General features: G+C 37.6%; 2 protein-coding genes and 1 long non-coding RNA gene across 5 annotated transcripts; 2 read left to right on the top strand and 1 right to left on the bottom strand.

Moving 5' to 3' along the window:
- Nucleotides 1-19,902: 19,902 nt before the first annotated feature.
- On the bottom strand, nucleotides 19,903-21,904 carry LOC133865769 (uncharacterized). The gene is made up of 3 exons (XR_009899806.1): nucleotides 21,790-21,904; nucleotides 20,670-20,887; nucleotides 19,903-20,055 (listed from the first exon to the last, which is right to left on the bottom strand). It is a non-coding gene; the product is annotated as an uncharacterized LOC133865769 (long non-coding RNA).
- Nucleotides 21,905-26,330: 4,426 nt separating this feature from the next.
- On the top strand, nucleotides 26,331-30,732 carry LOC133867116 (zinc finger BED domain-containing protein RICESLEEPER 1-like). Of its 3 annotated transcripts, none has more exons than XM_062303799.1 (4): nucleotides 26,331-26,710; nucleotides 26,835-26,892; nucleotides 27,577-29,649; nucleotides 30,409-30,732. In XM_062303799.1, the coding sequence occupies exons 3-4, from the start codon at nucleotides 28,948-28,950 to the stop codon at nucleotides 30,511-30,513; spliced, it is 807 nt and encodes a 268-aa protein (XP_062159783.1). In that variant the 5' UTR covers nucleotides 26,331-26,710; nucleotides 26,835-26,892; nucleotides 27,577-28,947; the 3' UTR covers nucleotides 30,514-30,732. The 3 variants fall into 3 exon arrangements, with proteins under 3 accessions (XP_062159783.1, XP_062159782.1, XP_062159781.1); XM_062303798.1 differs by having other exon boundaries at nucleotides 26,331-26,744; nucleotides 28,710-29,649; XM_062303797.1 differs by having other exon boundaries at nucleotides 26,331-26,744.
- Nucleotides 30,733-49,938: 19,206 nt separating this feature from the next.
- Nucleotides 49,939-56,250, top strand: LOC133865812 (zinc finger BED domain-containing protein DAYSLEEPER). The gene is made up of 6 exons (XM_062302296.1): nucleotides 49,939-50,231; nucleotides 50,301-50,375; nucleotides 51,423-51,495; nucleotides 52,789-53,010; nucleotides 53,236-54,107; nucleotides 55,046-56,250. The coding sequence occupies exons 2-6, from the start codon at nucleotides 50,364-50,366 to the stop codon at nucleotides 55,958-55,960; spliced, it is 2,094 nt and encodes a 697-aa protein (XP_062158280.1). The 5' UTR covers nucleotides 49,939-50,231; nucleotides 50,301-50,363; the 3' UTR covers nucleotides 55,961-56,250.
- The last annotated feature ends 15,839 nt before the right edge of the window (nucleotides 56,251-72,089 follow it).

The following is a 72,089-nucleotide window of genomic DNA, read 5'->3' as shown; positions in this document are numbered from 1 at the left end:
TCCCGTAGGTGGAAAGACCAATAACATGCGGTAAGGCTTCAACAGAAAGTGTGGAGATGATGGCACTGAAGATCATTTTGTCTTGATGGTACCATGATTGATATTCTGGATTAGAGAGGAGGAGACCGGAAGTGGAATCGGGAATAAGTTGGGGTGGTCGTGGATGAGTTCCATCAACATAGCTGAAGAGGTTTTGGCCCTCAAGAAAAGGGACCATAAGAAATCGCCATAAGATGTAGTTATCTTGGTTGAGCTTTTCAGAAATATGGTGATGCACATGTTGAAGTGCTGTTGGGTTTACAGAAGAATTGGTTTGATGTGGGTTTGAAACAGGAGGCGGTATTTGGGAGGAGGTAGTTTCGGAGGTGGGAGGAGAAGTAGCCATAGACGTTTGTCTTGATAGGCTCTGATACCATAAAGAGTTTGTAATTGTTTGGAGTTTTCTACCTACATAAACCGTAGGTCAGTGATGTTTATTTATAGTGAATAAGAGTTAGTTCTCTAACAGGACTTTACAAGATAGAAGCTTATCAAGGATAAGCTTAGTAAAACTAGAAGTAGAAACTTGAAAGTATACAACTACTATCAAGATAGTTTAGATAAACTAGAACTCATATTTAAATCTAGATAGATTAATCTTTATCAGATGATAAAGATTTATCTAGGCTAATATTGTTGTTATGGACTATGTGTCCAAATGGGTGGAGGCTGGTGCCTACAAGACCAATGACCACAGAGTTGTGGTTCAGTTTTTAAAAGACACTGTATTTGCTCATTTTGGTACTCCTCGAGCAATTATTAGTGATGATGGTAAGCATTTCTGCAACCGGATTTTTGAGCAGTTGATGATGAAGGATTTCATCACACACAAGGTTGCCACTCCATATCACCCTCAGACGAGTGGTCAAGTGGAGATTTTGAACCGAGAGATCAAGAGGAATTTGGAGAAGACGGTGAACCCATCAAGAAAAGATTGGTCTCTTCATTTGAATGAAGCATTGTGGGCTTACCGGACAGCATTCAAGACACCGATTGCCATGTCACCCTATCGTCTTGTGTACGGAAAATCATGTCATCTACCTGTGGAGTTGGAGCACAGAGCTTACTGGGCCATCAAGCAGCTGAACTTCGATCTCACGAAGGCTGGCTCCAAAGAATGGTACTACTTTCAAGGTAAATGGACAAAGACTGAAACCATCCTTGGAGTTACAGAGCTCGGATGTTGAGACGACCCTTTTGGAGGATCCGAGTTACTCGGAGTGATAGTCATCAGTTGTAAAAAGTCTGGCTGAAGACTGAAAAACTTAGTGCTTGGTGGGAGGCAACCCAGCCTTTTTCTTTCTCTTAGTTTTGTTTTTTTTTTAGGTCTGGAATTTTTGGGCTCGAGCACAGTCCCCCTTTGCTCGAGCACACTTAGCATCACACATGGGATCGACCTCACGCTCATTTGTGCTCGAGTTCAATGGGCTCAAGGACATTGCCTATGTGCTCGAGCGCACGCCGCATCAGACTTTCACGCGTTGGGCTCGAGCGCACGCGCGCAAAACAGGTCACATGATAGCTTTTTAAATCAGAACCGGGCCTCATTTTTTCATTCCTTCAAATAGCACTCGAGCTCCAATTTCTCTCCCCAGCAAGCGCAGCAACCCTTGTTCGCGGAAAACTTTAGATCCGTGCATCTTCCGCTTAGATCCGGCCGTGCTCCACCTTCATCTTGCCGTCCTCCTCCTTGGTAAGCCTTGGAACCCTTTTTTTTTTGTGCTTCTTGGTGTGTTCTCCTCTATAGCTAGTGTTTGGCTTACCTTGGAACCCAACGCCCAACAGGTGTTCGACAAATTGTTGCACCCAACTTCAACCATGAATACCAACTGGGCTTCCACCTCTCGCACCTCCAGCGCTCGTAGTGGCTTTATTAGTGAGGCATGGCGATGCCAGGAGTTGAATTTTGAGACTCACTTCTTGATTAAAGAAGAGTTCAAGAATAATGATGAGACGAAGGGGGCTGTCCGGGAATTCAAGCGGTGGGGCTTGACTTCTTTATTCCACCCAGTTACAGAAGTGGTGTGCCAACGCCTTGTGCGGTTATTCTACCAGAATCTGACCTTTGACTGTGAAATGCCTGGTGTGCTCTCAAGTCACCTTGACGGCTTCGCCATTGAGGTAACTTCTTTCTATATTGCTCATGCCTTTGGGTGCCACCTTAAGTGTCCACCTAAAGAGGTAGGTGGGATGGCACCCCCCGTTATGGTAGCCCCCCTCCCGGCCTCACAACTCAGTTAATGGTTGAGGAGATGTGTGATGGTATATTCACTAACGACTGCCAAAATAGCACGAGCAAATCTTTGTTGCCATCACGCCTATGGTTTGTGGATACAATCTTGCAGAAAAATGCGTCCTTTGGGGCACAAAACGCAGAGGCGTGGACCGTTCCTTGAAGCCTTGTATGCCTTTCACAACAGTCATTGGATCTCAGTCCCCGACCCTATGTGGGAACAACTGTACAAGTGTTGGGAAGGTTTAATTTCTCGAAGAACATGAGTTGCAACCACATGGGACCTACCATTCCCCACCCTTATCACTCAGATTCTGCTGGAAAAGGGAGTGGAGCCCCAAGAGGGAGAATACATGGTTAGGGCATTCCCTCAGATTGTTCTGCCGCAATGAAACTAGAGAACTTCTCACATGCATCAGCAAACCCCCGCCATAGCTCCTGATGCCATTGAAGAAGATCAAGGTGGGGACAACGCAGAGGAAGAAGCAGCATAACATAAGGATGCTGACGCTGCATATTGGCGTGAGCCCAATCCACAAGCTGAGTTTTGCCATCTTTGTGATGAGGTCGCTCGGCTACACTTTGAGATCACCGATCTTCACCACAACTATAGAGAGGATCAACTGCAGAACAAGCAAGCACAGCAGCAGACTCAGCAGCTGCTACAGTCTATTTTGGAGAGGCTCCCACCACCCCCGTGATCCCTTGCGTCATTTGCACACATTGAGGGCAATGTGTCATTCAAGTATGGGGGTGTGGATTAAGACCACATGTTGTTTTTCTTGTTTTGTATTTTGGCATATTTTCCTTTGTCTTTTTATTGTGTTTACTATTTTTTCTTGACAATATGTGTTTTTAATTCAGTATGATTTTTTTAATTCAGTTTTCCTTCATACCCTTGTGTTTTTCTTGACCAAAAAAAAAAAAAAAAAAAAACCTTGTGTTATGTTGATTGATTAAGCATGTTTACATCTGAAAATTAAATAGACTTTTAATTTTAACAAGTGTATGCAATAGTGTGCAACAAAATATCAAAATGTAGAACTAAAAGAGACAGATATTTTTTTGACGAAGTAGAAACTTAGTTAAGAGAAAAACCACTCCGAGACAGTCAAACCTAGGATATCCATTATTCAGAAGACAAGACTAGTTACAAAGCAATAGGACTCACATAACCTTATGAAGTGGTCGTACCTTGAACTCTGACGTGTAACCCAACATGAACGCCTCCCAACTAAGTCACCTACTTGAAGGGGTCTTCAATGAAATCCTTTACCTTAGGGCAAACCCTTAAGATAGACTTCAATTCAGCACAGCAACAGCACTTGGCAACGACTTGAGAGAGACTAACTCAGCACAATAACTCTAAAATATAACTCTCTAAGCACTACGGAATTCAATACCGAATTCTTACAATTCTCAAGCCTAGGGGCCTCTATTTATAGGATGCAGGTTCAAATGAGCGTCTGGCTTGAAATACATAGGTGCCATCTGGACGGTAGACATAAGGTGTCCGGACGGACAACTGTGCGATCGGCTTTCCAAATTTCGCTGAAATTCTTTCCTGAATTGAGCCACGTCCGGACGGTGTTGCCCGGTCGTCCGGATGGTCGCACTTTAGCTGCACACAATTTCCATATCAAGGCTTGGCGCGTCCGGACCATAGCATCTGTCGTCTAGATGATTGATTTGATGCACGCAATTTCCATCCATATATGAAGCTTGAGGGTCCGAACCATGAAGACTAACGTCCGGACGTCTTGATTTTGAATGCACGACTTGCCTTATGAATGAGTGCGTCTGGACAATTGCAGCTATCTTCCTATATCTGTGTTTTGGAAAGAAATCCCATAGCTGATCGAACACTGGACGGTGTCTGGATGTGCTACTGAGACATCCGGACAGATGCAAGCTGGAGCAGTTCAAAGCTTCTCGACACAGGAGAAGGTCCGAATGGAAAGTTCTCGTCGTCTGGACGGACGATGCTTGGACAATTGAGTGTCCGGACGGTATAACACATCGTTCGGACGGTTGCAAGGGAACTGAATTTAACTGTCTTGAAGTTCGCACAGAGTCTTCTTGAAGGACAAAACATAAGTGTAGACTCTGGAAAAAGCAGCTTCCCTGTATAAAAACATCATTACATAAAAGTGATTTTGTCCAACAGAATGTAACCAATTATACACCAACAAACTCCCCTTTTGGCCATTCTGAGACAAAATTCACTTGACCGGTTAAAAATACAGTCTATGTCCAAATCAAAAATTACTCCCCTTTTTTGTCACAAAAGGACAAAGGGTAAAATAGAGTAAAGAGAAAAACCACACATAAATTACTCCCCCTAAATGTCTCAGAAGGATAAAGGTAAACAAAGTAATAATATCCAAGAGTTATAATGTTTTAACAAATAATCCACAAGAACCAGGCACTAAAAAAAAATCAAGATGCATCAGCCATAGGCACATCATCCTCATCATTACTACTGGATGGATGATGATGCCTGAGACACTCCTGGATGTCCAACTGGCTCTACTCCACGCGGAGATTAATAGAGTGAACCTCCTGCTGCATAGAAGAAAAACCTTGCTGCAATGAAGAAATAGCCAGCTGCATGGAGTTCATAACCCCTTGTAGAGATGCCAAAGCCTCCAATAATTGAGCATAACCAACATCCTGCTATGGAGGTGGTGAAGCAGTCTGAGAAAAGGATGCCATATCACGTACTGCTACATGGATAGGAGGGGGCTGTGGATCATCATCCTGATCGTCTTGTCTCAGCTGGGCATTAGACTTCATTAGCGTCTGCTTACTGATGGGGTTTTGAATCTTCATCTTGGGCTCGCCAGTGACACCGATGCCTGATTGCCAAATGATCTGAGTGAGCAATCAGCCAAAGGAAAGACCGGTATTGCCCTCATCACGGGCCTCCAGGATAACTCCCAAAATATGCTTGCACAGGCGGAAGGGCAAGTGCAAGCAAATGGCATAGACAAATTGTGCCTTCTTCAGAATGAGGTCACTACGCTTAGTAACGGGCCATATATTGTGCAGGATGATCTTGGAAAGCATGCAATGCGGAGCAGATAGAGCACCGATCCTGATGGTAGTGGCACGCTCCTCACCCTAAGGGACAACCTGGAAAAATTCTCTAAGATCATCTAGAGAAAGAGGCAAGACTACCTCATTATATGGGCTGGCAAGAAGCTGGAGTACAGGCACCCCGATGACCTGACTGATGATCTAAGGATCAACAGTGATAATATACCCATCCACAGAGGACTGAAGAACCAACCCGAGGTCATCATCCTGAACAACCTCGAGATTAGCATAAAATAGCCTGACAAGCCTAGTGAGCACAACACAGGCGCAGTTGTCAAGATATCCCCTTTGGTAGGTCTGGATGATATCGTGGATCCTGTCTAGAGGAGCCACCATAATGTCTGTACGAACAACGTTTTGTTTGGCAATGACAGTTATGTCCATAATTTTGGCTCTTAGAGCTGCCAAATCTCCTTCTGTCCTCTGTTGGACTCTGCGTTGTGGACTGCCAACAGACATGATTCTGCAAAAATAACCAACAAGATTTGTCAAAAATAATCTCAAAAAGGTTAGGATCTTGTTAGTTCCATAAGAAAATCCGGCATTAAAACGGCAGTAAAATGGACTTTCCAAAAAAAATACAACCGGCCAATATCATAATACAATCCAAAATAATGCCAAAACATATGTTCCCAACACACCAGATATCACAAATATGCAATTCATATTCGCAAAAACATTACCCAAAATATTCAATATTCTAATAGTTAACAAAACACTAAATAAGAATATCAAATAAAAAAGAAAAAACCTAGAGAGAGAAGAAAAATGCACAAGAGGACAAGATAACCTGAGATTTTGCGAAAACCACGAGAAAAACGCACTAGAAGACAAATCGTATGAAAAAAAACGTGTGGGGACAAAAGTGAGATGCAACGACAGCTAGGGTAGAAACTCGACTTATAACTTGTGGAGTCCCCGTTCGGACGTGCATTGCCACATAAGCATGCGACAGGCCGCGCGTGTCTAGACATGTAACCTGACCGTCCGGCCATTTTAGCTGCACCAGTTCGGATGCAAGGAGAGACTGTCTGGCCGCTTCACACTGAAAAACAGAAACTAAACGAAAAATTTGTAGGAAAAAAAAAAATATATATATATATATATATATATATATATATATATATATATATATATATATATATATATATATATATATATATATTCCCTAATGTTAGCTTCAGAACACACATGTATAATCAACTGATAAAGCAGTCAGATAGCATCTCAAAAATATGCAGAAATATAAAAGAAAGTTTTAGAGTTCAATCAGCACAAACATTTCCTGTAGACAGAAATATCAAATAGATTACTCAACTCATGCAATGCGTGTGTGTGTGATGACTTTCCCAATAAGGTATGAAGTTTACTGATATGACGAAAAGCAACCAGATTTTCTAGACAAGAGAAAATCAATGAAAGATCAGTCAAAAGTCAAACCTTATTATTTACTAGGGCCTAGCAACCCTCATCTGATACACTCTCCCTAAGATGCAGCACCTAATTGTTTTACTTGTACCATGAAGGACAAGGTAAGGTTTTTCTTGCACCATGAAGGACAAGATATAATGCTAATTCAGCACAAAAGCAGTGAATATAAGCATATAACACAGAATTCAGAAGAATAATTGTTTGGTTCTTGTTGGTGCTGCAACCTAAAGAGAATGCTAGAATTTTTAGGCTCTAGGTTCAACTAGCATGTTGGTCAATTTGACCATTTTATCAAAAATATCTCTCTTATTTAGAATTTCCAGAAGCAAGAAGTTAGGGAGAAAAAATGTACCTTTAGGGAGTCTTGGATAGTGCACATTTTCATCGCATGAGAAAAGTAACTATCCAACTTTTACATACACAGGAAAAACTTGGCAGATATAAAGTCATAAACTCTCAATCATATCTAAGCAAAGTCAATTAACGCACAATGAACTAAGATATCAGGTAAAAATACAAGCAATATCTGACATGCCAAGAAAAGAAAATAGAATTCCCTGCATTTTCTCCCAATTTTATTATTATTATTATTATTATTTTAAAAAAAACAACATGCTATATTACAGTATCATAGACTGAGCATGCAAAGCAAGATCAAACCTATGAAGGATCAAAATTGCCAATACAGAAAAACAGCCGCCCGACATGCTTTTTCTGTCTTCCCCAGATAGTACCTGTGTTATTCTCTAAAGAGAAATACGGGGCAAATAACACTGGTTCCTAATTTGCAGAGCAACACAAGATATAGCAGTAGAAGAATAAGCAATACAATCAAACCTGATGCCTTAGGATTAGGAACCAAATCCTAAGCATGAATACCTTCACCGACTAGGTGAATCCATTCCCCCTCAAGGGGTGAATGTCTTCCTTCTTTCTGACCCAATTTTGCCTTCCTGTGGGTTAACGCCCCGCTTTTACAAAAAGCGTAAGTGAAAATTTTTCGAATTTCCACAAGACATTACTAACTTATCAGAGGTAATTATTGGCAACAGAATAAATGTAATATAAATTGGGAATAGGTTGACACCTCAGAGCTACTACTGAAATACCTCAAAATATATAATAAGCCAGTCAGCATAATTATACAAACAGTAATACCAGTCATGCCTCACAGGGCTAGATAATTATACAAGCCAAATATCTACATATAACTGGAGAATTATAAGTACTGTCTTAAGTTAGGCTAATGAACTACAACAGGGTAGTCCCAAAAAGGTAGGCTATCCAGCCTTACAAAAACTGAACTAGGAACCATCTATGTGTCGGGATAGTTCTGATAATCCTCTTCTTCTTCATAGCTTGAACCATTACAAATACCATACAAAGAGAAGAAAACAACATAAACACTAAAGTGAGTCCGCTGTTTCCAATAATAATATGAGTGCTGATTTATTTAATTAATGCAACACAATGCAATGGCCATATAATCACATGTATATACAAAATATAATCTATGATCGCGAATCATAGACATAAAGTGAACGTAAACGTAATCATAAGGCAATGACAGTTTTAAGTGTAGAGTTTTAGGTATTTCCCTTTTTCCAATACTCTGTTGGCCTTGGCACGGTTAGCATGTTATTTGAAACCTTGGTTTCCTCACTTAACTTTTAATTATAATCTTTGGGAGCCTTGGCTCCTGGAAACCTTGGTTTCCCTGGTGACCTTGGTACACCAGTTTTTGTATTTATTATTCATTTCAAGTACCTCCTCATTCACTGAGAACCTTGGAACTCATGTAAAGCCTCGCATACCCACCGTGGATCTTGATCCAACAGCTTGTTATTAGACAGGTTATTAAAAATAATAAAATATGCAAAATCATATGCGCAAACAAGTAAATAAAACAGTAAACATAATATTATAGGAAAAGTCAACCAGCTTCGTCCTCAGTAAGTATAGAGATACTTACTAGTTTTTGCTCCAAAAATCTTTCTCTACAACTGCATAATTCCAATCATATAGTAATACTAAATTAGTGAAAAGATGCTACAATATGTTTACTATATTTATCCTTAAAGTATCATTTTAACCGTTGTCCTAATACTTCCGTTTTTGGTTCTCTTAATAAAGATATTGAATGCCATCTTAGGTTATTGAATAATGAAACTAAGACATCCTCTTTTACTAGCCATTAACTCCAACTAGTATGTTGATATATATATATAACTCCCATTCATACCCATATGTAGCCAAAATAATACTTTCTACACACACACACATTAGCCATATACCCATATACACTTACTTACTAAGTTTATACTTTAATATTCTCATTCATGCAGGGAATTCCAGCATACAACACACACACACACCTTCACTTCACACATTCCTTTTCATTAATCAAAACTCCTATATTTCAGCAACTCATTCCCACACGAAAGTATTAAAGCAAAGCTACTATCTTGCTTGTTTAAAGCTTCATGAGTGTAATTCTTTTAAGAGGAGAAACTACCCATGATCCTAGGGAACACATACTGAATTTTAAAGAGTAGAAAGGAAGATTTACTTACCAAAATTCGCACCCAACAGGTTGGATAGAAGGGAGGGGTCTAACTCCAAAAAAAAGTGCTTGAAATGAGTTGGAAGTTGCTGGTTTTTGAGCTAGAATCAAAGAGAGATTTCAGATGTTGATTTCTGGTGTTTTGTTGAGAAACAAGAGGAGATTTAAGGCTTCATTTCTAGCTATAAGTGCTGGCTTTCACAGAAGAATGAGAGAGATTTTCCATGGGAGATTCAGCACCAAAACAGTGAAGGGAAGAGGAGCTTACGTGAATGGTATGGGGAGAGCTTAGGCTGGTTTTTGATGTCCCATGCATGCTATATATAATAACTTCGAATGGCTGAGATCAATCCAGCACAAATTCTTCCAATGGTCGGATCTTTGACAGCAAGAGAGAGAAATATCCATGCAAGATCATCTAATATCCAAGATTAGATTTTCTTCCATATCTAGTGTCATGATTAAATTGTACCACCATATCTAGTTCAATTTCAACCAAACTAAGCTAACTTAGGCTAACTAAATAAGTTTCAATCATTTGGAGCTGTCCATAAGCGATGGGTTCAAAATCAAAGGTAGAAAATAACTTCTCTGCTATTTACCCGTAAGCTGCGTCGCACTGGATAAAATCGCTCGATCGAAACTTAGTCGATCGATCGACATCGAACTATAATCGCTCGATCGACCAGAAAGTCGCTCGATCGATTTCAACTTTACTGATCTATTTCTTTACATGCATAAATACATAATTTTTATTATACTATATAGCATTCTTAAGCCTTGTACTCATGCACATATCTTAATAACTTAAGTAGGGTGTCTTTCCCGGGTATTACAGTGGGTGGTTGTTAACAGGACTTCACCTGATGATTCATCAATTGTATCATGCTCTGCATCCAAATAGGTAACTCCTTGCAGTATTGATCATCCTCCTCCTCCTGCTGCTTTTTAAAGGACATGGATTTGTTGGTCTTGGATTTACCACTAATATTAGCAGGAACAAATCTCTGCTGAGGCCACTGATGCTGAGGAGCCTGGCGTTGTGGAGCATGATGCCAAGGGGCTTGATATTGAGAAGCCTGATGCCTTGGAGCTTGATTCCATGGAGCCTGATAAGGAGCCTGATGCCATGAAGTCTGATACTGGGCCAGAGGTCTTGTGCCGTAATTTGCTTGTCTGGGCACTTCTTTCCTGACCTTTGCTCTCTGAGCTTTGAGGAGGGAGCACCGGGGTTGAACATACCCACTTAGTCCGCAGTGATGGCATATGGGAGATCTTCTGATGGTCGGTAACTTCTGAATAGCCAAAACATCTCCATTGATTTTGTCCTTCCCTTTATCCTCAACTGTGGGAGGAGGCTCGGGGACTGTAGGCTTAACAAAGACAGTCTTGGAAGTAGAGGGAATATCAAAAGGAGGAGCTACATACCCGAGACCAGTCTTGTCAATTGGGCTCTTCTAGATTGGTAGCATGTGAGTCAGCTTTTCATCGATGATCCTCTCCAATTGAAGCTGTGTCTCTAGCACCTTCTCCTCTAGCCCCTGTATCTTGAGCTGCACCGAACTCTTCTCAGTCTGTAAACTGTTTAGATCATGAATGTGATGCTTGTGAGCTTCCCTCATCTTTTCGAACTCTACGTAGAGGGTTTTATAAGCCTCGTTGAGTTCTTCCCCATCTTCATCACTTTGCTCTGAGTAAGAATCTTCCTCTTCTACATGCGGAGCCACAAAGGCTAGAAATTTCTCTTGCTCAGGAGCTTCTTCTTCTTCGGACTCATCACTGAGAGTCGCATTATATGCCTTCCCCTTTCCCTGCTTGAGGTTCCCACAGTCAGCCCGTATATGCCCAAACCCTGAGCATTCAAAACATCTTGGGCCTCTGGGATCTTTCTTCTCAGCTTCCTCAGGTTCAGATTCTCTGGGGGCCTTCTTCATTTTTTCGGAAAACTTCTTTTTGAACCGCTCATTTCTCATTAATCTTCCGAAATTTTTGGCCAACATAGCCACAGCTTTTTCTTCATCCTTAGAGTCGTCTTCAAATGAGATTTCGACCTTCTTCTTAGAAGCTTTCAGGGGGCAGGGACAACTCATAAGTTTGAAGAGAATCCACCAACTCTTCAATCTTCATCTCTTCCAAGTCTTTGCTTTCTTCAATTGTAGTCAACTTGATTCTGAAACGCTTAGGCAAAGATCTTAGAATTTTACTGATGAATTTTACATCCGAGACGGTTTTCCCAAGACTCACCATTGAGTTTCTTAGGTCGCTCATTTTGGAGTAAAACTCTCCGAATGTCTCATCTTTCAACATCTTAATTTCTTCAAATCTAGAAATCAACAGAAGTTTGGCAAATTTAACAAGTTTAGTGCCTTCATATGTTGTTTCTAAGATTTACCACGCTTCTTGAGCGGATTCACTATTTGAGATTCTTGCGAATTCAGATGGTGAAAGCGCTTGACATAGAGCATGGAGGGCTTTATCAATAGAAAGTCGTGCGTTTTTCTCAGTGACTAGTTCGAGAGTTGCATCCGCTGGTTTAGTCCAACCAGTTTCAACAATATTCCAACAGTCAATAGATTTTAAAAAGAATATGAGCTTTCCAATAGCCATAATTCATTCAGGAACAATATTAAGATTTTGAGACATTGCAAAAAAAAAAAAAAGCTAGAAGTCAAAAGGAAAGATAACACTCAAGAAATGAATCTAAACAGAGTGTACCAAGCTCTGATACCAATTGAAAATTAAATAGACTTCTAATTTTAACAAGTGTGTGCAATAGTGTGCAACAAAATATCAAAATGCGAAATTAAAAGAGACGGATATTTTGTTGACGAAGTGGAAACTCAGTTAAGAGAAAAACCACTCCAGGGCAGCCAAACCCAGAATATCCACTATTCAGAAGACAAGACTAGTTACAAAGTAGTAGCACTCACATAACCTTATGAAGTGGTCGTACCTTGAACTCTGACGTGTAACCCAACAAGAACGCCTCCCAACCAAGTCACCTATTTGAAGGGGTCTTCAATGGAATCCTTTACCTTAGGGCCAACCCCTAAGATAGACTTCAATTCAGCACAGCAACAGCACTTGGTAACAGCTTGAGAGAGACTAACTCAGCACAATAACTCTAAAATATAACTCTCTAAGCACTACGGAATTCAATACCGAATTCTTACAATTCTCAAGCGAGTGTCTGGCTTGAAATATCTAGGCGCTGTCCAGACAGTATACATAAGGCGACCAGACGGATAACTGTGAGATTAGCTTTCCAAATTTCGCTGAAATTCTTTCTTGAATTGAGCTACGTCTAGACTGTTGCACTTTAGCTGCACGCAATTTCCATATCAAGGCTTGGCTCATCTAGACCATAGCATCTTTCATCCGGACCATGAAGACTAACGTCCAGACGTCTTGATTTTGAATGCAAGACTTGCCTTATGAATGAACACGTCCGGACGGTTGCAACTGTCTTCCCATATATATGTTTTGAAAAGAAATCTCATAGCTGATCGAACACTGGACGGCGTCCGGACGTGCTGCTGAGACGTCCGAACGGATGCAAGCTGGAGCAGTTCAAAGCTTCTCAACTTAGGGGAAGGTCCGAACGGAAAGTTCTCACCGTCCGGACGGATGATGCTTAGACAGTTGAACGTCCGGACGGTATAACACTTCGTCCGGACAGTTGCAAGGGAACCAAATTTAACTGCCTTGAAGTTCGCACAAAGTCTTCTTGAAGAACAAAACAGAAGTGTAGACTCTGGAAAAAGTAGCTTCCCTGTATAAAAGCATCATTACATAAAAGTGATTTTGTCCAACAGAATGTAGCCAATTATACACCAACAACATCTTACTGTGGTTTGCATATCATTGATCTATTTAACATGTTGAACTTTGCATATCATTAAAAAGTCAAAAAAATTTTGACTCACTTGTTGGATTAGAGAGACTTCACATGTTTGAATTGTTTATGACAAGCATATTAGCATATGGTCTGTGAGGCATAAAATTTGAATTTGAGTATGTGTGTCTGGGATTAGTAGGATGTAGCCAATTATACACCAACAACATCTTACTGTGGTTTGCATATCATTGATCTATTTAACATGTTGAACTTTGCATATCATTAAAAAGTCAGAAATTTTTTGACTCACTTGTTAGATTAGAGAGAATTCACGTGTTTGAATTGTTTATGACAAGCATATTAGCATAGGGTCTGTGAGGCATAAAATTTGAATTTGAGTATGTGTGTCTTGGGATTAGTAGGATGACTTGTTGATGAAACCTTGGCTTAATAAATAAAAAAGAAAAAAAAAAGATACAATATAGAATAATATCATCAATTTTTAATTTCTCATTGAGTAACCGGGCCTCTTGTGTAACACTCAGTAATTTCAAGCTCTTATGAAATCATTGATATTGTTAAGGAGACAATATCCATAGGTTTTTATAAGCAAACCTAAAGTAATATTTAATCTTTAAACTTTGATTGAACCGAATACAAGTCAAACGGACTCAGATTTAGTTGATTCAAATACCGTTGTACTCACAATAGAAACATATATCACATGGTAAAATTTGGTGAAAAGTCCACTGGTTGAGTTATTAGATTTATAGTTCACTATTTCGGTCCCAAGTGGCACTTTTGGTTGAACTTTGACATCTAAATTTAGGGTTGATAAATATGTTTTTATGGCTTATAATTACTCAATATAGTATATATAAAGTTTATACTTGAATCCTGTGAAGTCAGAATTCAATTTGGCGACAGTTAACTTTTTGGCCAAAACCGGCGCCTAATTAATCCAACTGTCGAATTTTTAGCAAAAGTGAATTAAAATCTCCAGACCAGCCGGCCCTAACTGCCTCCAAAACTGATACAAGTTAATATTTATTTAGTTTAAGCAATATGGTTGGAAAGCTAAGTCTAGTTAGATGAAAAGTTGGACTTTTAAGTGTGAATGCAACTTAAAGTCAAAAAAAGGAAGCTCCCTTGTTGTTGACTTTCCAGCACCATACGTGGCTTTCCTTCTTCACCAAACCCCACCCTTTGGTCTTCTATAAATAGACATCATGCTAGCCTTCCTTGGATTATTTCAGAAACTCAAAAATCAATGCAAAAGAGAGAGATGTTTCCTAGGAGAGTCACACAGCTAACTTGAGAAAAAAGAGTGGAACTTTTCTGTTTTGCTTTAAGCTACTGTCCCCTTGGTTCAAGCTACTGTCTAGAACCTTTAGAAGGCTTAAGATCATCCCTTTCCCTCCTCTTTCACAGCCTAAGGTATAGATAAAAATCAGAAACTCAATCAGCCCTAAAACTCCACTACTCGGCCAAGGTGAGGATTGAGTGAAACTTTTCTGTTTCTCTCTTCTGTATTTCTGTCCAGCAGCCATAGGGGAGTTAGATATACCTCTTACCTTGCTCTTTCATGGCCTAGATTTATAAAACCAAGATCAGAAACCAAAACAACACTAGCAACTCTAAAATCGGCCACTTTGGACTTAAAAGAGGACTTTTGTTTCAAGACTTGTTTGGTAAGTTTTCTATGTGTTCAAGTGTCCCATAAGTGATTTCTAAGATATATTCTATGTTAATATGATGTCTAAAATATAGAACACAAAAGAAATAAGGTTGAAAAGAAAAGAATTCAAGAAAATGACCTAAAAGAACACATATACCTCTCTTTGATCTTATTTGATATTATTGTGAATTTTATGCCATTGTGTATTTTAGCCTTGTGATGGTTTTAGATCATCATAGGTAATTTTTATTAGCTTGTGTATTTATTATATAGCATTCCGTATTAATTGTTAAGATTCATGTTTGAGCATTATGTCACCATGTTTCGGTACTTAACCATGAATCAAAGTAGTGATTTTAATTGATTTAATGACTTTTGTAAAATAGATAATATATTCTTGTTATATATATATATATATATATATATATATATATTTGCATATTTATCTTAGCATTTGCATTCCTGCAAGTCGGCTCTACCGCCTAATTACCCTATCCTTTGCATATTTATCTTCGCATTTGCATTCCTACAAGGTCAGTTCTACTGCCTGATTACCGTAGCCTTGCATCATAATATCATTATATACATTGCATACATATATCCTGTTAGGATTCATGTTTAAGTGTTATGTCACCAAAAGCACTATGCTGTGTTTCGGTGCTTAAACATGAATCGTTGTAATATTTATATTCTCATGTTATTGTCTTATTTTCGTACTTACAATTCTTGTGGATAATCATAATTACTCTAAAAATACTTATTAAAGTGCTTTGACTTAAAGACTTATGTTTAAACATTATGTCACTGTGTTTTAGTGTTTGAACATAAAGCTTAAACGTCAAAAGACTTTTAAGTAATCACCTTTTAATTGATGACTAAAAACGATGAGTAAAGTGATGTAAAAATATACACATTTAATATTGAAAAAATGACTGATGAATATATTATCTTCTTTGTATATATTTGTTACAGAAAAGGATTGTGTGTTGTGTGTTCATTGCATGGGTGGTTTGTTCATGCATTTCATGTTGTGTCCAATTAATGAAATGGCTAAGGAGATAGACATCAACAAGCTGATGTAGTAGCAAGTGGAAGGAAGGCTAACCAGTGGACCCAAGGGGTTCAAAGTGACACAGGGGTGTCCGAATGCCTAATATATAACTAATGCTGGGACCGATAGGATTCCAGTAAAAACAGGTAAGACTTTAAGTGTGAGGCAACGGACATGAACGGGTTCAGATAACCTAGAACGAGAGGTCTGAAGTAAGATGATCATAAAACACAAACTAAATGGTTACTGTGATGCATATTCATACAACCTCTGCATTTGTATTCTTTATGAACTGTTATTAATCTGATGGTAACTTAGTTATGAAAATGGATGACTCACTTGTTTGTCTATGTAAATATGATGACGTCATATTTGCATAGTTACTGATGCAGATCTGGAGAATGAAGTCATGGACCCATATGCCAGTTTTGATGGTTTTTGAAACCATTATCGAAATATTATGTACTAGCTTAGAAATTACTAGTTGTGCTTATGCGTGTTTTGTTTTATAGCATGTAAACATTTATAACGATGTCATGTTTAGAATGTTTTATGTTATATGCTTATGTGCCATCTGTGGCACTAATTTTAATGCACCTAGTGTGCATATGGCATGTAAAGATAAACCTAAGTAACTTTTAATAAATGTATCAAGGTATTTCAGTCAACTCTAATGAATTATGCTATCAATTCCTAAGACTTTAGAAAAAAAATATATTCCGCTGCGAGAGTTTATCTCTGATGTAGTAATGTCACATGGAAACTGGAAGTTTCTGCTTACGAATTTCCATGTTCAAATTTGGGGCATTACATCTTGCCTCACTAAGCATTGAGCATTCGCGTAAAAAGATAAGAAATTCAATTTGGATGATTGTATAGCTAGTTTGACTTCATAGCCTTTTTGACTTGAGTAATTAAGCCATTATGAATGTTTCTACATCTAATACCCTAAAACCATCTGGTTTGGGAGTCACTGGCCCAATACTCATTACATAGGTCAATTAGAAAGCTTAGGGAGTCGAGCATTGCACAACCTACACAATAAATATTTTTTAAAAAAAAAATTGCACATTTAATTTAAGCCTTGATTATTTTCATTTAATGGAATTCCTGTGAGTCTTTGGGTACACATGCTTTGAGAAAAGTTGAAACCTCATGAGTCTATGATAATCACACCTTACACTTATTTTAGCATGTGCTGTCTCAATATTCCAACTATGAGTTGATCGATTTTTTATGTTCTGATGATGTGATGTTCATTTTGTTAAACATGCTCATGATGTGTGAACCATATGTTTGTGCGAGGATGTTTGCTTGATTGATAATATAACATTTCAATGTTTATGGGTATCATTTATGGCAAACCCTTATGAGGCTTCACTCGTCCACTAGGGAATCCTAGGGGTTTAAAATGCTTGTTGCATATGCTAAATGCAACCGTCCCTCCCACGAAAGCCGATTTATGTTTCATAATTTGATTTTGTTTTTCATTTTGTTTTGCTAAGGGACTAACAAAATGTAAGTTTGAGGGTATTTGATGAGTGCCAAATATTGTATATTTGGACCCCTTAATTTGCATGAGTTAGGCCTTTAGCTTTATTATTTTTTGATGTATTTTGCTAGTTTTAGTATTTTAGCATTTTGTAGGTCATTAAGTGAAAAATGGAGATTTTGAGGCAAAAATGTGAAAATTCAGATTTTAAGGCAATGGGGTTAAGCAAAGCCCTGTTGAGCTCGAGCGCACATGCCCACAACAGCCCTCAGCCTGCATCGATGTGCCACAAAGGAGCCTTTCATGCGAATGGGCTCGAGCACAGCCCTGCTGAGCTCAAGCACATCGAGCTCACAACAGCCAGCATTTTCCTCAAGTCGAGTGAGCTCAAGCACACACGCCCCGAGCAGCCATCAGCGCACCGCGATGCACCATAGAGTAAACATCAAGCCCGAGTGGGCTCGAGCACAGGACTTCTGGGCTTGAGCCTAGTCTGCAGAACTGGCAAAAACACAGACTTGTACCAGAACTCTAATGCTTCTCTATATGGCCTTCAAATCCTAATGCTCCTCTATAAAGCCATAGCATTCTCCCCTTTGAAAACCAACAAGTTAGGCAGTTGTTTAGGCCATTTTCTCTTCAGTTTTAGCTTAGTTTCATAAACTCTTTTTGTTTTGTAACTCTTTACTTTGAAGTTTCATTTAATTTTATGTTGTTTCTTCAAGCTTTTGTAGTGTTTTTAGTCATGGTAGGCTATAACCCTCAACTAAGGTTGAGGATAAAGCCTCACCATTAATAACACTCACGTTATTGCTTTTTGTACATTCCAATTTTTAGTGAAATGTTATTCAAGTTTCATTTTCTTTATTGCTTATGCCTTAGAGTGAATGTGGATCTATTGAAGTTGTAGGGCATTTCATGTGTTTCAACCAATGGGCACATCGAGTTGTCGATTTAAAAGAGGGAATCCATTGTAATTTGTTCTTTGAATGGGTATAATGGATGATTTGATTTCAAATTGGTACTGTTTGTGATTTAAGTTGAACTCATTAAATGGTTCTAACACATGTGCTTAAGTACTTGAATGACAATACAAACCTTAAGTGCTCTTTGGGTGTTTCAAATAGAAAACAAGAGTTTTAGAATTTGGTTTGGTGAATTATTGAGCCTTAGTGTTTTTTTTTTAGTTTATCATCATCATTAACTTAGTTGTTATTTTGCATTTTTGAACCTAAACATTTGGAACTAGGTTAAAATGAGATTAGTTAAACAAAACCTTAATTTTTGACCATTTCTATGTGGATTTGACCTCGCATTTACACACACTATATTGAAACGATTTGTGCGCTTGCGAATACTCTTTTAAACTCAACATATTGTAAAGAGCTTGGGGAAGTAGATAGGTCAACTGGGTAAAGAGGTTGGTTGGGTGCCCGGATTCAAGTGGATTTGGAATGGAAGAGGGGGAAAATATAGAGTGGGCCGAAGAAAGAAGTAAATTGGGTTGGGCTGAGGTGAGGTCAGACATGTCTTGTATATGGGTTTATGGTTGAGTCCAAGAAGGTAGGAGGCGCAAAAGAGTATTATTGAGTGTGGGAAGATAAGGGAAAGGCGTGGATGTGAGGTGAGTCAGAGATATTTTTTGCAAGAGCAGTGCTTAGGAGAAGCACATTTTCCGGAATTCATCCGGAAAGTGTGCTTCTCCATGGCACACTTGTAATTATTAAAATTACAAGTGTGCCATGGAGAAGCATTTTTTCCGGATGAATTCCGGAAAAAATGCTTCTCCTAAGCATTGCCCTTTTTGCAAACAGCCTTACCTTTGTCAGATTGCATTGGGGTTGAAGAGGCCGCCTGTTTTGGGCCATGCGGGTAGGGAGACGTGGCAGCATCCGGTTGAAAGTAAGGATTGTGAAGAGCCACGTGGAGAGATCATGGTACAGGCAAGTGCAATCGTGTATCCAGCCTGTCTTGCAAGGCGTGAGCAACAAGCTGAGTATGGGAAAATCTAGGCACGAGTTGCAACCCGGCCAACTCGCCTCCAACCAACTCAGTGCCATGGCTGAGTGTAGAAGAAACTTCAACAAATGATAGGAGTAGCCCAAAAGGAGATGTACCAGCAGGAGACTGACCTGATTCCAGGCTTTCCAGTGATGGCAGTGAAGGAGAACGTGAGCAAGAGAAGATCGTGGCTCGTAGAGACAAACTGTATTTGTCATTGTAACGCCCCGCCTTTTACAAAAAGACGTAAGTGAAAATTTCGATTTTCACGTGACATTACGACATCATCAGAGTTATAAATTGGCAGTGGAATATATCTATTTTTTTTTTCTTTCTTTACAATGACACATTAGAGCTGACTGAATAACCTCAATAATAATCTTTGTTCTGATACTATAAATACATCTCGAATAATAACATACGTGCCACAAGCGACACTCAATAAAGTATTAGTAATACCAAAATATCATAGCATTGAAGAGGCATATAAAAAGAGTTTGACACTGGTGCGTAGGATAATAAACTAAGCAGGGTAGTCTATCACATCCAAGAGACCACAACACAGGAAAAGACTGCTACTCAGATCCATCTAAGCATCTGGATAGTCCTGGTACTCTTCGTTCTCAAATCCTGTGTTAATAAATAATACAGATAGAAATAACAATACAAAAATAATAAAGTGAGTCCACTGTTTCCAATAATATAATGAATGCCGATTTATTTATGAAATGCAACATAATGCAATAACTTTATAATCACATCTATGCGCAATATATGAACCATGGTAGCTAATCATAGTCATATATTGAATATAAACATAACCATAAAGCAATAATGTGATAGTTTTAAATGTAGAGTTTTAGGTGTTTCCCTTTTTCCACTACTCTGTTGGCCTTGGCACGGTTAGCGTGTTATTTGAAACCTTGGTTTCCTCACTTAACTTTTAATTATAATCTTTGGGAGCCTTGGCTCCTGGAAACCTTGGTTTCCCTGGTGACCTTGGTACACCAGTGTTTGTATTTATTAATCTTTTCAGGTACCTCCTCATTCACTGAGAACCTTGGAACTCACGTGAAGCCTCGCATACCCACCGTGGATCTTGATCCAACAGCTTGTTATTAGACAGGTTATTAGAAATAATAAAATATGCAAAATCACATGCGCAAACAAGTAAATAAAACAGTAAATATAATATTATAGGAAAATCAACCAGCTTCGTCCTTAGTAAGTATAGAGATACTTACCTTCTTTTGCTTCCAAAAGGGTTTCCATACAATTGGTGACAAAGGCTTCTAGAAAAGGGGCTAAAACTGCACCCTTGCTGTAGCACATGAAACAGAGTATTTTTCTCATTTCCTTTTAAAAGAGATGTAACTCGTGAGAGCAACAAGGTGTTCCTTCTTTTGTTTTCTTCATTCTCTTCCCTTTCATTAACATCATAAACCGAACACACAAGGATACACTGCAATACATTTTAATGCACACAATAGTGAATTAATATAATTCATTAATAATACACTCCAACACTATTCCTATTCCTAACCTCCAAACCTTAACTTACTTTTCTATCGTTATTCTGTCAAGGTAATGGCATGTAAAATTAATCCAATTACATTTTATTACTAATCTTTTTATGCGGACTTTACTACAGCATTTATCAAGGCCTTTAAATATTTATTTAAAATAGATCTCGTAATACCAATTTTATAAGAATAGATATAATAGTTAAAACCCATGATTTTTACAATAAATTTGTGCAACCCGAAATAGCTTGAACCTTTAATTAAAATAATATTGATGCATGTACTGTTTCAGCTATTCTAACTGAAACAGTGAGATACCAAAATAGATTTTAGCCAACATATGGCTTATTTTAAATCAAATAAACTTAATAACTTCGTTAATATAATTAACGGATATTATAATTTAGAAATAAGTGAAATAAAATAACTTCGTGCTTATTTCTTATTTTAATCTTATAAAAATTGAGCAGAATAACGGCTTAATATATATATATATATATATATATATATATATATATTAAATGCCTTAAATACTTAAAAGTATTTGGGCAGTATAACGGCTCTTTTGTAAAATAATGTATTTTTACTTGGGCATCATAACGACGTATTTTTATATTTAATCACTCCACTTTGAAAATCCTGTTTAAAACACAACTTAAAGCAAATAACTCATAAATTCACAACATTAAAATAAAACTTTAATTAAAAACCAAATATATTTCTTCTTTTTCTTTTCTTCTTCTCTTCCTATTTTCCTTCTTCTTCTTCTCTTCTTTCACAGTAGAGTCGAGAGAGAGACAGAGAGATAGAGAAGGAGAAAGAGCTTGAGAGAAAGACTTACCTACGGGAGAGAGAGAACTTCGGATTTCTTCTTCCTTCACTGCTGGACCCAAAGTAGAGAGAGAGAGAGAAACAGAATTTGAGAGAGATTGGGAGAGAGTTTGAGAGAGTTTTGGGAGAGGAATGAGATGTGTGATCAAAGGAAAGGATTGGGCTCCTTTTATAGTGAAATGAACGGCCAAGATTGCTCCAAAACGATCGCATCCAACGGCTCGGGAGAAGATTTGGGGAGATTTGGTATTAAATACCAGATTTTCGGAGATTCGGTGCATGAATCTGTTTTCTGCAGAAAGTCGATCGATCCACTTTTTACACTATAAAATATTCGATCGATCCAATTGAACAGTAGGTAGATCGATCTACTTTTTACACCATAAAATATTCGATCGATCCAATATACTTAGTCAAATTTTCATCCGTTTCAGCACCTATATAACTAAATCGCCCGATTGACTAATTAATCGATCGATCGATTTCGGGTTCTAATAAGGGTTCGATTCTCTAATCGCACGATCGATTTTAAGACATTAAACAATCGCTCGATCAATTCTATAATCGATCGATCAAATTAGACTTAGTTTAATTCTAATCTATTTTAACTCTTATATACTTATACACATATTTCTAATAAATATTTAATCTCTTAAATATTTATACCTATCTTGATGAATATTTATTCCACAAATATTCATATGTATGTTATTCCTATTATTAGGCCTTAAATCGTATTTTAAGATATTTTACTCAATCTCTTAAAATACAGGGTATTAGAGTCATGAGGAAGAGGGATCAGAGGAGCCAGACAACCATTTTTCTTATGGCCGATTAAACCATAAAGGACACAATAATCAACAAGCCTCTCATAGAGAAACCGAAACCATATAGAATCACGACCCACATGAGGAAGATGAAAACCTGAAACCAGGGGATTTGAGGTATCAATTTCGAACTTAATTCGAAGGTGGTGACAACAATAAAGGACCGATGGATTTGCCGATTTCTTCGATTGCATTAACGGCTGTCATGTTTTGTAGAGGTAAACCATGGACTTGAATTCAGAAGGGGCAAATATTGAGTTCCACCTCTTCAAAGGATAATTCAGGAGACCAAGGTTTGAGAATTAGCAGGGATCCCCGAACATTCCAGGGGCCTTGGTTCAATATCCGTTCAGCATGAGCACGGAGAGGAACTGTAAATAAGAATTTATAGACAGAAAGTGTTTCTATCTCAAGGGGGTTAGCAAATTTCCAAGCTGCTCTCAGTGTATAATGGACCCATTGAGGATTGAGAGGGGAGACAGAAGCTTGCCTTTTAACCCAACAAGAACTTTTTTGGGGTGTTTAGGTGTTAAAGCTTCCAACCGAACAGGAGCATCCCAGCTTAAAGTTTCGATTTCAGCAATTAGAACCTAGAGATTGAGTTTAGAAGAATCCATAAATAGAATGTTTACTAAGAAAGGCAAGAAAACATATGGGAGACAAAGTTGGTCAGGATTAGGGACGTAAACGAAGCAAAGCTACCCGTGAGCTCGCTTGGGCTCGGCTCGGCTCGTGGACACAAAACTATACTCAATTATTAAATGATATATACCCGTATAAAACCCAACTCGCTCGTTTAAATTTCGCAAACATACTCGAAAAAAGGCTCGGCTCGCTTATTAGCTAGACTCGTATATATTTATTAATAAATATATGCATATATATTGATAAAAATAACTTATTTAATATATCACTTATTAATTAACAATAATTAATTATTGTTATACAATATATAATTATTAGTTATATATATATGAGTATCTATGTAATATATAATTTAATTATAAAAGATAATTAATATGACTATATCTTATATAATCTAAGAGACTAAGACCCTAAATCTAATAATTAAATATATAATGATTGTTGAATTAACAATAAATTAGTAATCATATGATTTAATGAAAATCTTGAAACTTAATCGTATTATTCAAATAATCATATCATATACAATGACAATGTAATTGGTATAATCTCAAATCAATTTATTAGCAATAAAATCAACAGTGTATTTCTTATAATTACAAATTAATATTATCACTAAAATTTATATAAAATGCTTATGATTTAACAATTTATATGATTTTTTTTTTTTTTTTAGAACATGAACAATTTATATGATATTAAATCTTATGTGATATAGCACATTATATCTTTATTATATAATATAATAATGATATCAACAATACTTATTTTATATCATTGTATAATTACAGGTTTAAAAATTCGGATGATTCACATAATCACAGGTTTAAAAATTCGGATTTAGAAGATATCTGCATTTCAGAAAATATGTGCCTTGAATCATGATGTGCATAAATGACAAATGTTAGATTTAAATTCAAATTTTTAAATCTGTGATTATGTGAAGTGATTCAAATGAACTATCCCTTTTTTTTAAAAAAAAAAAAAAAAAAAAAAAAAAACACTTGAATCATCATATTAATAACAATTAGATTTAAGTATGTGAACAAATGTAAACCCTTGAAGGGCTATTGGCTAATGTGTATTCCGGCTATAGAACATGACTAATACTGAAATTTATTCAGTGTTTCGCACACACGGTATTTTTCATTATTAACGCCTCGGATTGGTGGATCATGTGGCTAGAGCCTAGATCTGATCGTACATGCGGTAACATGCCCATTAGTCCATTACCCAGACGGCTAGACTTGTACAAGAATTCACGAACCACAAGCAGTGGCGGAGCCAGGATTTTAGGTCTGAAGGGTCAAGAATTTTTTTTTTTTTAATGAATAAAAAAAATAAAGTTGAACAAAAATTAATTAAAAATTTTAACTAAATGTATTTTTTATATATATGCTATTCGAATGTTGTCTCTATCACTAAGATGGTAATTAGAAATTTTTTTACCTTAAGCAAGGATCGGTTGGTAGATTTTTTAAATCTACCTCAATACGAGTTCGTTTAGAATTTGATTGTAACTCAATTGAATCATTGTTCTTCATAATCTCATGCAACTACAATTATATATTTTATATAATTAAAATATGAAACAAAAACTATATATATTCATAAACACTTAAACATAAAAATAATTATAAAAAAAAAAAAAAAAAGCAATCTAAATATAAAAGAACAAGAAATTAAAAAAATAATAATAATTCAAATATAAAAACTTAATTTTTAATCAATATAAAAATTTATTACATACCTGAAACTGGAAGGTTAATTTTATTTAGATATTAACTTAAACGGTTAAACTTTGAGGCTTATTTGAACAGGGAGTTGAAAGAAAATACTTTAGTAAAATCCAAATAGACTGCTGTCACTCTAGAAGTCGAGATTATTTTGTTTTTTCCAAGACAATTTGTCCGAAACTTTCTGACCAAGCTATTTGAAAATCCCCCCAAATCTCCCCCCCCCCCCCCCCCCCTCCATTTTCCCCCTTCTGCGCACTATGTACTGTCCTTGTACGAGCACAGTGCGCAATACAACTTTGCAGCATTTTTTGACCCTTTCCTCTATTATTTTTTATTTTTTTGTTTTTTGTTTTTGCCTTTTTTACCCTTTTGAAGCCTGAAAAGGCAAGACACTAGTTGTCTAAGTTTGTAGAGTGGTATGATGACTCTTGACTTTTCAACAAATTTCTGACGCTACACGGTGTGTTTAGGGTAAAATAAATAAAAATTGTTGCCAACCCAGCTTGTCTTCCACCTTCGGCTTCGTCCCTTCTTCAAACTCTCAAAACTCTATTTGTTTTCACCTATTTACAGGAATAAAAAAGTTTGAGAAAGAAAAAAAAAAAAATTCACGGCAAAGAATAAAGATGAGACTACAATTCAATATATATATATATATATATAAAGAAAAAAAGCATGTTGATTATATCAAAATTCAGGGGCAACTATAATTTATTAATTTTAGTTTGCTACAGGAGTGATTCTTCCCTTTACGTGAAGCAGTGTACTGTTTGACTGTTTCCTAAAAAAAAAAAAAAAAAAAAAAAAAACAGTTTTGCTTCAGGCTTGCCGCTTTACTCTTGGGTTTCCGCTTTGCAGATTCCAAGTTTCCAACCAATAAGTGTGTCAAGGACTCGGGCGTCACTGTCAGCCTGCAGCCTTGCATGTTTGACTGTTTGAGCCTTTGAGGTTAACGAGGAGCAATAAAGCTCAGTTTCTCTTTCAAACCGTAGGATCATATATACGTGAAGCGTGGCCATGCGTAAGAGAAAATGTGGAAACAGCTGTAATGCAATATGTGAGTGCAAAATTATATGGTGTGTGAATTAGCCATGAGATCACTCTCATAGATATGATCGAACGGTCTAAACACAACCCAAGAGTTGATAATTATTTTTAACGGTCAGAAAAATATTTAGTATAGGCTCATGCTACATTAGTGTGTAGATAACTATTTGTTCATTGGATTAGAAAAAAAAAAAATCGCAGACTAGCAGATTAACTTTTTTTCCGCATTTTCTTTTATTTTTAAATGTTCAAAATCATCAATTGCATTCAATGTCATTTAATGCAGAAAACTCACTAATTCTTCCAGACTTTCGGTTGTTCAAATTTTAAATGCTTTCATTCAATGTGAATTTATTCTTCAACTACCTGTTAGGCTTGCATTCAATCCAAGCCCTTAGATTTTTTTCATCTGTTTCATCTAAGGGCAACCAAGGCTTCTAAGTTTGTAATTCCTTTAGAGTTCCAAATCGTCTTCGACTCTTCATTGATTTGCAACCAGAAGAAACGTTCCATCATTGGCCATTTCATATCGCCGCCAAATCTCTTATTTTATGAAATTTCTGTGAATCTTTTACTCTTCTCACACGTTACGATGGCAAGGGCAACGAAAAATGCAGAGTTTATATGTCAAACTTTTCCTCCTCTCTTGATTCCGGAAGAAGAGCTCAAGCTAGTTATCCTCTTCAACTTCAACTTCAAGCAAGCTAGTTATTTTTCTAACTTTCTACTACTTAAGGTTCTTATCACTTATAGTTTTTCTTTTAATTAGTACTTACTTTTTTTTTTTCATCTTTCAGGAGAAGTTATTTCCATCTGCAATCTACAAACACGCATCGGCATAGAGCACACTGAGCAGTGAGTACCGACTACTTAAAATTCGAGTGCACTATTTTTTTTTTTGGTGGATTGTGTATTTGTTTATTTTTTAGATGATATTTTAGGTATGATAGTAACTAAACAGATTTCTTATATATAATAATTTATCATACTATTTTTTTTTTATTTAATTTTCTAACTAAACAGATTAAAAAAAAAAAAAAAAATCTCCTACTCAATTTAAAAGAAAAATTTTGTCCATTATAAGTTAACACAAACTCTAGAAATATTGGTCTTGTTTGTAATGGTTTAATCGGAATGAGTTTCTGTTGTATTTTTCATTAAAAGCAAACATATATGGAACTAGAAAGATTGATAAAATAATAAGATTACTAGAAAGATTGATGATGTTTGTACTCGTTTAATTGGAATGTGTTTCTGCTGTATTTTTCTTTTTCTGATATATTTAATTGGTTGGCTAAGTCTTCTAAATTCTAATCCTGTAGTTCTACAATTCTAATATTCAATTTAAGGATACTATTCATGGATCCCATCACCAACATATAACCATGGAAACTAACCTTAAAGAAAACACCATAAGTTCTGTTTCCTGCACAATGTTTCTGTTTACTGAATTTGTGTTAGTTAATAGGCATTGTATTATAGTTTCTGATTTATGCTCTTTTGTAATAATACAAACTACCTATTATAATTTCTTAAAAGGCATGGAGGGGGATTTGAACAACACTGATCCGGTGGAGTGGTATGAAAATGAGAATTCTCTAGAAAATGAAATTAGCAATGCCAGTAGTGTTAGTTCCACAAAAAATATTGAGGATCAAGATATCGATTCTATTGATGTTCAAATTGAAGGAGATTCTTTAAAGCATGCTTATCAAAGAAAGCCAAGGAGGAAGACTTCTATAGTTTGGAAAAATTTTACTGAATTGGAAATAAAAGGTGTGAAAAAAATCAATGCAATTGGTGTAAGAGGACATTCACTATATCGAAATCAAGTTGTACTAGTACGATAGGTAGGCATTTGAAAACTTGTTTATCGTACATTGGTGCCAATAAGAAAAAAAAGCAAAAGGTTTTGTCTCTTGAAGCTACGGAGGTTGATGGTGTAGAGAGCGTAACAAACTTTATTTATGATGAAAAGAAGGCTAGAGAAGTTTGTTCTCATATGATTTTATATCATGAATACCCTTTTAATATTGTGGAGCATCGATTTTTTAACAAGTTTGCCAAGACTTTGTCACCACATTGGGTAAAAATATCTCGGACTACAGCAAAAAAAGATTGCTTTGCCACTTATGAGATTGAGAAGAGAAAATTGAAAACTATGTTAACACGTGTGCACAAAGTTAACATAACAACTGATATGTGGACGTCGCATCAGCAAATTTCTTATATGGTTGTCACATGTCACTTCATTGATTCTTATTGGCATCTAAATAGGCGTGTGTTGAACTTTTGTAATGTACCGCCACCACACACCGGTTTTCTTATTGCTGATGCACTACAAAAATGTTTTCAAGAATGGGGGATTGAGAATAAGATTTGTTCAATTACTGTTGATAATGCAAGATCAAATGATGTAGCAGTTAGAGTATTGAAAGATGTTTTTAACATGAGAAAAGCCCTTCTTGCTGGTGGAAAATTGTTTCATGTTCGATGTGTTGCACATATAACCAATTTATTGGTTCAAGATGGTCTATGTGAGATCTCTTCGATTGTTGATTGTGTTAGGAACAGAATAAAATACTTGGTGGCATAAGAGGGAAGGTTGGTAAAATTCAATGAAATTGCCAAGCAATTGCAATTGACCTCTAAGAAATTATTTTTGGATGTAGCTACACGGTGGAATAGTACATATATGATGTTGGCAGCAGCACTTAAGTTCAAGGGGGTCTTTCCAATGTATTCATACATTGATTCTGGTTTCATTTGGTTGTCATCATATGAGGATTGGGATAAAGTTGAAAATGTATGTCAGTTATTAGGGGTCTTCAACCAAGTAACAAATATTGTCTTAAGGAGTGGCTACCCTACTGCTAATTTATTCCTCCCTGAAGTGTGGAAGTGTGGAGGATGAAAGAGGTCTTGGCTACAACATGCAAAGATGAGAATGAGTATATTAAAGCAATGGCATATAAAATGAGTACCAAGTTTCAGAAATACTGGGGAGAGTGCAACTTATTGATGTCTATTGCTGTTGTGTTGGACCCAAGGAATAAGATGACGATGATACAATTTTCTTTCCCTATAATCTATCAAGAGTTGGAAGCTACCGCGAATGTTGATCGTATCCTTTCAGTTCTGAATGAGTTATATGTTGAGTATGTCCAAGAATATAATTCAAGTGTTGCTGAGCAAAATTTACAAATCAATGCTATTGAATCCTCTTCAAGCAGTTCAATTAATGTGGTTGGGAAGAAGAATGTTCTAACAAGTGGTAGGGACCTTTATGACTCATTCGTCAGAAATGTTGATACATTGCAGCAGCCGATAAAATCTAATTTACAATCCTATTTGGAGGAGAATGTTCTCATTGTTGAAAAGGGTGTGGAATTTAATGCCTTGGATTGGTGGAAGGCAAATACCCTTAAGTATCGGATTTTGTCTATAATGGCAAGGGATATATTGTCAATACCAATCACCACTGTGACTTCAGAGTCTACATTTAGTGCTGGTGGGAGGGTCATTGATCCTCACAGATCTAAGTTATCTACAGAAACTGTGCAAATGTTATTGTGTGGGGCTGATTGGGTCAGAGTGTTACATGGGATTGAGGTAATTAAGACTTCCTACTTAATATTTAGTGATTATGATTTTTTATTTTCTTTTTATTTTTTTTTTTGGCATTTACAAAGTTCTAAATATTTTTTATTTATATTTTGTGAACTTTAGGAGGAATTTGAAGTGAAGATTGTCTTACCAAAGTTACAATAGCAATTTGACTTTGAACTAAGTTTATCTATTTTAATATTATTGAATATTTTGTTTGGGGAATTTTGTTGGGTAATACAAATTTGTAGAAGACATGAAGACTTGAGGACTTGAGGTAATGAATGACTTTCTCAATTCCTATTTAATGATTATGGCAAATTGAATTTTGCATTTTTATAAAATTTCCCTTGACATTTTTTTCAAGTGAAAGATTTTTTTACATGACTAAATAATGCAAGGGAATAAAAATTTAAATAATTTTTTTTTTTTTAGTGTGTCCAGGTTTATAGATGTTTTACATCATTATTTTTCAACTTGAGAAAATTTTATTGAAGACATTATTCAACTGCAACTAAACAAGGCTGCTTGGTTTTTTAAGATACATTGGCCAGTTTTGATGAGGAAAGGTTCAATAGTTGTTTCTGGGCATGATATGACTTTTTTTTTTTTTTTTAATGCTATTCTAAACTCTGCATTTTATTTAAGGAAATTCCATGAACCTAATTTCCTGTCATGTATTGGAAATATCTTGTTAATTTCTTCTATTATAAGAAATAGAGACATGAAAAATTTCTTACATAGTGGTGATTGTTTGTTTTTTAGGCCACCAAGAGCGGACTATCTTCAAGAATGGATGTCATGGATTCTACTACGGATGAATGTGCAACAATTACTGTAGAGACACAAGAGGATGTAGGCCCAGCTTAGAGAATTAGCTAGTAGTTTAGGAAAAATCCTAGTTTAAGGAATGCCTCCTTGGTCAAGGAGTAAATTTACAAGTAAGGGGGCATGAAGCAGAAAAATTGGGATTTGATTTAATTTGTGATTGTTTAATTTTTTTTTTGTATAATTTTATTGAATCTTGAACAAACTAGTACCTTCGGATAAAAATTAGATGCCAATTCATTATTGAAGAAAACTTAAAAATATGGTGGTGCAGAATAATTTGTTATTCTAATTGCTAAGCAAGAACAAACAGGCAAAAATAAGATGGAATTTACCATAAGAGGCACTCCTTTCCAGCCTTCAATAATTAATTTACTCCCAATCTCATTTCTCATCATTAATGTCTCATGTATTTATTTTTTAAACAGGGAGATCATTACTCTTCTTTCTAGAGCAAAATGAGATTAAAATAAAACAAAAGATTCTATAAATAGTGCATTGAAAAAAGCAGCGGCGAGCTTGCAAAAAATACTAGAAACTGAGATGGGACCATATTCCTATCACAAACGTGTTCTTTTTTTTCTTCGTCTATTTTTTTTTTTTTTTAGTTGCACTAACGTGTTCTTTACAAGTTTACAACAACTAGTCAACCACTAATACACTCATACAAAATGAAGCCTTGCTTCAATACTAAAACAGTGTGTTTGCTTAGCTGTTCTCCATATCACGTTCAGCTGTTTGTCCATGCCAGGTGTCCAACTTCTACTTCTACACTAGTCTTCTTATGCACGTCGCACACACTGTCCAAGGATTGAACACTTCATCTGTCCAGCTTCCTTTTGTTCTTTCTTTCTTCCTCCTTACACCTAATGCCTTATCTCTTCTAAGTTCTCTCCCTCGATCTGCTCTCCTCTCTGCCTCTCGCATGCCAAACTTCCCATTTCCCTTTTCTTCCTCTCTTCGTCTCATACGCACTCGAGAGTGAAGAATCAAGAGGGAGCTATCGAACGGAAAATGCAGATCAAGAGTGATCGAGGCTAAGAGGTTGTGTTGCAGAGAAGAAGAAAATAAGAAGAAGATGGTGAAATAAGGAGAAGAGGCTGAGAGGCCGTTTTACTCGCAAGCCGAGCGAGCCGAGTGCCCGATAAGACACTCGGCTTGTCAAAAAACCAAGTGCGAGCTCGAGCCTGGACATGATTTTACTCTTGGCGAGCCGAGCCGAGCTCCATATCTAATACTCGTCACGAGCCGAGCTTGGACAACCACTACTCGCTCGAGCTCGACTCGTATACATGCCTAGTTAGGATTCTTTCCAAAAGGAGAGAAATGGAAGGCTCAGAGAGAGAGAGCGGATGTATCATTTGCAGCTGGTTTTCTACATCTTTCATGCACAACCACAATTCTCTTCTTCTTTGCTTTGCTTTTTCTTAATTTTTTTTAGTTTTATTATTTGAAATTCCTACAAAGAAAATAATTACTTAAATTAGTATATTATTTAATCTCAAGTTTAGTGATTAAAGGATGTTCCCCAATAAAATATAAAATGAAAGAATTTGAATAAAATAAAGTATGATAATGCTTATTTTAATAAAGAAACTAAGCACTTTTAAGCTATTGTCCATGATTTTGTTCCATACTATGCATCCGTGCCTTAATCATTATATACATGTTTTCACACACGTATGCATCATTTAGTATCACATGCTATTCATACTCTTTTCAAACATATCATGAAACCTTAACTCATTGTAAAACTCATAAACCATCATCAAATCATATCTTAACATAATTCAAAGTATCGAAAGCCTCATACCATAAAAGATTCTAAAATATTATCGGCTTGAATTAAACAAATATAACATTTTTGTATCAATATAAAACCACAAAACTTAATATATTTTCTCAGTGAGTTAAATACTCACAAGGCTGATTGATGGCTTATGAAGGAGTTCCCAACGTAAGCCTTGTAATGTAACACTATATTACACATTGAAATAACACATTACAACTAACCCAAAACATTTCTAACTCTAAATCCCTTTTAGGTTCTTGATTTGCCTCAAGAACCACAACCCATGGAAACCCATAGAATTTCTAGGGTTCCATTTGACAACCCAATAACAAATAACACTAACCCATACGAAAATCTTAGGTTAGACACCAAAATCACCAACTTACAACACTTAACCAAAATCTAGGGTTTGGGTCTTACCTTGATTTCTCACCAAAGATGAACCCGTTGCTTGGAAGTTGTCTAGAACACCTCTAAACACAACATACCCAGAGAAACTTGACAAATTAAGATCAAACTCCCAAAGATCAACAAAAAATACAAGAAAAGATAGGGTTTATAGATTTACCTCAATCCAATCGGTGAAAACAACAATTTCGTGACAAGAAATGTGTTTCCAGTGTCGGATTTGAGTTTCGAAGCTTCAAAACACAAGAATATAGAGTTTGGGTTCAAACCCTATGAGAGAGAAGAGAGAAAATCGTTGGGGAAGAAGATAAATGGGAGAGAAATGAGCTGAAAATGTGTTTAGCCATTTTCTACTCAGGCCTGTCTGGACAGGTTAGTAAGTCGTCCAGACACGCCAGAATGAAACACGCATCCTGACTCTCTGGTCGCACCGTCCGGACACATTGAAGTCCCATTTGGACTCACATTAAGAAGTGAACTTTCTGTCCAAGCTGTTCAAACACGTTAAATTCATGTCCGGATAGACGTTGAACCTGGGATACTCGGTCCAATCCGTCCGAACACGGAAGCGAAAGGGACCCTATTGCCTAACTCGTTTGGACACGGAATTGCCCTATTCGGACACCAAACCCAAAAACTTAGACTCTAAGAAAGTTCTATGTGTTCTTTTCCATATTTTATTTAGTTACTCACTTAATTAGTCTAATTTGTGTTTTTAACTATAAATTAATATCTTGGACGTTACAGAGATGCTATATTTATAGAGGAAGGGGAGTGAATAAGGTTGGATGAGCTACCTGGGCAACTTTTTTGTCTTCTCTTAAGGCCCATTTTGACCAAGCAACCGTTGGAATCTTAGCAAAAATCATATAACATGAACTTGCTTGCCTTCGAATTGAAGACACAAAACTGGACCCTTCTTAAAAACTCGAGTATAATTTTATTCAAAACATTTTGTGTTTAACAACCAACTAATTTCCTAATTTTTTTTCTTTTACATTTGGAATTATTTTAGACCAAATGTTTTTTACATTTAATGAAGTTTAAAATTTTTTGATGCTATTTTTAATATCATGCATTTATTACTAAATTTAGTTAATTATTCTGGTAGACCTTGTAATTACGCCTATGAGAGATTTAGATAACGAACCAAACCCTAACGGACTAGAGACGTTACATAACAGTAGGGGTGTAAATCTGGACCAGTTATAACCGGGCCGGATCCGGAACTGGACACTAACCGAGCCCGGAAAACCAGAAAACCGGGATCCGGGTAGGTACCCGGTTATTTAAAACCGGGTACCCGGTCCCGGGTACATGTTTTCAAAAGACCCGGTTAAACCGGGTTGTTAATTATTAAAAAAAAATACCCCCTGGCCCTGCCCTTTTAGGCTTTTACGTTTTAACTTTTAACCCTAAATCATACACTCACGCCACACGCCTGCCTCTGTCACAGTGTCACTTTTCTTCTCTGTTGTCCGCCTTTGTCACTCTTCTCAATTTCTCAAACATTTTGAATCTTTTCTTTCCTTTTTTTTTCCTCTGCCAGTCTGACGATGTCACTCTTCTTGTCTTCATTTCTTCTTCAAGATGGGTTTTTATTTTGTTTTGTTTTTGTTTTTAATTTTTTTTTTTCAGTTTTCACGTTGCCTTCATTTCTTCTTTTCTTTGTACTGGGTTTTGGACGTGAAGTACAAAACTTACTGACTTAGTGATTTTGTCTTTGTTTCTCTACAGATCTAATGATTTCTGAAGTAGACGGAGCAAAGTAAGCACCGAAGCAAGCGAAGCAAGGTTAGATCTAGATCTTTTTTTTAGATCTGCTTTAATTTTACATTTGAACTTCTGATCTGCACTGGATTTTGGGGATTTTATAGATTTTGAACTTCTGAAGTTATGTTCCTGTTGGTTTTGGTTAAATGGGGTTGTTTTCTTTTTGCGCATGTCTCGTAACCGTTGTTCCTGTTCTAGTGTTTTCAGTAGAAAATATGAGTTTGTTTTGGGTTTTCCTTCATTTACTGGGTTTTCCTTCATTCAGTATGGTTGAATTGTGTTAATCTTTTGTGTTCTTTCTTTCTCTATTTCTTCTACATTTTCATGATTTTTCAAAATTTAATATAGCGTACGTAGAATTGGTTGATCATGGTCATTATGGTTGAAATGTGTTTTCTCTTTGATTGCTTTAGCTGTCAATAGAATTTATACTCTTCTACTTGATTTTGTTGTCTCTTTGATTGATTTAGCTATCATAACAATTTGGTCCTTGACATTCTCTTCCTCTCTTTTTCCCATTGAGTTGTTGTTATATGGTATTGATGTTTTGTTCAGACACTTTTGAACTGTTCATGCTAATTTTGATTTGGAATCTTCTTACGAACCATGGAAGGACCTATTTTTGTTTATTAATTAGGGGGAAAAGCACCCAACAGCTTTAGACTTACAAATAATTAGTTGGATATGTATTTGTTTAAATACTTAATTAGATTAGATTGATGTATAATTTGGGTTTATTAAATCTGAATTCTACACTATATATTCTTAACAGATGGAGAACATCGTTAGTGAGACTTCTACAACTTGTCCTATTATGGAAAATGTTACCGAGTCACATGACAAACCTGGAGCACCATCTACAAATGTTGAAACCCCTTTGTCTTCCTCGCAAACACAATTGGGTAAGGGTACCTAAAAAAAAAAAGTGTGAATAAGTCGAAAGTATGGTTGCACTTTACAAAAGTGGACACTTTATTGTAATAGGATGTTAGCATGTCACTGGAGAAATGGCACTTCAACTTCGAAGATACACCTTCAAAACTGTCCAACCTCTCCACTTTGAATACCGGATATACCCAAAGGTCAAACTCCATTGCAACCATCATTTAAGAAAATGTCAGATGATGGTAGTACCAATAGCAATACCAACCAATTGGGATTTGTGAAGTATGATCCGATTAAAATAAGAAAATTGATTGTTCAATATTTCATCAAGGAGGAGTTGCCTTTTAGGCATGTGGAGAGTGATGGTTTTAGAGAATTGATGAATGGAATTGAACCAAGGTTCAATTTAACATGTTGCATTACTCTACAAAAGGATTGCATGAAGTTATATGAGGAAGTAAAACTTAGGGGTAATTACCTTTTTCCCCCATCATCTACCAGCCATTGTCAACATGGCCCCATGAACTGACACCTCGACCAAAAGAGAGCATCCAACTACCAACTTTTCATACTTTGCCCCCTTCCGTCAGTTTAATTCGTAAAAAGACCGAAATACCCTAACTCAAATTCAAAAATGACATAAATGCCCTCAACTTTTTTAAACATATTAATTTTAATATTTTTTTTATTAATTACTGTTGGAGGGCATTTTGGTCTTTAAACTAAAATTAACGCCCAAAAATGGAATATTCTGTCCAAGTTAACGGGATTCCCTGACGGAGGGGGACAAAGTATGTAAAGTTGGTAGTTGGATGCTCTCTTTTGGTCGAGGTATCAGTTCATGGGAGCATGTTGACAATGGCTGGTAGTTGATGGGGGGAAAATGTAATTACCCCTAAAATTAATTTGAGGGCTTTTTTTAGGGGAAAAAGGATTTGCATCACTACTGATACATGGACATCTCTTCAAAATTTGAACTACATGGTTGTTACTGCTAATTTCATAGATTCTAATTGGAAAATGCATAAGAAAATAATCAAGTTTAACTTGATTTCAAGTCATAAGGGTGAAAATATTGGAAGAATGTTGGAGAATTCATTGATAGAATGGGAGATTGAATCAGTGTTCACTATTACAACTGACAATGCTACAGTCAATGATGTGGCGATTGATTATATGAGAAGAAAGTTTAAGGACAAGAGAACTACTATTTTGGAAGGTGAATTCCTCCACAGGCGGTGTGCCGCTCATAAATTAAATCTTGTTGTAAATGAAGGCTTGAAAAAATTAGGTGATTGTTGATGAGTGCCAAATATTGTGTATTTGGACCCCTTGATTTACATTAGTTAGACCTTTAGCTCTGTTATTTTCTGATACTTTGGTTAGTTTTTGTGTTTTTATGTTTTGTAGGTCAATAAGTGAGGAATGGCAAAATTCATGTGGAATTGCTTAGAAAATTCGGAAGTTCTGAAGAACTCGATCGATCGAACTTAAATTTGAACAATCGAATTTTGCCCGATGTCGATCGATCGAATAAAAGTCGATCAATCGAAATTTCCCAGAACTTACTTTTGCAGAAACGCGCCAGAACACCTAATCAGGGGCTTCTCCATGACAAAAAGCAGTTCTCCCTCTGATTTTCGCAGCAGAACACGCTGGTTTCATGACCTTGGTTGTCTCAAGCAAGAGAGGAACCCTAGAGGGGGTTAGAGGAGTCATTTAACATGGGTTTCTAGCCCTAATTTCCTTCTATAAAAGCCATTGCCATGACTCCTTGTTGGAGAGTTCAGAGAACAGTAGATAGGTTTAATTTCGTGCATTTTGTAGTGTATTCCAGTAGCTTTTGTTCTTAGACACTTTCTCTTTGTAAAGCTTTTCTTTTATTTCCATGGTTGTTCTTCATTTTCTTGTGGTGTTCTTAGTCATGGAAGGCTAGTAACCTCAACTAAGGTTGAGGATGAAACATTTCCATTGATGATACTCACACTCTTGTTATACCACTTGCACATTTGATGATATATCATATTTGTTATTCAAAGTTTCATTCATTTAAATGCTTTATCTTTTGCAATGAATGTGGTTGTTGGTAGATATAGGACATTTAATGTGTTTCAACCGATGGATACATTGATTTATCGGTTTGAATGATGATATCCATTGTGATTTGTTCACTAAATGGATACATTGGATGATTTGATTTCAAATGAGTACTCTTTGTGATTTATCTTTGAGTTGGATTCATTTAATGGTTCTAAGGTTTATGGTTGAGAAACTTGAATGACACCCTAAGCTTAATGTTCTTTGGGTGTTCAAGTGGAAACCAAGAGTGTGAGTTGTTGGATTTGGTTAGGTAGATTCCTTAGCCTTAGTTTCTTTTAATTTGCATATTTCATTTCATCTCGTTTATTTAGTCTTTTGTTCTTGAATCAATCCTCAAACTGTTGGAACTAGGTTAAAATGAGGTTGATTAAACAAGACACCAATATTTGACCATTTCCCTGTGGATTCGACCTCGCACTTGCACACACTATATTGCCAACGATTCGTGTGCTTGCGAGTACTCATTAAAACACACATCAAGTTTTTGGCGCCGTTGCTGGGGATATCGGTTCAAAAATTGGTTTTTGTTTGATTGATTTTGTTTTTCTACTAGTTAGATAGATTTTTGTTTCATTTTTTTTTTTTTCTGTTGTTTAGTTTCTGTTATGTATTCTAAGTTCTTTCTTTGTTTCTCCCGGATCTGTTCTGCAGCTTCTGCAACTTACTGGGTGCCCTGAAGAATCGATCGATCGAAAATAAATTCGATCGATCGAGTTAGCATCTGCCTAATATAAAATCGATCGATCAAAAATATATTCGATCGATCGAAATAGACTTCGATCGAACAAACTTTCTGCACAGCAGCAGCTCGGAACAAGGTGAGTATCTCTGTTCCAGTACTTCTTTTAGTCCATTTTGTTCATAATTTGTTTCTGTTTAATAGTATTTTGCTGTTTGTTTAATTTCCTTTTAGTTCATTATAATTTAGTTCAAAGTCTGTGTAGTTTGTGTTTCATATTACCCTCAATTTGTTTTATTTTGTTCTAACAAAAAAAAAAAAAAAAAGAAAAGAAAAGAGAGCTTCTGTTCTGTTTTTGTTCCTGTTTCTGTTCCTGTTCCTGCACAATTTCAAATATTCGATCGATCTACTACAATTTCGATCAATCGATTTTATATTCAATCGATCGACCTCAACTTAGAAGGCAGCTCCTGGATAAGATTAGTAGCAGAAATTTTCACCAAAAATTCTTTTTGGTCCCAATTTGTAAGTATTCTTAGTTTTACTTTTGCTGCTATCTTTGTGTAAATTGTATGCATTTTTGTTAGTCTTTACCTTTTTAGTTGTGTTAATTTTTCTTTTGATAAAAAATAAAAATAAAAATAAAATTTTTTTTGCTAGTGAGGGTCTACTTAGCTATCTAAGGACAATGACAAGGCGAATTCTGGCAAGGACAGGTCTTGGGATTTAAGTGTGTCCAATGTGACCCCCCTCACCTACCAGGGAACTAGCCTAGATTGTACTTTGGAGAACTTTGTTCCCCATTAGCAAATTCTTTTCTTTATTTTTGTTTGTCTTTTGGTTAAACATTTGTGTATGCTTGGTGTATGCTTGGTAGAAGATCATTGAACCTAGACTTGACATCTTTAGATCTCGAAATTGAAAGACTCTTAGGAGAAGTCTTAGAAATTCTATTGAGATGGGAGATAACATGCATGCGAATGAGAATGAGAGGAATCGGGGAGAAAACGTTGATCATACTAGGACACTTAGGGATTTGTTTGCACCCGTTGCAACAAATTCTCCTTCATGTATAGTGTTACCCCCAACCAATGCCACTCACTTTGACCTCAAGCCTTATGTCATCCAACTCCTACCTGCATTCCATGGCTTGGACCTCGAAAATCCTTATAGCCATGTGAAGAAATTCAAAGACATCTGTGCCCCCTTCAAATTTCAAAATTTTTCTGAAGAGTCTGTGCATCTTAGGCTTTTTCCTTTCTCACTCCATGATAGAGCCAAGGCATGGTTGGATTCAAACATGCCTGGTTCCATCACTTCTTGGGAGAACATGCTAAACAAGTTCTACAATAAATTCTTCCCCATGTCCAAAGTCAATGAGTGTAGGAAGGAGATAAGCTCATTTACTCAAGAAGAAGATGAGAAATTTTCTGAGAGTTGGGACAGATTTCAAGATATGCTAATTAAGTGCCCTCCACATGGATACGAGAAGTGGAGACTCGTGCAATTTTTCTATCAAGGATTAACTCAATCCAACCGTAGCATGATCGAGTCGATGAACGGAGGCGCATTTCTGAGTTTGACAGGAGAGGAGGCGTATAGGACCTTAGATCAATTATCCGACAATTCCCAACAGTGGGATTTTTCAAGCTGTCGAGATAAAGCTGCTCGCATTCAGAAGAAGGGAGGCATCTACGAGGTTAAGGAGGATATAGAATTAAAAATGAAGATAGATGCCCTTACCAAAAAGGTCGAAGCCCTAGTTGTTAGCAAATCCATGAATGCTGCCAATCCATTCCATGTTGACTGTTGTTCCATCTGTGCTAGTCCCATGCACTTAGCATAGACTTGCCCATCATTGCCGGCTTTTGTCGAGTCACCAATGGAGCAAGTGAACGCTTTCAACGATTATCGGAAACAATCAAGTGGACCTTTCTCCGAATCATACAATCCAGGGTGGCGGAACCACCCTAACTTTTCTTGGAAGCAGAACCAGCCTATGACTCAAGGGGGAGTTCTTCACCAATCCCATACTCAATACCCCCTGGATTTCATCAGCCGGTTCACCATCAAAGCCGTCCATCCCAGCCAGCACCATCATACCAAGCCCCTACTCAAGCCCCTGCCTCTTCTTCACAGTCTTCTTTGGAAGACACTCTTAAGGCTTTCATCCAACTTACAGGCCAATCCATCAATGACGTGAAGAATGCTACCATGGTGAACACTCAAGCTATTGCCAAGATGGAGACCCAGATCGGGCAAATTGCTAGTCACCTGGGGGAAAGAGAAAAGGGAAAGCTCCCTAGTCAACCTGTGCCAAATCCAAAGTTGCAGTTCCATGAGGGAAGTTCATCAAATGCAGTGCATGGGCTGGAGCATGTGCAAGCCGTTGTCACACTGAGGTCAGGGAAACAAGTAGACAACCAAGTGGTTCACCCTGAGGAGAACCCTGCTGCACAAGAAGGACAAGGAAGCAGGAGCGTAGAGAAGAGAGATGCCGAGCCATCTACATTAGCTCCGACCTTAGAGACTCCTCCTAGGTCGTTCATACCTAAGGCACCATTCCCTGATAGACTTCTCGCGCCAAAGAAGGGAGGAAAATTCGAGGACATTCTGGAGGTGTTCAAACAAGTGCAGATCAACATCCCGTTCTTGGATGCCATCCAACAAGTGCCGTCTTACACTAAGTTCTTGAAGGATTTGGTAACTGTAAAGCGGAAAACCAATGTCCCGAAAAAAGTTTGTTTGACCAAGCAAGTCAGCTCAATCCTCTAGTGTAGGCTGCCTATCAAGTATAAGGACCCCGGATGTCCTACTATTTCCTGCACAATAGGCATCAGCCACATTGAGAAGGCGCTGCTTGACCTTGGAGCCAGTGTCAATCTCCTACCCTATTCAGTTTACCTGCAATTGGGGTTAGGAGAATTGAAGCCCACCACCATGACACTGCAGCTGGCTGACCGGTTAGTTAAGATACCACGGGGAATAGTGGAGGATGTTTTGATTAAGGTGGACAAGTTTTATTTCCCCGTGGATTTTATAGTGCTAGATACTGAGCCGGTACAGAATGTTGGAGTTCAAATACCGATGATCCTCGGGCGACCATTCTTAGCTACGGCTAACGCCTTGATCAACTGTAGGACGGGGGTAATGAAGATCTCCTTCGGCAATATGACAGTGGAGCTGAACATCTTTGACATCAGCAAGAGGCCGAGGGAATGTGATGAGATCGGAAGTGCCTGCTTGATTGAGGAGATCATAGAGGAAGAATCAAGCACCAAAGACCCCCTGGAGGCATGCTTTGCTCAGTTTGGAGAAGATCTGGACTTGGATGAGTTACTTGAGCAAGCAAATGCCATTTTAGAGTTTTCTCCTCTGGTGAGCAAGGAAGAAGAGGAGGCAACAGTACTTGAGCCTCTTTAAAAGGAACTTAAGCCCCTGCCAGACAATCTTAAGTATAAGTTCCTAGGTCCAGCCGAAACTTTGCCTATAATCATAGCTTCGAATCTACATGCTTCTCAGGAGGAGAAATTGTTAGACGTGTTGAGAGAGCATAAGGAAGCTATAGGCTGGACCATAGAAGATATTAAGGGAATCAGCCCCTCGGTGGTTATGCACAAGATACATCTGGAGGAAGACACCAAACCATCAAGGGAGCCACAGAGAAGGCTAAACCCGACCATGCAGGAAGTCATCAGAGGAGAAGTAATCAAGTTATTGGATTCAGGAGTCATCTACCCAATCTCTGACAGCAAATGGGTGAGCCCCATTCATGTCGTGCCCAGGCGAGCTGGAGTAACGGTCGTGCAGAACAAGGAAGGCAAGTTGGTCCCAACTCGAGTACAGTCTGGATGGAGAGTCTGCATAAACTACCGCAAGCTAAACACCGCCACCAGGAAAGATCACTTTCCTCTTCCGTTCATTGATCAAATGGTGGAGCGGTTGGCCGGGCACGAGTATTATTGTTTTTTGGATGGTTATTCTGGATATAACCAGGTCCCTGTGGACCCTGAAGACCAAGAGAAGACGACCTTCACTTGTCCGTTCGGGACGTTCGCCTACCGACGCATGCCCTTTGGCTTATGCAATGCACCCACTACTTTTCAGCGGTGCATGATTAGCATCTTTTCTGACATGGTGGAGCGTTTCCTGGAGGTATTTATAGACGACTTCTCAGTTTTTGGGTCATCTTTTGAGGAGTGTTTGCACCACCTCACGTTAGTCTTGGTGAGGTGTAAAGAGAAGAACCTGGTACTCAATTGGGAGAAGTGCCATTTTATGGTACAGCAAGGAATTGTGCTCGGGCACGTCATCTCTCGTTGGGGGATAGAGGTAGATAAGGCGAAGGTAGACCTGATATCCAACCTTCCGCCCCCACGGACGGTGAAAGAGGTTCGCTCTTTTCTGGGCCATGCAGGATTTTATCGGCGATTCATCCAGGACTTCAGCGAGATCGCCCGGCCCTTGTGCAAACTGTTGGTGAAGGAGGCCCCTTTCATTTTTGACGAGGACTGCAAGAAGGCATTTAGGGCCTTGAAGGAAATTCTGACGTCCACACCCATCATTCGGCCCCTGAGCTGGGGTACACCTTTCGAGATCATGTGTGACACGTCCGATTACGCTGTTGGAGCTGTGTTGGGGCAGCGCATTGACAAACTTCCCCACGTCATTTATTATGCAAGTCGAACTCTGAACGACGCCTAGCTGAATTATTCGACCACTGAGAAGGAGCTGCTGGCAGTCGTATTTGCTCTGGATAAGTTTCGATCCTACCTACTAGGATCGAAAGTCATCATATACTTAGATCACGCGGCATTGAAGTATCTTTTCTCCAAAAAGGATGCTAAATCTAGCCTCATCCGGTGGATTTTGCTCTTACAAGAGTTCGACATTGAGATCCGGGACAAGAAGGGCTCCGAAAACGTGGTGGCTGATCATCTCTCGAGGATAACCGTGGACTTCACGGAAGAAGCCGTCCCCATCTCTAAGACCTTCCCCGATCAGCAGTTGATGCATATTGCTCAGGCTCACTCACCATGGTTTGCTGACATAGTGAACTATCTTGTCACTGGTCAAATGCCTTTGCATTGGGGGCGACAAGATAAGTCTAAATTCATGTCCGTGGTGAAGAATTTTTTCTGGGACGATCCTTACTTGTTCGAGTATTGTCCCGATCAGATCATTAGGAGATGCATTCCCGAACTTGACCAATCCAGTGTCATCTCCTTCTGTCATGATCATGCCTGTGGATGCCACTTCTGTGCAAAGAAGACCGCTGCAAAGATTTTGCAGTGCGGTTTTTACTGGCCGACCATCTTTCAAGACGCTCACACGTATTGTGTTTCATGCGAGCGCTGTCAGAAGCTAGGGAGTATTTCACGCCGAAATATGATGCCCCTCAACCCCATTCTTATTATCGAGATCTTTGATGTGTGGGCAATCGATTTCATGGGACCTTTCCCACTCTCCTTCGGCTATCTTTACATTCTGGTTGCAGTGGACTACGTGTCCAAATGGGTGGAGGTGATTGCCTGCAAGACCAATGACCACAGAGTTGTGGTTCAGTTTTTAAAAGACACTATATTTGCTCGTTTTGGTACTCCTCGAGCAATTATGAGTGATGGTGGAAAGCATTTCTGCAACCGGGTCTTCGAGCAGCTGATGAAGAAATATTGCATCACGCACAAGGTTGCCACTCCCTATCACCCTCAAACGAGTGGACAAGTGGAGGTTTCAAACAGAGAGATCAAGAGGATTTTAGAGAAGACGGTGAACCCGTCAAGAAAAGATTGGTCTCTCCGGTTGAACGATGCATTATGGGCGTACCGGACAGCTTTCAAGACGCCGATTGGCATGTCGCCTTACCGTATCGTGTACGAGAAAGCATGCCACCTGCTTGTGGAGTTAGAGCACAGAGCCTACTAGGCCATTAAGCAGCTGAAATTCGATCTCACAAAGGCTGGCTCACAGAGGAAGCTCCAACTCAATGAATTGGAAGAGCTGAGGAACGATGCTTATGATTGTGCTAGGATGTACAAAGCACGGATGAAGAAGGTTCACGACCAGAACATATTGAGGCGATTTTTTGAGCCCGGTCAGAAAGTCCTTCTTTACAATTCACGTCTGCATCTGTTTCCAGGGAAGCTCCAATCTCGATGGATAGGCCCTTTCATAGTTCGATCAGTATTTTCTTATGGGGCTATTGAGATTGAGGATCCAAAAAATGGCAGCACGTTCAAGGTGAACGGGAAACGACTGAAGCCATTTTTGGAGTTACAGAGCTCGGAGGTTGAGACGACCCTTTTAGAGGATCCGAGTTACTCGGAGTGATTGTCGTCAGGATGGAAAGTCTGGCCGAAGACTGAAAACTTAGCGCTTGTGGGAGGCAACCCTCATCATTTTTCCTTATCATTTGATTTTATTTCTTGTGTTTTAGTTGTGATTTTCAGGACAGTGTCTGCCATTCAAGTTTGGGGGAGCGCTTCTCTTGCAGTATGCCCAACTTGCATCACCATTTCAGTATTGTATCTCTAGCCACATTGGGGACAATGTGTCATTCTAGTTTGGGGGTGGGGTAGACATTTTTGTTTATTTTCATTTAATGTTTGCTTTGTTAATACTTGTTAATATATATACCTTATTGTTAGTTGAGCATGGTTACATCTTACTATGGTTTGCATCTCATTGGTTTGTTTAACATGTTGAATTTTGCATATCATTAAAATCTGAGATCTTTTGACTCATCTTTGGATTAGAGAGACTTGACATTGTTTATCACAAGCACATTAGCATTGTTTCTGTGGGGTATGAGATTTGAATTAAAAATTATATGCCTTGAGGTTTGTAGGATGACTTGTTAATGAAACCTTGGCTTATTGTTATATATATATATATAAAAAATCTCTGCTTAGAATAATATCACCAATTTGACTTCTCATTGAGTAACCGGGCCCCTTGCCTCATTAAGCATTGGGTGTTCGCGTAAAGAGATGAGAATTTCAGCTTGGATGTTTGTTTAGCTAGTTTGAATTCGTAGCCTTTTTGACTTGAGTAATTAAGCCATTGGGGATGTTTTTACATCTAGTGCCCTAAAACCATCTGGTTTGGGAGTCACTGGCCCAACACTCGTTACATGGGTCAATTAGAAAGCTTAATGGAGTCAAGCATTGCACAGCCGACACAAAAATAATAAATAAATACTAATAAATGTAAGATAAGCCTTGGTTATTTAATGGAAGTCCTGCGAATTTTTGGATATATGTGCTTTGAGGAAAATCAAAACCCCATGACTCTATATTATTCACACCTTGCACTTTTGAACATGTGTTGTCTCAATTTTCGATCTATGAGTTGATCGATTTTTGATAACATGATAATATGATATTCATTTTGTTAGATATACTCATGATGTGTGAACCATGTGTTTGAATGATGATTTTTGTTCAATTGATAATTCAGTACTTCAATGTTTGTGGGTATCATTTCTGACAAACCCTTACGAAACTTAACTCGTCCACTAAAGAGTCCTAGGGGTTTAAAAGGCTTGTTGCATATGCTAAATGCAATTGTTTCTCCCACGAAAGAGGATTTATGTTTCATGCTTTGATTTTGTTTTCCATTTTGTTTTTGCTAAGGGACTAGCAAAATGTAAGTTTGGAGGTATTTGATGAGTGCCAAATATTGTGTATTTGGACCCCTTGATTTACATTAGTTAGACCTTTAGCCCTGTTATTTTCTGATGCTTTGGTTAGTTTTTGTGTTTTTTTGTTTTGTAGGTCAATAAGTGAGGAATGGCAAAATGCATGTGGAATTGCTTAGAAAATTCGGAAGTTCTGAAGAACTCAATCGATTGAACTTAAATTTGATCGATCGAATTTTGCACGATGTCGATCGATCGAATAATTTCGTTCATTTCATAGTGTATTTCAGTAACTTTTGTTCTTAGACACTTTCTCTTTGTAAAACTTTTCTTTTATTTTCATGGTTGTTCTTCATTTTCTTGTGGTGTTCTTAATCATGGAAGGCTAGTAACCTCAACTAAGGTTGAGGATGAAACCTTTCCATTGATGACACTCACACTCTTGTTATACTACTTGCACATTTGACGATATATCATATTTGTTATTCAAAGTTTCATTCATTTAAATGCTTTATCTTTTGCAATGAATGTGGTTGTTGGTAGATATAGGACATTTAATGTGTTTCAACCGATGGATACATTGTTTTATCGGTTTGAATGATGATATCCATTGTGATTTGTTCACTAAATGGATACATTGGATGATTTGATTTCAAATGGGTACTCTTTGTGATTTATCTTTGAGTTGGATTCATTTAATGGTTCTAAGGTTTATGGTTGAGAAACTTGAATGACACCCTAAGCTTAATGTTCTTTGGGTGTTCAAGTGGAAACCAAGAGTATGAGTTGTTGGATTTGGTTTGGTAAATTCCTTAGCCTTAGTTTCTTTTAATTTGCATATTTCATTTCATCTCATTTATTTAGTCTTTTGTTCTTGAATCAATCCTCAAACCGTTGAAACTAGGTTAAAATGAGGTTGATTAAACAAGACACCAATATTTGACCATTTCCCTGTGGATTCGACCTCGCACTTGCACACACTATATTGCCAACGATTCGTGCGCTTGCGAGTACTCATTAAAACACACATCAATTGTATTTCTAATATTAGGAATGCAGTGAAATTTGTGAGGTCTTCACCACAGAGAATGGCAAGGTTTAAAGAATGCATAAAGTGTGAAAAAATTCAATGTACGAAGACAGTGTCTCTAGATGTTCAAACAAGATGGAATTCTACGTACTTGATGTTGAGTTCGGCTGAGAAGTATGAAAAAACTTTTACTCGACTTGGAAAGGAAGATGGTCATCCTTTTGTTGTTCCTAGCTATGATGAGTGGGAAAATGCTAGGGAATTTGTGAAGTTTTTGAAACCTTTTTATGAAGCCACATTGAAGTTTTCTGCCTCAACTCATGTCACCTCCAATTCATATTTCATTCAACTTTGTATTATTATAAAAACATTGTCTGATGGATGTTTGAGTTCTAATCTTATCCTTAGTGCAGTGAGTTGGGATATGAAAAGTATTAGGGGACTATGGATAAGGTTAACTTATTGTTGTATGTTGCTCATGTTCTTGACCCGCGTACCAAGTTTAAGGTGTTACAATATTCTTTGGTAAAATGCAGTGGCCCTGAGTAGGCGAAAGAAATCGAGACAAATGTGAAAGACCTCTTGAACCATTTGTGGGAGCAATACAATAAGTTATATGGGGGGCATTTGTCTAAATTTGATGCGGGTTTGGAAAGCTCAACTGTTACATCTATAGATGCTAGTGGTAACAACACTGATGATACACTTGCAGAGACATAATATATGAATGACCTATTCCAACACCTTGAGGAAGAGAACAACTTGGAGTGTAGTGTATGTTGGAGGTGGATCGTTATTTTTTGGATGGGTGTGAAGCAACATCAAAAGATTTTGACATCTTACTTTGGTGGAAGGTTGATGCATCCAAATATCCTATCATCGCAGAAATAGCCCGTGATATATTGTCCATTCCTATTTCCACAGTTGCATACGAGTCCGCATTCAGCAACGAAGGACGTATATTGGATCATTTTAGGAGTTCATTATCTCCAATAATAGTTGAGGCCTTGATTTGCACTCAAGATTGGTTAAAGGGCAATCAAGACTTGGAGTATGAGAAGATTATTGAAATCTTTAATGAGCATGGTAAATGATTATAAATTCATTTTATTTTTCATTATTATTAATTCATTTTTGTTATTTATTCATTTTACTCATTCTCATTTTTTTTTTCTTCTATTGTAGTTATAGATGATTGAGAGGAGAGCTGCAGAAAGCCACAGACCATGCTTGGATATGTTTAATGTTTATGAACTTTTGGGTTTTAACTTTTTTAATTCTTAATATGTTTAATGTTTATGAACTTTTGATTGCTGGTTTGTTTAAAAATGGTAGTTGACCTTTGTAATTTTCAGACATTATGGAGACTGTTTGATAGCTTAATGTCTTTGTGATAGGTTGTGCTTTATTGTTAAGAGAGGCTTAATGTCTGCTCCTTGTAATGTTTATTTATTATTTAGATAGCTGCTGTTTTAGATTTTGCTTGGTTTAGTTGGTGAAGATTTTTCCTAGCAGTGATTTGTTTTATGTTGCTGCCTCTATTTTTTCATCCAACAAGCCAATTTAAGATAGATGCCTCTGTTTATTTTAATTAGGTATCTTGTGAGTTGTGACAGGTGACTTGTATTTCTAATGGTAGCAGATCAGCAGATGCTACTAGTTTAAAAAAAAAAAATGAATTTAACTGAATTGCATTAAGTTGGGCTAGAATTAAAAGAGAGAAGGTTCATTCACTGTTATATATACTCTTAGTTTTCATATCTGTTTATGTGTACAAAGTTGATATATCCCTACAACCATAAAATACTAGGCAACTCTTTGTATATATAACTGAATATATAAAGCCCAATGAAGTCCCGCCCCCCCCCCCCCCCCCCCCCCCCCCCAAAAAAAAAGGGCCCAATGCCTAAAATACTAAAAATAGGCCCAAAATATATATTTAAAAAAAAAACCCGGTTTAGGTACCCGGTTTATTCGGGTAACCTGGGTACCCGGATTCGGTCCCGGTTATTGAAAATCCAATAACCAGGACCCCGGTTACGGTTCCCGATTTTGGCCAATAATCAGGAACCAGAATCAGATTTACACCCCTACATAACAAATGCTCCCTCTTTTATAAATTTTCAACTTAACTTTCAACTACTCACTCATTCAAAGTTATTTCTTTCGAAAATAATTATGTATTATTTGAAAAACTTGCAGATTGCAAATAATTTTTATTCAAGGTCATGAATATTCCAGGTCATCATGATACTTCAACTGACATTAGTACAAAAATATTCTAAGCATTTTTTGTTGTCGGAATCCCATTGTGTTAGTATAAAATAATTGTAAGAAAAAGAAGAGGGTCAAAATAATTATATTTTATTTTATCTTGTTGGCGGTGTAGTAAATATTAGGGATAAAAATTTCCTACAAATGAGTTTGTAGAAATTTCATATAATCCACATATAAGATTGACATGTGTCCCTTAGCATGTGAGAAATACATATTATTTTAATAACATGTGCTTCTCACGAGATATGTTAGCTGCACAATAATTTTGTACAAGAATTGCACAACAATGCTGATGTGTCCAATATTTTAAATTTATTTTTTTAAAAAAAATGTTAAACACATAATCATTGTTATGCAATTATTGTGTAAGAATTGTATAAATAACATATCTCGCTTCTCATATGCTTTTTTTTAATAGTATTAATAAAAAAACCATGTCATTTTAACAAGTTTAAAATACATATGACTCTTATATATATATATATATATATATATATATATATATATATATATATATATATATATATATGAGTTATATGAAATTTTTTACAACAAATCAGTTTACACGAAATTTTTGTCGAAATATTAGTAATTTAAGGGTAAAAACCTCCGATTTGAACGTTTTATTTGAAAATGGGTTACGACATGGAGCGAGGGTGATGGGTTTAGAGCCGAAACCAAAGCCAAAACTAGCTGGGCCTGGGGCTTCACAAACAACAAACCCCAATCAGCCTAACTTGAAAGACAAAGCTGGCTCGGTGTCGTTTCGTTTCGACCCTCGCACCTGAGTCAGATTCACAAACCCACCAGCCGAGCCACCTTCACATCACTCACACATTTCTCTCTCAAAACGTAAATAAAACCACTAAAACGGTGGCGTAAAGCTAGAACAATGGGCCGAGCGTGCTCGAGTTGATCTCTGTGTGTGTGTCTGTATGCATAGGCGTCGCGGCTGAGAGGCTCTGCGCAGTCAAAGCTGATCTGTTCACTTTATCTTTCTTGCTTTAATTTCTCTCTCTCGGCTCAGATCCATCCGGCTCAGATCTAGCCCCGCCGATCCTTGTTTTCCAGCTTCGATCTCCCTCCATTTCCTCTCAATCTTTTTTCTGACCGCTCTTTGTGATGCTTGGCCTCCAACCAGAGATGCCGTGCACAGACCTCAATTCAGTGCTTCATGGTGAGTGATCCACGGTACTTGGCTAACCCACTCCTCTAAGAAATTAACGATTTTTTATTTGAATTTCAGGTTGTGTTTCTTAGCACTGAGAAGTTGAATTGAAGAAGGAGGATTCTGTTGATTGTGTTTCTAATGAATTTTGGGGTAAGAAACTAAAAAGTAGAGAGCAGCTACTGATAATGTTTAAGCTTCTTTAGCTAGTAGTGATCACATGGTTTATTTGAGCATCTCTTTCTTCCTACTGCATTGATTGCCAAGCTGACCAGTTCCAGTTTTTAAGTCTTCTTTTTCTTTTTCTCTTTTTAATTATGCTTTTAGTTGTTCCAAGAATAGAGATTATTAAAAATGTAAATTTGGAGTTTAAAATGGGGGGTTACTTTCTTGATTGTTTGTAAGATTTTTTTTTTTATTTTTTTTTTTGGGATGAACATTTCTGCGAAATATTTGCTTGTTTACTTTTTGTCTTTCGAGTTTTGAGTATTAATTGAATGGTGTTGGAATTTCTCGTATAGTGGAAAATCCCACATCGAGTAGAAACAACTCACTTGAGTTGTTGATATAATATACTTGGATCTAAATCCATAGGTATAGGCTTTTAGGAACATGTGTATCATAGTCTCGCTTGAGAATTTCCCAAGATGTTCTACCCCTTAACAAATGGTGAACGTATGATGTTTGGTTTATGATCTTGTTTGTGCGAGCGCCTCCTGTTGTTTGTCGCTTAATGGGTTATTTGTATGGTTTTAACGTGCTGTATATGTATGTGTAGATGGCTACTTTGTCTTCTTTTTGCTGGAATACAAATATGAGAAAGTTTTACAACTTTAATCTATGTGGAAAAGGAAGATATAAGCAACTTTTTGATATTTTATCTATATCACTCAGCTTATTTCTCATTCATTTGTTGACTATAACAATTGTACCTCATTTTCCGGGAGTTTTTATACTATTTGATTTTGGCTTGCTACATTAACTTTGGGGGGGAGCATATTCAAAACAAATTGTTTTGATGGAAGTATATCATCTCTAGTTGGAACTACATTTTGCATTGCTATTTAATTGTTTCATGAATTAAAAAGTATCCATGTTTTCTTTAATTTCTAGCATGGTATGGATTCTTGTTTGAGGAATATTTACAATTCCCTTTTCAAAATGTTAATTGTTTTCTCATAATTAATGTTGGACTTTCAGACAGGAACAGTTAGTGGTAAGGCAGGGAACCAAATGGACTGGACTGCAAATAACACATTTAAATCTTTCAAAGGTACTGAAATTGATATATGATTTTGTTATTCATGAAAAAAAAATAATGGCGTCAATATGTTAAGGTATACCTTTGTTTTGGGTACTGCCATTGTGTATTTACAACTAAAATGAGATGCTAGCAATCCAGCAATGTTGTCCTGCATCCTGTTTATTTGTGATGCATACTATATAGAAGGTCAATTTCATGTATGACAATGTTACACAAAATTATAAGATACTAAAAGGAAGGTAGAGATTGATGTAGATCAACTTTCTTAGTTCCTAATATGGTGCATGTTTACTTGTCTATTTCTACAAAAATTCTGAATTAGCTGCATATACTGCGCGAATCTCAGCAATAACTTGTGATAATGTTTGGCTGTTGCTTAGGAATTTTTTTCCAAAACGTTAATATACTTCTTTTATCTGGTAATTGCTACTAATAAGCAGTTTCACAAAATCTGACATGTTCCATTTATATTTTTTGCTGTTACACTTGAGGAATACATGGATATATTATATATGAAAATTAATTTACAAAAAAAAAAAAGAAAAAAGAAAAAAAGAAAAAAAGAAAAAAAGATATCTGCAGTGTAAATTTTGCAGTTGGAAATGTGTTGAAGGGTTATGTAGGAAGTAGGATGTTTCATCGTACTGGGATAGTAAAAATTCCGAATCTTCCTGTTTTAAACTTTTAATGCAAGTATTTGGGGTTGATTTATGGGGATTATAGTATATGGAGGTACGAATCTTTTTTTTTTTAAAAAAAAAAATAAAAAATTATATTGATCCAATTCAACAGAGAACACCTGCGTAGAGGAAGTTGTGTGGATCAAACAATGAGAACATGAGACTTACTGATAAAGTACCAAAGCATAAACTGAACTTAAACGTCGGATTAGGTTGGTGTCTTTGACAAGGGAAAATATCTAATTACCAGACCTGTTCGGTAGTTAAAGTGTACCACATTCTTGATATGAAATGAGAAAGCTTGCCAAGAATGGATGGACTATTCCAGTTTCTGTGGACTGAAATAGGGACTTATTCTAGATCTACGGTTATCATTAAGTTTTTGAACATCTTAACATACATATGAGTCAATTTGTTTAAATTGGATGTTTCTTTTAATGCTCTATAGATTTCCCGACATGCTGAAGAAAAAGAAAAAGAAAAAGAATGATCATGATGTCTAGCAGCAATTTTTCTTTTTTATTTGTTGATAATGTGGATATTGGGCTTTCTGATGGTGGACTTTCAATAATGAATAACCAATGAATCTATGATTCTTTCTGTTTGTTGCTTCTTGATTTAGATATGGAACCCAAATCCATGATGGATATCGCAATCATTCCAAACATTGAAGCAATAGATATTGGATTGGGTTCTTCAGAAAAGGCAAATGCTATTACTTCCGCAAAACCGAGAAAGAAGACAATGACATCAGTTTATCTCAAATTTTTTGAAACAGCTCCTGATGGGAAAAGTAGGAGGTGCAAATTTTGTGGACAGAGCTATTCTATTGCGACTGCCACTGGTAATAATTTTCTGTACCTCATTTCTTGTTATTGATGTTGTGTTGTTGCACTCAATCTCAACATGTGATGAGATATTGCAGCACAAAATGTGTGAAATGGCGTATTCCCCCCCCCCCCCCCACAACTTTTCTTATTTTCACTTGCCTCCAAAAATTACAAGGACCACCCTTCCCTGGCCCTGGGTCAAGCCTATTACTGATGATCATGCATTTTTATCTGTGAAGGCAATTTGGGAAGGCACCTGAGTAATCGGCATCCAGGATACGATAAGTCAGGGGATGTTGTCAGCAATCCAGCACCACAGCCCATAACTGCAATCAGGAAATCTCAACCTCAAGGGAAAGCTCCCCAGGTGGATTATGATCATCTAAATTGGTTGCTCATTAAGTGGCTCATTGTAGCTTCTCTCCCTCCTTCGACATTGGAAGAAAAGTGGTTGGCAAACTCCTATAAGTTTCTAAACCCATCAATACAACTCTGGCCAGGTGAGAAGTATAAAGCAGTATTTCGTGAAGTTTTCAGAAGCATGCAGGAAGATGTAAGAGCATCTTTGGAACAGGTTTCTTCAAAGGTCTCCATTACACTAGACTTCTGGACTTCCTATGAACAAATTTATTATATGAGTGTGACATGCCAGTGGATTGATGAGAACTGGTCTCTCCAAAAGGTTCTTCTTGATATCTGTCACATTCCTCACCCTTGTGGGGATACCGAGGTATATCACTCCCTGGTGAAGGTTCTTAAGATGTATAATATTGAAAATAGAGTCCTCTCCTGCACTCATGATAACAGTCAAACTGCCATCCATGCCTGCCATTCTTTGAAAGAGGGCTTGGATGGTCAGAAAGGAGGTCCTTTTTGTTACATCCCCTGTGCTGCTCGTACTTTGAACTTGATCATAGATGACGGATTGAGAACCACAAAACCAGTAATCTCTAAGATCCGGGAGTTTGTACTAGAATTAAATGCATCCTCAGAGATGTCGGATGATTTTATTCAGTTTACTACAGCATATCAAGAAGGTAGTTGGAAAACTCCACTGGATGCTTCAGCAAGGTGGAGTGGCAATTACCAGATGCTAGATATTGTGCGCAAGGTACTTGCTTTTGTCATTGAAACCCTGGTTTAAGATATGAGAAATGCACTAATGAAAAGGCTATTTATTTAAACTTTTGGTCAAATAGCTGTGTATAATACGCATTTGAAAATTATATACTTTTGCCTGAAATATTTACTTTCGAGTCAGATCCTTTTTTCCATCTTCAAACATTATTTTGATAGATTACAATTCAAAGTAGGAAAACAAAACCACTTATGATTTCCATAACCAAGATTGTTAAACTAGCAAGCCAAAACCTATAATTGTTTGATTCTGGTACTTCAAATATTTGATTTTTCCCCCTTAGAGAAAAAAGTGAAGAAATTATCAAAATTTTAGAAGAATGCTTTGATAAGGAATAGGACTTTGCCTGCAGAACTTAGTTGAAATTGAGGAAGTTCAGAAGTACAGTAATTAAGGACTGGGTGTAGTTAAGAAATGGGACTTTGTGAGTAGAACTTGGTATTTTTGGCAAAAAGTCTAACATCAGGCCTATAGTAGTTCCATTTGGAGAAAACAGCCAGTAGCTACAGTATAAAATACTTTTAACGACTGTTGAAATTCAGTGGATAAAGGAAATCTGCAAATACTTTATAAATAAACGGTCACTGCTTTTGAAATATGGGGATGCATGTCAAGGGTGAAATTTCTCTTTGTTTACTAATTTATTTTTTTGATCCTCCCAATTTTAATTAGGTAAAACAATTGCCTGATTACTCACCATCAAGATACTTATCCATTTCTGTGAATGATTGTCGAAACAAAAAGATAGCATTAGATGTTTTAATTTTCCTGGAATAGTTGCTATTGATAAAGGTAGAATAATTGCCTAATATATAGCCTCCCTGTGTTTATGTTTTTGTGTCTGTTTGTGTGCGCCACGTATGCATTAATAAAGTGGCCATTGATGTACTAGGATTTTACATATGACACAGGCTAGCAAGTCTATGGATGCTGTTATCAGGAAGTATGAGGAGACGCTTGGCAATAATAGGATGCTGAGTTCCGCAGAGAAGAATGCAGTCAGTATCGTGCATCAATATTTAGAACCCTTTTACAAAACCACAACGAACATATGCACAAACAAGGTGCCCACAATTGGGCTGGTTCTATTCTTCATGGATCACATCTCCGAAACAATTGCTGTCTGCAGAGAATCCCGTCACAGCCCAGACTGGCTAAAGAATGCTGCCGAAGACATGGCCATAAAGGCCAGAAATTACAATAACCAGGTTTGCAATATATTTACATACATGACAGCAATTCTTGATCCTCGAATCAAGGGAGAGCTAATTCCTGAGAGTCTCAGCTCAGGAAATTATCTTGAGGAAGCAAGAACCCATTTCATGAGAAATTATTCTACCGGCCATTTTGCATCCATGACTAGTGCATACAGTGCTCCAGAGATTGAAGATGGAGGGAGTGTCTCTTTTGCAGAAGAAATTGCTCGAAAGAAACGAAGGGTGAGCATGAGTACCGCCACTGATGAACTCACACAGTATCTGTCAGAGCCTCCAGCTCCAATACCAACGGATGTTCTGGAGTGGTGGAAGGTCAATAGCACACGCTACCCACGACTTTCTCTGATGGCTCGAGATTTCTTGACTGTGCAGGCAACTTCTGTAGCACCTGAAGAGTTGTTCTGCAGCAAAGGTGATGAGATAGATAAGCAACGAATTTGTATGCCACATGAAACTGCGCAGGCGCTCCTTTGTATCAGGTCATGGACCCATGGAGGAATCAAGTTAAAGTTCAAGTCTACTGAGATAGACTATGAGAGATTGATGGAATTGGCAGCTGCAGCTGCAGCAGATAATAGTAATGCTGCTTCTGACAAGAAACAAAAATGATGAGAGAGAGACAGCATTGCTTGGTGTCTTATGGGTATTGTCCGTACATTTCCATAAACAAAGAGATCCTCCTTTGGCCAAAAAAAAAAAAGAAGAGAAAGAAAAAAGGAGACCAGACGGAGCTTTTAGTCATATCTTTAGATGGCTACTTGTAATTTACCTTCCAACTCAGAAAGAGTTGGAATGGGTGTGCAATACACATTTTCACTTTTGTTGTATGTATAACGTAATGTATTGATGTACAGTTGAACTGAAAATGCTAACGAGAGGGAAACGCAGGAGTAATGTTATGAGAGCATCTCCAGCAGACTTGCTACTTTAACCAAAATAGTCAAATTTGACTATTATCAGCATTTTTTCTTCTCCAACAGAATAGCTAGTTTAGCCAAAATTGTAAACACATGAACAGTAAATAGCCAATGTTGCCTATTCACTGTTCATCTGTTTACAATTTTTTTATTAATATTTTCACCCTCTCCCTCTCTGTCAATCCACCGTATCTCTGAAAAATCATATTTAAATGAAAGTTAATAGAGAATCTGTTAGGGAGAGAATATAAGAAAAACAATAATTAAAGTAAAGAGTTGTACTTTTTCAACAGCTATTATAACTTTTGTTGTTGGAGATGCTATGAAGCAGCTTATCAAATCTTGTGGCAGTTTTATCCATAAGATGCTTGTAATGAAACTTTTCGTTTTCAAACTACAATAAAAGTAGAGTGATTCTTTGTGCTCGAGAACTTGAGCCTTTTTCTACTTGTAGAATCGGAAAGAGGAAGAAAATAGTAAACAATATATGTAATTAGGGATGTAAACGAAGTAAAGCTACCCGTGAGCTCACTTGGGCTCGGCTCGTGCGCGACTCGGTTATTAAATGAGCTCTTCGTAGACACAAAATTATACTCGATTATTAAACGATGCATACCCGTATAAAACTCAGCTCGCTCGTTTAAAGTTCGCGAACATACTCATAAAAAGGCTCGACTTGCTTATTAGCTCGACTTATATATATTTATTAATAAATATATGCATATATATTGATAAAAATAACTTTTTAGTATATCACTTATTAATTAACAATAATTAATTCTTGTTATACAATATATAATTATTAGTTATATCTATAAGTATCTATACAAGATACAATTTAATTATAAAAGATAATTAATATGATTATATTTTATATGATCTAAGAGACTAAGACTCTAGGTCTAATAATTAAATATCTAATGATTGTTGAATTATATGATTTAATGAAAATCTTGATACTTAATCATATTATTCAAATAATCATATCATATACAATGACAATGTAATTGGTATATTCCCAAATTAATCAATTGATTAGCAATAAAATCAACAATGTATTTCTTATAATCACAAATTAAGTATAATTATTAGAATTCATATCATTAGATTATATATTTTACTTTTCTTTTTTTTAGAAATCATAGATCTTTTATAAAATCATCCATAAAAGGCTTGCTCCGCAAGTACATATGATCATATGTATTATCACTAGAATTTATATGAAATGCATATGATCTAACAATTTATATGATATTAAATCTTATGTGACATAGCACATTATATCTTTATTATATAATGTAATAATAATATCAACAATACTTATTTTGTATCATTGTATAATTAAGTGTGATCCAAGTTCTAACAATGTACTATGATCTAATAACAATAGTTAGGTGATATGATCTAACAATTCATTTTATTAAATTTAAGTATGATCTAACAATTTATATGATATTAAATCTCATGTCATATGGCACAATGTATAATGTAATAATGATATCAAGAATACTTATTTTGTATCATTGTATAATTAAGTGTGATCCAAGTTCTAACAATATACTATGATTTAACAATTCATTTTATTAAATTTAAGTATAATCTAACAATTTATATGATATTAAATCTCATGTCATATGGCACAATGTATAATGTAATAATCATATGATCACAACATTCTTACAAATATCATTTCATATTTAACACATGAATCACAAAGTTAAAATTATTTACTATACAACAACACTACCAATAGTAAAAACATCAAATTAAAAATCAACAACGTGTTTCTTATAATCACAAATTAAGTATAATCATTATAATTCATATCATTAGATTATATGATCATATGTATAATCACTAGAATTTATATGAAAGACATATGATCTAACAATTTATATGATATTAAATCTTAGGTGATATGACACATTATATCTTTATTATATAATGTAGGCTTGGCAATTCGGGTTCACAAGTCGAGTTCGTGTCAACCCTGATATGAACTCCACCAACAATTGTGATGAAACCCGATAATAATGATGGTTTGAAACCCCAAGATCATGTAGACAAGATTTGTTAAGCCTTGACCCGTCACCTAACTAGATGAGAAACCAAGACTACGAAGGATTGAAATGCCACACCAAGAAACCTAAGAATCTCTCAAGAATCAAGGTGATAAGTTTGGTTGTTTGAACGCCACAAGATTAACTTGATAAGTTCAAAGAGTTCTTTCAAGAACAAAGAGGAGCACAAGACCTCACAATAATGATAATTTTCTGAAAACAATATCTGCCTTACAAAATTCGTAATGCCCATCTATATACTTGGAACAACCCTCCAAGAATAGGAAAATTCATAACTACAGCTTTAAAAGCAACACAAACAACAACATAAACAAGTCCCCACAAAATAAATAAATGACTAAGTTCAATGTATTTAACATAACCAGCCAAGACCAAGTTCATTCCCTTATTTAATATCCTTGAAACTAAACAAGTTCACACCCTTTAATGGTCAAACCATGCTGGTCACGTTTTTGCATGCTAATTAGCCTCTTCAATTGTTTTGATGACATGGACTAAGCCTTGATTATTATTTGAGCCCATCTTGGTCTTTTTAGAATCGGCCCAATTCTCTTGGATTAGCCCATTTAGTGCTTCCTTGAAACGTTTGGCTCTAAGTCTTGTAATTGGGCCACTAGGAAGAGACAAAGGGTCATGTGCAACTTCAGCTCCATTCCTACGTGTATGATCAACATGTCCAGCTCCTTGGTTTGCATCAAACCCGACCAACCTGATTATGTAAACAGGCTCAACACAAACCCGACCTGATTATTAATCGGGTTGGAACCCGTGATCGAAACATGACCTGATTAATAATCGGGGTAACCCGAACATGACCCGATGGACCCGTTTAATAGGCTCCAATGGAAAGGGTGTTTCGTGTTCGGTGTTCTGTCTTCGGTATGGACTATGGAGCGGGAGGGCTTTGATAGTGTGTCGGCGGGTGTTCTTCCTCAGGATTGGCTTTTGCCTTACGCGTGGTACTCGACCCAACCCGACACGAACCTGGTGTCAATCCGACACTGGAGAGCATAGGCTGCATAAAGAATCAGAGATTAAAGAGAGGGGACGGAGTGTGGAGTCGATGGGGGACGACGCACAGCTGAGCTGTGAAGTGAAGGCCGCGACGCCGCGTGAAGTTATGAACTGTGAAGCCGTGGCCCGTGAGTGAAGTATCGAACGTTCTGCAAAGCTGTGAACTGGTTACTGGTGTGAAGCACTGAAGCAATGAAGGCGAAGCTGTCAGCTGTGAGGCGGGCCGCAGGCGTGAAAGGGAAACACCGAAAGTCTGAAACGGTGAAAGTGACAAGTGGCTAGGGTTTTCTACTTTTCTTTCTTTTCGATTTCGAGCGATTTTTTTTTTTACATAATCGGGTATGAGACCTAGTTTTAACCGGGTCATTATCGGGTTGACCCGATTATGACCCGAACCCGATTACCCCAAACCCAAACCCTGTATTTTCGTGTTGTGTTCGTGCCGGGTTCGCAAAGTCGTGTCAAAAATTGCCAACCCTAATATAATGTAAGAATCATATCAACAATACTTATTTTGTATAATTAAGTGTGATTTTTTTTTTTTTAAGGACTTAAGTGTTATCTAATTAATGTAAGTATGATCTAACAATTTATATGGTATTAAATCTCATGTCATATGGTACAATGTATAATTAATGTAATAATCATATCAACAATATTATATCATATAAATGTTATTATTATATACTACGGAAATTATGATAAGTAATTAATGCTCCGTTTGTTTCGACGTAAAATAATTTCCGTCGTAAAATGATTTCGACGAAATTATTTTCAGAAAAAATGATTTTCTTGAAAATATTTTTCGGTGTTTGGTTCGCACGAAAAAATTACGAAATGCAAAAATCAGAGTTTGGCAAATGTAGCCGGAATCAGGCAACGTCCGATCGCCGTCACCGGATTCCGGCGAAAAAGTTTGACCGGATCCGGCCAAAATGGCTGAATTCCGGCCGGATATGACCGGATCCGGCCGGTCATCCCGTGGCCGGATTCCGGCGCCGGTACAATTCCGGCGCTGGCAGGATTCCGGCGACCGGATATTCTCGGACTCCGGCGCCGACTGGATTCCGACGACCGGATGTTGTCGGACTCCGACGCCGACCGAATTCCGACAACTGATAATTGTTAAATTCTGACGATCGGATACTAAACATGCGTGTAAGGACAAAGAGTTTCATTTCGGAAAACGATTTACGGTTTTAAAAATCGTAAATCGTTTTCCGAAAATTAAAGAAGCTTTTACGGTCAAACCGAAAATGATTTTCGTTGACCATTATTTTCGCCCCTACCAAACACCGGAAAATACCGAAATCGTTTTCCAGAAATCATTTTACGCCGAAACAAACAGAGCATAAGTATAATTCATAATTTTCATATCATATTATAAATAATCTCATATTATATTATATGAATTATAATTCATAACTACATATAATTAAAAATTAAGCTATAACAATAAATTATGAACAAAAATTTCCTACAAACCGGTTTGTAGAAAATTTTCTACAACCCACATATAAGATTGACATGTGTCTCTTGGCATGTGAGAAACACATGTTGTTTTAATAGCATGTACTTCTCACATGTTTTTATAATAGCATTAATTAAAAAACATGTGCTTCCCACATGCTTAAATGACACATGTTGAAAAATGAAATTGACTTCTAAAAATAAAGTGTGTGCATAAGTGTCAACAAAAATTAAAACACAGAGGAAAATAAATGACACAGATTTTTGTTGACGAAGTGGAAACTCAATTAAGAGAAAAACCACTTCGGGGCAGCCAAACCCAGGAATTTCACTATTCAGAAGACATAGCTAGATATAAGACAGTAACACTCACATATACCCGATGCAGTGGTCGTATCTTGATCTCTGACGTGTAACCCAACACGAACGCTTCCCAACCAGGTTCTCCTACCTGAAGGGGTCTTCAATGGAATCCTTTATCTTAGAGCCAACCTCTAAGATAGACTTCAGTTGTAGAACAGCAACAGCACACTTGATAGGGCTTTAGAGGAAATATCACGTCTCTGAGCAGTTGTGGAATTCAATACCGAATTCTTGCAATTCTCAATGCCCAGGGGCCTCTATTTATAGGCTGGGGGCTCAAATGAGCGTCAGGCAAAATATACTTGGGCGCCGTCCGGACGGTGGACATGGGCTGTCCGGATAGACAACTGTACGACAAGATTTTCCAAAAATTTCGCGAGGAAATCTTTCCTGTTTAAGAGCCTCGTCCGGACGGGATGGTACATCGTCCGGACTGTCGCACATCCGCTGCAAGTAATTTCCTTATAAGGCTTCGCGCGTCCGGACCATGGGGGATGAGCGTCCGGACGACTATTCTTCAACACACAATTTCCATATCTGCAATGCGCGCGTCCGGACCATGATAGGCAGTCGTCCAGACGGTTGAAGTCGAATCGGCAATTTCCTTCTTTGATGAACGCGCGTCTTGACCACAGCTATCAGACGTCCGGACGGTGATATTTGAATTGTGATTCTTGCCTTAAGGAGACACGCGTCCGGACGGGATACGACATCGTCCGGACGGTTGATCGATCTTCCCTTTCTTGGAACTTGGAAAGAAATCTAAAACTGATCGAGTACTGAGAGGCGTCCGGACGTGCTGCTGAAACGTCCGGACAGATGCAAGCTAGATAGAACCTTCTCGACACAGTGGAGGGTTCGGATGGAGAGACACGTCGTCCGGACGGATGATGCTTGGTCTGTCTGGAGTCCGGATGGTATGGCACGTCGTTCGGAAGGATGGAACAATAACAGATGGTCGTCCAGACGGGATGGCTCGATCGTCCGAACGGCTGACAGGGAACTGAAAATCTTTTTACTCTGAAGCATTTATGAATAGTAGAATCCCTGTGGAGCATCGTTACATACAAGTGATTTTGTCCAAACACAGAATGAGGCCAAAATACTAACAAACTCCCCCTTTGGCCATTCTGGGACAAAAATCACTTAACCGGTTTGGAAATACATTCCCGGTCCTGAAATAAAAATTACTCCCCCTTTTTGTCACAAAGGGACAAAGGGTGAAACAGAGTAATAAAAACCAACTGTCATAAAAATTACTCCCCCTAACGGTCTCAGAAGGACCCGGGAAACAGAGTAATATAAGTTCAACAGTTTAACAAAGATTGAAGAATTGCTGAATAGAGAGAAAGCAGCAAAGTTAGGGCCTTCACAAGTATTGTAGCACACACATGTATTTCTGTATGAAAAACTAGTCATAGAGCAAGTCAGAATTATGAGAACATGGAGATGATAGACCAATATAATAGAAACAAAGGTTACCCTGCCCAAATAATGAAGATAACCTGCTCAACTCATGCAATGCGTGTGTGTGTGTGTGTGTGTGTGAAGACTGAACCCACAAGGTTTGAAAAATCATGACAAGAGCAACTAGATTTCCTAAAGAAGAGAGAGGATCCGTGACAGATTAGTTAAAAGTCAAACCTTACTCTTACTAGGGCCTAGCCATCCTCATCTGATACATTCCCCCTGAGATACAGCACCGAATTGTTTTACTTGTACCATGAAGGACAAGATAAATTTTTACTTGCTCATAGAGGGCAAGGCATATTGCAAATTCAGTACAGAAGCAGTGAATAGACAATTTTAAAGCACAAAATTCATACGAATAACTGCTCAATTCTTATGGTGTTGCAAGCTAGAGGAAATGCAGAGTTTTTAGATCCTAGGTTCAACTAGCTTGTGGTCAATTTGACCATCTTATCACAAACCTCTTCTCTTATTCAGAAATTCTAGAAGCAAACAGTCAAAGAAGGAAAAATACGCACCTCTGGGGAGTCTAGGATAGTGCATGAGGTCATCACATGAGACAAGCGACTATCAAACAAAACAATGAGCAGGGAAAAACTTTTGTACATGTCAGACTGATGTTTTCACCCACATGTAAGCATAATATATCAATGCTCAACGAACTAGTAAACCAGAAAGAATACATGAAATTGCTGGCATACCTTGTGAAAGACTTAACTTGCTACGAAGACTCCCCCCCCCCCCCCTTTTTTATTTTTTATTTTATTAAACAAAAAGAAACAACAAGCAATATGGAAAAGACATCATATGCTAAGGCATGATCAAACCTGTGTACGCTTAATGATGCTACTACAGAAAAACAATCGCTCGACCTACTTTTTCTGTCTTCCCCAAAAATAATAATACCTGCACAGTTTTCTCAAGAAACATAGGGGGCAAACACAAATGGTTCCTAGATTGCATATAACAATATGTCAAGTAAAATAAGCAATCAAACCTGATGCCATAGGATTAGGAACCAAATCCTAGGCATGAACACCTGAGCCTGCTAGGTGTGTCGGTTCCCCCTCATGGGGTAACTGTCCTTCTCAACCCAAGCTTGCCTTCCAGTGGGTGGTTGCTGGCAGGACTACATTATCCACTCCATCATGTTCTACATCCAGATGGGAGGCTCACTGTAGTATTGCTCTTCTTGAGGTCTTCTAAACTGCTTGGGTTTGTTCTTGTAGGTGCCCTTGTGATAGGCTGGTACAAACCGCTGCTAAGGCCGCTGATGAGACCAAGAGGCTTGATACTGAATCCTTGGTGCTTGGTGAGGTGCCTGATGCCATGGAGTCTGATGTTGAGCTGCAGGTCTAGTGCCATAATGAACTTGTCTGGGTACTTCTTTCTTGACTCTGGCCTTTTGTGCTTTCAAGAGGGAGCACTGAGGCCGAACATGCCCATTGAGACCGCAGTGATGGCAAATAGGAGGTCTTTTGATGGAATGAGGCTCCTGAGTGCCTGGAATATCAACATTGACCTTTTCCTTCTGTTTATCTTCAACAGTGGGAGGAAGCTCTGGGACTGTAGGTTTCACATACACAGTCTTTGAGGAAGAAGGAACATCAGAAGAGGAAGCTACATACCCGAGACCAGTCTTGTCATTTGGGCTCTTCTGGATAGACAACATACGAGTCAACTTCTCATCAGTGACTCTCTCTAGCTGGAGCTGTGTCTCTAGTAGCTTTTCCTTGAGCTCTTGTATCTAGAGCAGTAATGAACTCTTCTTAGTTTGCAAACTGTTCAGATCATTAAGGTACTGCTTTCGGCCTTCCCTCAGCTTCTCATACTCTTTGTAGAGTGTCTTGTAGGCCTCCTTGAGCTCCACCTCATTATCACTATGCTCCGAGTAATACGAGTCTTCTTCTTCAATATATGGGGCTACAAAGGCCAGAAATTTGTCAGACTCTGGAGCATCTTCTTTTGACTCATCACTGAGAGTCACATTGTAGGCCTTCCCCTTACCCTTCTTAAGATTCCCGCAATCAGCCCGGATATGCCTATAGCCTGAGCATTCAAAACATCAGGGTCCTCTGGGATCTTTCTTCTCTTCTTCCTCTGGTTCAGCTTCTCTGAGAGGTTTCTTTGCTTTTTCAGAAAACTTCTTCTTGAACCGATCATCTTTCATCAGTCTTCTGAAATTTTTGGCATAGAGCATGGAGGGCTTTATCATTGGAAAGTCGGGCATTTTTTAGAGGGACTGTTTCGAGTGTTGTATCCTCTGGTTTAGTCCAACCAGTTTCAACAATATTCCAACAGTCAATAGATTTTAAAAAGAATCGCATCCGAGCTTTTCAATAGCCATAATTCGTACCATCGAAGGTAGGAACATAATTAAGAGTTTGAGACATAGTAGCAAATAGAAGTAAAAAATAAATGACACTCAAGAATTTAATCTTCTCAGAGTGTACCAAGCTCTGATACTAATTGAAAAACGAAATTGACTTCTAAAAATAAAGTGTGTGCATAAGTGTCAACAAAAATTAAAGCACAGCGGAAAATAAATGACACACAGATTTTTGTTGACGAAGTGGAAACTCAATTAAGAGAAAAACCACTCCGGGGCAGCCAAACCCAGGAATTCCACTATTCAGAAGACATAGCTAGATACAAGACAGTAACACTCACATATACCCGATGCAGTGGTCGTATCTTGATCTCTGACGTGTAACCCAACACGACCTCTAAGATAGACTTCAGTTGTAGCACAGCAACAGCACACTTGATAGAGCTTCAGAGGAAATATCACGTCTCTGAGCAGTTGTGGAATTCAATACTGAATTCTTGCAGTTCTCAATGCCCAGGGGCCTCTATTTATAGGCTAGGGGCTCAAATAAGCGTCAGGCAAAATATACCTGGGTGCCGTCCGGACGGTGGACATGGGCCATCCGGACAGACAACTGTGCGACAAGATTTTCTGAAAATTTCGTGAGGAAATCTTTCCTGTTTAAGAGCCTCGTCCGGACGGGATGGCACATCCGCTGCAAGTAATTTCCTTATAAGGCTTCGCCCGTCCGGACCATGGGGGATGAGCGTCCGGACGGCTATTCTTCAACACGCAATTTCCATATCTGTAATGCGCGTGTCCGGACCATGATAGGCAGTTGTCCGGACGGTTGAAGTCGAATCAGTAATTTCCTTCTTTGATGAACGCGCATCCGGACCACAGCTGTCAGACGTCCGGACGGTGATATTTGAATTGCGATTCTTGCCTTAAGGAGACGCGCGTCCGGAAGGGATACCACGTCGTCCGGACGGTTGATTGATCTTCCCTTTCTTGGAATTTGGAAAGAAATCTGAAACTGATCGAGTACTGAGAGGCGTCCGGACGTGCTACTGAAACGTCCGGACGGATGTAAGCTGGATAGAACCTTCTCAACACAGTGGAGGGTCTGGACGAAAAGACACGTCGTCCGGACGGATGATGCTTGGTCTGTCTGGAGTCCGGACGGTATGGCACGTCATCCAGACGGATGGAACAGTGACAGATGGTCGTCCGGACGGGATGGCTCGATCGTCCGGACGGCTGACAGGGAACTGAAAATCTTCTGACTCTGAAGCATTTATGAATAGTAGAATCCCTATGGAGCATCGTTACACACAAGGGATTTTGTCCAAACACAAAATGAGGCCAAAATACTAACACATGTCATTTTTATATGTGGGTTGTAGAAAATTTTCTACAAATCGGTTTGTAGGAAATTTCTATCCATAAATTATTATAGCCACATAATGACATAGTCACATAACTACATAAGTCATAACTCATAAGTATACAATTTATACTAAGTAACTAATATAAATTATAATGATTAAGCATCTAGTTACTCAGATAATTTTGATACATACTTGATACTTGTAGCTTAAGTATAAAATAATGATTAAGTATATATGATTATTATTGTTATTTTAGTTTAAATATAATTAATAATTTGTAGGCTTTTACTCTTGAACATATGAATTAATGAATTATGATTAGGTGTAATTTGTGTTAACATGTAATTACTAATTATGGAACCATATATAGAATGACAATGTGATTCATATAATTCAAAATTAAGTAATTAGCATTGTAATCAACAACGTGTTTCTTATAATTACAAATTAAGACATAACAATGGTAGATCATATGGCACAATGTTAAATCATATGATTATATAATATAAATTATAATGATAATACTTAGATCTTATGGCCATAGTTAAATGGTTATAGGTATATATATATATATATATTTATATTTGTATTCATATTAAATAGTTAGTACTTAGTATACTAGATCTAGTTAACATTAATCATAGTTAACTAAATAGCTAATTAGTTAATATATACTATTTATAGTTAATTAGTGTATCTTAACCATAGTTAACTAACTAGTTAATTAGTTTAGTGTGCGTATATATAATATAGTTAAATGGTTATAGGTATATATAGTTATATTTGTATTCATATTAAATAGTTTTTTTTTTTTTGAACAGCATATTAAATAGTTAGTTCTTAGTATTCAATATATGAGGAACAAAAAAAGTATGAAGTATATAAAATAATTTATTTAAAGAAGATGATTGTTGGACCGCATTTGCTGCATATTAGTGATGGGCACCATGGTAGACCGAATCTTAAAAATCCATTGCAAGTTCCAGATGGGCCAATCACAAGGTCAAGAGCGAAAAAGATCAAGGAAGTAATGCAAGGATTGGTGCAATCCACTTGGGCCGAGATTGCAAATTTATCGAGCAAGACCCCAACATTCAAAATGGGCTTAAAAGAATAAGAACCAGCTTTAATCCATGTGATACAAGCGATAGATGGGGGCGGCATAGCCTAGTGGTTTAGTGTAGACTCTTTATTTCATTAAGTATAGGCTTGTGGGCCTATTTTAATGTTTCTATGGTTGTAGGCATTTGGGCCTTTTTAATTCATTAAGTGGACTTCTTTTATTAGCTATAGGCTTTAGTTTAGGTTGTTTTGGGCATGAAGATGTTCGGCCCATGTCTTTTAATTTATGAAGGCCTTAGTAGGCCCTAGGGTTTCTTGGAGGTGTTTAAAAAGACTTGTAGCCACACTTTGAAAAAGAGTTGAATTTGAATAAAGTTTTTATTCATAGAAAACTTTTCAGTTTTCTTTACTAGTTCTTGATTGAACTGTGAACTTATCAAAGGCAAACCCTTTGTGGTGTTCGCACCAAATCCAGGTTCTTGAAACAAGATTTTAACGGGTCTAGATCTTCTTGACTTGATTCTTGGTTTTCTTGGGTAGGTTTCAATTTGATTGTGGGTTCAAGGGAGTTCGATCCCACGGGTTCACATCAAATTAAAATTGATGTGATTTTTTTTTTTTTTTTTTGTAATTAGATCTTGCTAATTGATGTGAACCCGTGGGATCAAACTCCCTTGAACCCACAATCGGCTCGAAAGGCCTATGTCACACCTTCAAAAGCCCAAAGGTGTGACCCTATGGTTATGGGATTCTCGGATGAAGATTATGCCGAAGTTTCACTCCTGCATACCGACGCCCTTGTAGTATCAATGACTGTAGCCAACTTTCAGCCGCGGCAGATATTGATCAATACAGGGAGTTTTGCTGATATTCTGTTTAAATCAGCATTCGATCATGTGAGCATTCCCTAGGGTAGGGTGGCCCCTGTTGTATGCCATTTGTTGGGCTTTGTTGGCAAGAAGGTTTCGCCTCTCGGGTCTATCGAGCTTCCAATCACCGCAGGGACTTATCCGAGGCAAAAGGTTATCATGGCGAAGTTCCTGGTTGTAGATAAACCCTCGGCGTATAACGCCATTTTTGGAAGAACTGCTCTTAATGAGCTAAAGGTTGTCACGTCAAATCTGCATCTGAGTATGAAGTTTCCAAATGTAGAGGGGGTCGGAGTTGTGAAGGGAGACCAGAGGGAGGCTAAAAGATGTTACAACTTCTCCTTGAAAAATATCCCTGAGACTCATAACCTCGGGGAGAAAACTAAAGAAGAGGAAAAATAAGGACCTGGAGGAGCCAGTCGAAGACCTTGAGGAGTTTGAGGTTGGGGGTTCCAAGAAGAAAATTTAAGTAGGCTCGCAACTCCCCCATCAAGTGAAGGAAGAGCTAGTGGCGTTCTTGAGGCATAATAAGGACGTGTTTGCCTGGAGCCATGAAATATGCCAAGGATTGATCCATCGGTCATTGTCCACAGGCTGAATGTGGATCCTAACTACAGACCTATAAAGCAGAGGAGAAAGACTTTTGCCGCAAAGCGAAATCAGGCTGTATCAGAGTAGGTAGAGAAATTATTGAAGGTCAGATTTATCCGAGAGGTAGATTACCCCGAGTGGCTATCTAATGTAGTGCTAGTAAAGAAGTCCAGTGGTAAATGGAGGATGTGTGTGGACTTTATCGACCTGAATAAAGCTTGTCCGAAGGATAGTTTCCCTTTACCTCGGATTGATCTCCTAGTAGACTCAACTTCAAGACATCAAGTCTTGAGCTTTATGGGATGCTTTCTCAGGGTCTAATCAAATACACATGGATGAGGCTGACTAGGAGAAGACTTCGTTCATTACGGACCGAGGACTTTACTACTACAAGATGATGCCCTCCGGCCTGAAGAATGTCGGCGCCACGTATCAAAGGTTAGTGAACAAAGTGTTCCAAAACTAGATTGGCAGGAATGTTGAAGTTTATGTAGATGACATGCTAGTCAAGAGCATTCAAGCAGCCGAGCATGTAGCAGATCTCGAGGAAACATTCAACACACTAAAGAAGCATGAGATGAAGCTCAACCCTACTAAGTGTGCCTTCGGAGTATCATCAGGGAAGTTCTTCGGGTTCTTAGTATCGCACCGAGGCATCGAGGCAAATCCCGAGAAAGTAAAAGCTGTCCTCGAAATGTAACCTCCAAAAACCACTAAACAGCTTCAGCAGTTAACAGGGAGAATCGCAGCACTCAACCGATTCATCTCTCAGTCTATAGACAAGTGCCTTCCTTTCTTCAAAATCTTAAGAAAGGCCTTTACTTGGAGTGAAGAGTGTGAGGAGGCGTTCGGAAAGTTGAAGGAATACTTGATGAACCCTCTCCTCTACTAAGCCGACCCTTCGAGGGGGAGATACTTTCCTTGTACCTGGCGGTATCCCCCTCGGCGGTAAGCTCGACCTTGGTAAGAGAGGAGGCAGGAATGCAAAAACTTGTATACTTCACAAGTAAGGCTCTCCACGGAGCAGAGGAGAGATATCCTCGGATCGAGAAGCTGGCCTTTGCCCTTGTCGTATCAGCTCGGAGATTGAGGCTTTACTTCCAAGCTCATGCGGTTTGGGTGCTTACGGAATACCCGTTTAGAAAGATTTTACAGAAGCCTGACCTTTCGAGAAGATTAGTTAACTGGGTCATAGAATTCGGACAGTTGAACATTGAATTCCATCCTTGAACATCAATCAAAGGTCAAGCGTTGGCAGACTTTCTAGTGGAATTTTGTAACATTCCGGAAAGTGAAGGGCCTCCCAAAGAGCCCACTTGGGTTGTTCGATGGATCCTCAACTAGTAAAAGAAGTGGAGTCGGAGTTGTGATGTCCCGAATATTATTTGCCATTTTAAGAATAAAACTTAATGGGATAAACAACTAAAATTAATTAGACGACTGGAAAATACAATGGGACGCGCAGAGAATATTTTATGGACCAAAGAAATAAATTATACAAGAGGAAAATATGAGAGAATGAATGGGAAATGGAATAAATGTGAAAAATGGATTAAATAAGTGAAATTAATGTGGCGCATCCGAACGGCTCAAAAGGCTTGTCCGGACGGTACCTTATCAACACGAGGCGGACACCTCATTTCACGCTCGTTTGGACGCCTGACTTAATTCGTCCGAACGGCTTGTAACAAGTGGCGCACGCCTACTTAAACGGGGATCGTCCGGATGGTGGTTAGTGCCCGTCCGGACGGCCTGCTTAAATGGCGCGCGTCCGGACGGTTTGTGATGCCCGTCCAGATGGGGTCCGAATTAAAGAGGGCCGAACGCCCTTTTCTTCTCGGCAACTCGATTTTCCTCCCTATTTCTATACAGTTTTTCCACCTAAAAACCGTGATATCTTGAAATCCAGTCGTCCAATCTTTGATCCGACTTTGATAACGTAATCCTCGAAGCCCGATCTATGTTTTGACAGAATGTTTTGAGGTATTTTCGTTAAATTCATGTTTTGGAGATTTTGGTTAAATCTTGCAAATGTGAGTTTAATTTAGTGCTTTCTTTAGGTAATGGGTTACTTGGAACTTGCTGGAGGCTACCCAAACCACGGGTTTTAGTTTGGTGAGTTTCCTCAAACCCTATCTTTTAAGTATTTCGTTTTAATTGAGTTTTTATGTGATTAACCCTTAGCAAATGCTATTGGGTTAATGGTATTGTGTTTGGGGTAGTGTTTAAAAATAGATCGTTAAATCGTATCAATAAGTTAGTAATTATTGTAAAAATATTAGTGAACATAATTTTAGGGTTGATGTTATTTTGAATACAGTTGTAAATTATGCGACTAGGTTAATGAAAATAATTTAAGGGTTAGTGGAAATAATTTGGAATTAGCATTATTTGAGTTTAAGTTAGTATCAAGGATTTGTGGGTAGTCGTTTGGAAACCTTTAAAAATATTATGGGTTTTCTAATGGTTAGCATTGAGTGATTCAAGTGTCAATTTGAGTGTCAAATTATTTAGAGTGCTAAATGATGAAATGTGTTATTTCACAGTGATGCATTGCATGGTGATGTCTAGGAAAACTAGTGCATAATATCTGCACAGCCATGTGAGTATTCTACTCACTGTGAAAATATATATTTTTATATGCAATAGATTGATAAAAATATATGTATTGTTTATGAAACCGAACAGACCATATGATGAATTATATGCTTTGAGATAATTTGATTAGTTTCGATTATGTTTAAACTATATCAATGATGTTTAAGAAATGATGCAAGAGTGAAATGTGTTGAATTGATTTAAAGTGTTTGAGTGTGTACTGTGGTTGAGGTTTAAATTATGCAAAATTGTTTGAGAACATGTCATGTTGAAACTGTTTATGTTTTATGAAGAAACTATGTTTTGAATGATTTCAAAGTATTTGATAAAATGTCGGATTTGTTTAGTTTTAAGGGAACATGATTTAGTAACAGCATGATTTTATAGCATGATACAGTAGTAAAATACATACTGGTCAAGCACAGAACATAAAGCATGTAGTATAGAGCATACATACCCCAGCAGTATCAGTATATCAGCAGCATATCAGTATCAGCAGTATCAATAGCCCTAGTTCATTCATATCATGTATATCATTGTTTTATGAGTGATATTTTTATGTTATGAGTAGCTTTTACTAGACGTGTTGGTATGCATAAGTGTC

Source organism: Alnus glutinosa, chromosome 4 (assembly GCF_958979055.1).
Source record: "Alnus glutinosa chromosome 4, dhAlnGlut1.1, whole genome shotgun sequence".
NCBI classification, from domain to species: Eukaryota; Viridiplantae; Streptophyta; class Magnoliopsida; order Fagales; family Betulaceae; genus Alnus; species Alnus glutinosa.
This window is presented reverse-complemented; position numbering and strand designations above follow the sequence as displayed.

Coding starts and splice junctions, on each gene's coding strand:
- LOC133867116 (XM_062303799.1), top strand. CDS start 28,948: ATGAAAGAGGTCTTGGCTACAACATGCAAAGATGAGAATGAGTATATT. Junction 29,650..30,408: donor GAGTGTTACATGGGATTGAG/GTAATTAAGACT, acceptor TTTGTTTTTTAG/GCCACCAAGAGCGGACTATC.
- LOC133865812 (XM_062302296.1), top strand. Junction 51,496..52,788: donor CACATTTAAATCTTTCAAAG/GTACTGAAATTG, acceptor TTCTTGATTTAG/ATATGGAACCCAAATCCATG. Junction 53,011..53,235: donor TTCTATTGCGACTGCCACTG/GTAATAATTTTC, acceptor TTATCTGTGAAG/GCAATTTGGGAAGGCACCTG.